The sequence below is a fragment of the Doryrhamphus excisus genome, linkage group LG23 (genome assembly GCF_037039965.1).
Source record: "Doryrhamphus excisus strain RoL-2023G ecotype Guam linkage group LG23, RoL_Dexc_Guam_v1.1, whole genome shotgun sequence".
NCBI lineage: Eukaryota > Metazoa > Chordata > Actinopteri > Syngnathiformes > Syngnathidae > Doryrhamphus > Doryrhamphus excisus.
Window position 1 is genome coordinate 4843721 of NC_136379.1, and position 55988 is coordinate 4899708.

At 41.2% G+C, this 55988-nt stretch overlaps 3 protein-coding genes and 1 pseudogene across 6 annotated transcripts; 3 read left to right on the top strand and 1 right to left on the bottom strand.

The window, feature by feature from the left end:
* Window positions 1–9680: 9680 nt before the first annotated feature.
* LOC131114480 (C-terminal-binding protein 1) lies at window positions 9681–31278 on the bottom strand. Its single transcript, XM_058064325.2, has 11 exons — window positions 31061–31278; window positions 22993–23147; window positions 20030–20174; window positions 19845–19948; window positions 19668–19770; window positions 19452–19576; window positions 18474–18563; window positions 17198–17328; window positions 15180–15307; window positions 13372–13486; window positions 9681–13228 (listed from the first exon to the last, which is right to left on the bottom strand). Exons 1-11 carry the CDS (start codon window positions 31098–31100, stop codon window positions 13033–13035), a joined length of 1332 nt encoding a protein of 443 aa, XP_057920308.1. The 5' UTR covers window positions 31101–31278; the 3' UTR covers window positions 9681–13032.
* A 9863-nt stretch (window positions 31279–41141) lies between these two features.
* On the top strand, window positions 41142–48182 carry maea (macrophage erythroblast attacher, E3 ubiquitin ligase). Of its 2 annotated transcripts, none has more exons than XM_058064683.2 (9): window positions 41142–41276; window positions 43885–44067; window positions 44233–44436; window positions 44537–44659; window positions 44760–44836; window positions 44913–45021; window positions 45844–45977; window positions 46418–46613; window positions 46692–48182. In XM_058064683.2, the coding sequence occupies exons 1-9, from the start codon at window positions 41208–41210 to the stop codon at window positions 46785–46787; spliced, it is 1191 nt and encodes a 396-aa protein (XP_057920666.1). In that variant the 5' UTR covers window positions 41142–41207; the 3' UTR covers window positions 46788–48182. The 2 variants fall into 2 exon arrangements, with proteins under 2 accessions (XP_057920666.1, XP_057920667.1); XM_058064684.2 differs by lacking the exon at window positions 41142–41276 and adding an exon at window positions 41649–42072.
* Window positions 48183–48761: 579 nt separating this feature from the next.
* Window positions 48762–53537, top strand: LOC131119063 (heterogeneous nuclear ribonucleoproteins A2/B1 pseudogene; annotated as a pseudogene). 2 transcript variants are annotated; one of them, XR_013625406.1, is made up of 3 exons: window positions 48762–49887; window positions 51097–51203; window positions 53370–53537. The product of XR_013625406.1 is annotated as a heterogeneous nuclear ribonucleoproteins A2/B1 pseudogene, transcript variant X2 (transcript). The 2 variants fall into 2 exon arrangements; XR_013625405.1 differs by lacking the exons at window positions 51097–51203; window positions 53370–53537 and having other exon boundaries at window positions 48762–50396.
* A 684-nt stretch (window positions 53538–54221) lies between these two features.
* Window positions 54222–55716, top strand: LOC131119090 (heterogeneous nuclear ribonucleoprotein A0-like). Its single transcript, XM_058064688.2, has one exon. The coding sequence runs from the start codon at window positions 54300–54302 to the stop codon at window positions 55191–55193; it is 894 nt and encodes a 297-aa protein (XP_057920671.2). The 5' UTR covers window positions 54222–54299; the 3' UTR covers window positions 55194–55716.
* Window positions 55717–55988: the final 272 nt, after the last annotated feature.

The window sequence follows — 55988 nt, forward strand, 5'->3', positions numbered from 1 at the left end:
GTCCCGCGTCAGAATGGTTCAACATCAGAACCGGGGCCACTTGCCTGCAGGTGTCTCCTACAACGTAGGACAACCAGACTGAATGTCAAATAATTCCTGTTTATAAGCCCGATGACAGGCTGCACGGTGTTCGAGTGGTTAGCACGCACGCCTCACAGCTAGGAGACACAGGTTCAATTCCACCCTCGGCCATCTCTGTGCGGAGTCTGCATGTTCTCCCCGTGCATGCGTGGGTTTTCTCCGGGTACTCCGGTTTCCTCCCACATTCCAAAAACATGCTAGGTTAATTGGTGACTCCAAATTGTCCATAGGTATGAATGTGAGTGTGAATGGTTGTTTGTCTATATGTGCCCTGTGATTGGCTGGCCACCAGTCCAGGGTGTACCCCGCCTCTCGCCCAAAGACAGCTGGGATAGGCTCCAGCACCCCTCGCGACGATAAGCGGTAGAAAATGAATGTTGTGTTATCATTATTTAGATATTTGAACTGCAAAAAAAGCAAAAAAACTGAAAGTCTTCCAAAAAAAAATCTTTTTCTCCCTTTTTTGTTGGGAACTGATATTTTTCTAAAACTTACCTGTTTTATTGCTTTACTGCTGATTACTAAAGAACGGAAAAAGGTAGAAACAAACTTTTTTTTCCTGATGAAAGATGTTTTTTCCATAGTATAACCATAGAACACAATATTCTTGCCTTGAAAAATCAATCCAAATGTAAAAGATTGTCATTCTCATTTTGTGCACCACAACAAAAAACAATAATTGTCTTTTCAACTTCAATTTTGGCCGTTGGAAGAAGTTTAGCGCTCTGCCTCATAAATGAATGAATTGTGAAAGCGGTAGAAAATGAATGAATGAACTCTAATCACATGCTTGCATTAAAAGTTCTGTATTACTGTATTACAGCAATCCCTTGCCACTTCACGCTTTGAATTTTGCGCCGTCACTCAACCATTATGTTTTTTTAAATAATTCACATCATTAGTTTGTTCCAGAAGGTCTGACTGTAAATCCAATTAATCCGTTCCAGAAAGCCAAAACATGTACAGTATATGCAATTATAGCTTGACAAGAAAAAAAACTATTTCAATTCATTATGCATATAAATACTGTACATTGCCTGAAATGAACCAATAATAGAAAAGAAAACTGCTGAGTGTAAGATAATTAGCTTTTCCACAAATTTTCAAACGGGCCAAGGTCGTGAATGTACCACAGGACCACAGAAGTGGAAAAGTGGGATCTTGCATGAAGATGCTGCCTTGAGACATTTGATGCGGTTTGTAGTGCAAACCAGGGGTCTCAAACATGCGGCCCGCGGGCCAAATGTGGCCCGCTGGACACTAGTTTGAGGCCCCCGCCTTGATATGAAAGTTTAATGTTAGTGCAGCCCGCGCAAGTTTGATATGGATGCTGTATGGTATCATGTACCCAGAAAAAATTATTACGTTTGATTAATGTTCATGTTAAAGGTTAAATAACTGTTAATAGTTATCCTCCCTATCCGTGTGGAAGTGGTAAGTTTTTGGCTATTTAAGTTTAAAGGAAATAACTTGAAGGCTACCGTTTAGGTCGTTAGCTCTCTAGTTTGCGAGTTAGCATGTGTCTCAAGACCCTGCAGTTGCGCAATATGTTGTAAATAAAAATAGTATAAATGTGACTATAGTCGTGTTTTGTCATGTCTACAGGGCTCTAATAATGCTTTGTTCATTTTAATCTGAAAAAATAATTTGTCTACCCACCAACTATATGTGGTTTCTTAAGTTTTTATTATTTGCCGTTTTATTATTATTATTATATTTATTTATTACTGATTGATTGATTTTCTTTATTCTTGATTTGTTTATTTATTTTTCATCTTATTTTGTGCAGAAAAATAAAAAGTAAGATATTTGAGAACAGTGGAATGTTTTTTCAGAGCTTTTATTGTAGAAAATCGGAACCAAAGCACTGAAAAAGTTTGTATATTTTTCTGTTTTTAATAAATGCGTTTTTTTTTTTTTTTTGGAAAACCTGATGCGGCACAGCCTTGCCCAGACCCTAGCTCCAGTGGCCCCCAGGTAAATTGAGTTTGAGACCCCTGGTGTAAACCTTAAGTCTTGCGGCAGGAATTGTCATTCTTAAAAGCCCCATCCCAAGGCCGACTGCACTTCCTGTAGGTGCTCTTTGTTCTTCCCAGTTTTCAACTTGAAATTATTCAAGTGAGGCCTACTGAAGCTGTGCAGCTAAAGATCCATGTATTTGCAGTGCTAAGCATAAGAGTTGATATGTCACCTATCGCCTATAGCTCGGCCCAACATACTCTAAGCTAGAATTTCAGTGTTTCTTTAGTTATTGAATAACATGTATTGCCTCCCCATTAGAACAGATTTAATCAGTCAATGAGATTACCGTAACACTGTAATTGTTTTCCTCCATTCCTCAGTTTCCCATGATGATATGACGGCTAATAAGTTCCAAACTTTGTTTTCTTAGGTGCGAGCGGTTAGTGCACAATATGCTACGTGAATTACCTTGCCACATGATGCCTCTTGGGTTTCTTGTTTAATGAAATAATGATGACAAATGTGAAAACTGCTAACTGGAAATCTGACAGCTGACGGGGTTGGGGGGTCATTTATGGGAAGAAAATACTTAGCACCTTTGTTTCTTCACCTGTCAGTCTTGTTCTCCGTTTTCACCGGAGCCTTGAGGGTAGATAAATAACGTCAGCAGATTGTGCAGGTGTGTGCACGTGCAGCTCTTATGTATTATACTATGGTTCAAATTAAATTTCAGCCACCTATAGTAGATTCTTCATCAGACAGACTGACAGCTGAATGCTCCATTTTACAAGATCATTTGTTTATGTTAGTAACAATTGCAACTAGAAATACTCATCTGAATCTTCCCCCGGACTGTTCTGAGTGAGCCAGATGAATCTTTCCGAGCGGTGCTTGCAAAGTGGCTGATTATGTAGTCATGAAACAATGCTGCCGATACACTCGTCAAGGTCATTACTGCTCTGCTGTCTGTTTGCTTTTAGTGTTGTCATTTTTCACCCAACAAAATTGCACAAGACCAGTGGAAAAACTATTTGCCAGACCCCTCTTTGTCTTCATAGAAGTGAAATGAATACATTTGTCTACATCTTTATCAAGATCCTGACCAACATTTAATGGAATCTCCCTGTTTGTGATGTATTATTTACTCTATTATGGAATGGAATGGCCCTTATTGTCATTATACAAGATGTACAACGAGATTGGAGAGCTCCTCCTTTCAGTGCAGTAGTTAAAAGTTAAAAAAGTATACAAAAAGTAGAGTAAAAAAAAGACAGTTTAACAAGATATATACAAGATATCCAAAACACATAATACACATAATACACATAATATTGCACAGGAGCATACGTATACAGGAACAGACATATTGCAGATATATTAATTTTAGTGCAATGATGAACGTGTCTTAGTGCAAATAATGACTGGTGTATACAGGTGAGTAAAGTCACATATGAGTGTATTGTATTGAGTGTATTGAGTTGTTAAATCAATATATTTGAGGTAGTAACAGAGGCAGTGTTGGAAATGACCAGGCTCGTTGTATGACTGCTGTGTAAAATGAAATTAGTAGTGTCGTAATTGTCAATAGTGGTTGGTAGACCCACCACCTACGGGGGCAAGCATAAGGGTCCGGTGCATTGTGTTGGGTGGTGGTCAAGGGCAGGTGCCTGGGCAACCTGGTCTTCGGGGGCCAAATCTGGTTCTTAGGACATGGACCCGGACGCCTCCCTGGTGAGGTGTACCGGGCATGCCCAGCCAGGAAAAGGCCCCGGGGCAGACCTAGGACACGCTGGAGGGATTATGTCTCACAGCTAGCTTGGGAACGCCTTGGTGTCCTCCCGGTGGAGCTGGAGGAGGTGGCCGGGGACCGGGAAGTCTGGGCTTCCCTACTGAGACTGCTGCCCCCGTGACCTGGAACCGGATAAGCGGAGGAAAATGGATGGATTGGATGGATGGTTCGAATTGAATCGTTCATGGATTACACAACTTTGTGGGTTTTACTATTTAGGTCCTTGTTGAAGGGCAGCAGAGAGTTGGGGAGGGTCGGGTTGGACATGTTTGTAGAGGTGACGGGGTACTTGGGCTTCGCCCTGGGTTTTTTTTCCCCGATATTGGTAATGGTAATGGTTTTATTTCATTTGAACATGCATCAGATTACAATTGAATGCATCCCATAATCAGTTCACAGTTCCACATGTCCAAAAGGAGTAGGAAGAAGCAAAGCTTATTAAATCCTACCCCTCCATCTGGTACTTTTACAATCAGTAACTGTAACATTTGTCCACTTCCTGCTTTCCTGATATAGTTTAAGTTTTTTTTTTTATTATTTTATTTTTGTCATGTACCGAAGTAGGAGGTGATATGATCATCCAATGCCATAATGGGTACCATAGTAAGTGTCAATATAGTGATATGTATAGCACATCATGACTGGTTCAAGACTCTTCATCCTTGTATTTAGCAAACATCAACTGCTTGTATTGTTTCTTGAATTGGCTCATCGTTGTGCATTGTTTGATTTCCTTACTCAATCCATTCCATAGTTTGATTCCACATACTGAAATGCTATGGCTTTTTAACATAGATATTCCTAGTTGTTTATAAGTCCCTCCGAGGTATAAATCGCAAATCCCGAAACAAAAAAACATATACTGTATAAATCTCACTGGAGTAAAAATTGCATTATTTCAGAAATGTATTTCACAAAATTCAAGCCCAAGATAGGACATTTAATCTGGGAAGGTAAGTACTGCACAAAAGCAGACAGAAGAACAGACTGAAAAGTTGTTCTTATTGTAACACATAGTTATTTAGTTAATCAATAACATAAAGAACATACCAGGGAGGCTGAATACGGTAAATTAACAAGCATTACCAATAAGAAAGTTAAGCAAGCTCCCGATCTCTTTTACATCAAAGTATGGTAGGAACAGCATATAGGAGTATGAGTTAACATTTAAAAACATGCTAATTTAAATGTATAAGTCACACCTAGGTTTAACTCCCAGGATCAGCCAATCGATTGAAAAAAAAAACTGTAGTCCGGAAAGTTGTATATGTGGAACACATATTGGTGCGATAGGAATTAGGGGTAAGATTAAATAATCTCTGCTTTTATTCTATTTTGAAGCTGTAATAAACTATAATACGGTTTTTAATGACTAAACTCAATTAAACATTGTTTTTGTACTGTGTTATACGTATTTAAAGTATCTTATTGGATGAACTGACTTGCAAAATGTTTTTACTTCACACAGAAGTCAAATATCTTGCATGTGGATAAACTCATACTCGGTTAATGAAGAACCCAGTAGAAATGGAATCATGGAAAATCGTTTTGTTGACCTCTCTTGACATCTTATACCGATAATTCGGAGTACACGTGTATAGCCTTGCATCCACCCCTCTGAGCTTGTGTTTATTGGCCGCATGGCATCTGTCACCTATCAGCTGTCAGCTCCTCCCACCCTAAAACACACATGTGGGCAGAATCAAATGCAGGAAACCCCAGAAACTTGGCAGTGGAAAGTGGGTCAGCACCTCGCCTGAGTTGTGTCAGACACGCACCAACATATCCAGCACACAACACGTTGAGGGGAAAACGTGAAAACGTGAAAACGTGACCTGACTGAGGGCCAGCAACAACAATATATTCTACCTTTTCATTAGCTTCCATCTAGACTTTTTGCTTCGTATTACACATAAATCCATTTTGGCTTTATTTTCTGTGTCTTTATTTACATCTTCACTCAACCTTTAAAAATAGTTTTGGATTAAAATGGATTTTCCATACTCACCATTGTTGACATTTAATGATCCGTTTTAATTATGCTTGACTTGGCATGATAACACATTTTCTCCTCCCATGGCTCACTGAAGGTCCGTAAACAAAGCAATGAATAGCTGCATAGTCATCACACAGCAGACCAGGTAGAAGTAGACCAACTCTTTCCCACCAACGAAACTCTGGTGACCAGCCAGTCAGCTAATAGTCTTGGCACCTTTCACACAGCACAATTTACAAGCATATATCCCTGGTGTTTATGTTTATGAACCACCTGACATTTACCTTGGAGGACATGAAGAGTCCCATCAAATGTTGTGTGCACATAAAACCGGGTTTTGTTTGGGTGCCTGTCTTCATTTTATCCGAGTGGTCGAGAGAATATAATAGACAACACAGCAAATGTCAGATGAACAATCTCCGAGGTGTGGGAAGACATTTGTAAGTGGAAAGCTAAGATGAGCTGAGGGAGAGGAAAGAGAGACCAGAAAAAGAACCTTGAAAAGCCACTCATTTCCTCCTTGTCCATCATCCTACTCCTGCACACTCAGGTCTTTGTCAAATTCAAAAGTTTTAACATACTGTAAAAGAGGGGGAGGGCAAACTGAATAAGCAATGACATTGGAGACGTACATTTTTTTTAATTCATATTTTCACGTCCAGACATTAAAGGGAGTGTCATTGAGTCGTCTTGAGGAAGTTCCTAGAAGTTGGATCTTTTTTCCACCTTGATTCGTATGAGTATGGTCCTGAATCCAGTCCTTAGTGAGTTAATGACTTGGGTTTCCATTGATCGTTTTTAGATTACATTAGAACCTTGGTTAGTGTAAATCCCGGTTAGCATATTTTTTGCTTTATGTCAAAAATATCGGCTTTGATACTTGTACTTTTCCCAGTTAGAGTACATATCGATATGGTGTGTGACTGTTTATGTTTTCGATATACTGCGTGAGTCCAACTTTGTTCGGAACTGGGTTCGACTGCACAGTCAAACTTCAGTTTTTGGATGATTCAGTTTGTCCAGTAGTGTCATGTTTCGCAGAATCGAGTGCCCAAACAAAACACTTTCTATATTGGTGTCCGTGCATTGGTAATTGTTAATTGTGTTGGTATTTTGGGAACGGCATTACATTTCCTATGAGGAAAATTGCCTCGGTTTTCATATGTTTCGTTTTTTTGTCAACTTATGGAACAAATTCATCATGAAAACCAAGGTACCACTATATTTAGTTCTTAACAAATGAAACTGCGAAATGATAAAGATTGAATTATAAATTACATTTCCTCTTTTGCATTTATATACACACTCAACAGCAAGGAGGACGTGGAAGAGCATGGAAGTGTGTAGCGTGCAGAAGCTTATGCATTGTAGAGTAACTTGCATGCATACAGTTTAATTCCAAGTGTGAAAATTATAAATAGTAATGGTGTTATATTTTCAAATACATATCAATTGCATTGTTGTGGTAATGACTGCACAGCGGTCAAGTGGTTAGTGCGCAGGCCTTACAGCTGGGAGACCTGAGTTCAATTCCACCCTCGGCCATCTCTGTGCATGTGTTTGCATGGGTTTTCTCCGGGTACTCCGGTTTCCTCCCACATTCCAAAACCATGCTAGGTTAATTGGTCCGTTGGTGTGAATGTGAGTGTGAATGGTGTACCCCGCCTCTTGCCCGAAGACAGCTGGGATAGGCTCCAACACCCAGATTTTAGATATTTTAACTGTCGCAAAAGCAAAAAAGTGTCAAACTGAAAGTTTTCAAAAAAAATCTATTTTTCTCCCTTTTTTGTTGGGAACTGATATTTTCCTAAAACTTACCTATGTTTTACTGCTTTACTGCTGATTACTAAAGAACGGAAAAAAGGTAGAAACAAACTTTTTTTCCTGATGAAAGATGTTTCTATCAAATCTATCAAAATCTTCTAAAACATTCACATTCTCATTTTGTGCACCACAACAAAAAACAATAATTGTCTTTTCAACTTTTAACATCTTGGCTGTTGGAAGAAGTTTAGTGCTTTGCCTCATAAAGGTTTTGGTGTTTCATGGCTCATGACTGTCTAGCCAGAGATTTACAACAAGGAAAAAGTGTTATTCTCCCACTGGAACCCCATTAAACATGATCATGCTATAACATGGATTTATGTTAAGTGCCTTGCCCAAGGGCAGCTCAGTGGTATTTCCTGAAGTGGAGGTGAAGATTAGAATCACCTTTCCTCACCATATTAATATCCCATCTCCCCACTCACTATGCTTTGTATGAACAAATTACTCACAGCACATACTACTACAATACTTCCATCCTATATTTTCAGTTGAGGTGATTCTTCATTGTTGCATGTTTGTTTTTCGGTTTGGGCAGCTTTTTTTTTTATCTCCTCCATACACCTCCAAGGCCATCTTGCACAGTGCACCCTTGAAGGTGCTGTAGAAACTCTTTCCGCTTGTCCGTGCATCTGGTTCCCATTGTGCATCCTGAGGTTTAGCTCAAACCATCTTGTTTCCAGCTGCTGGGAAGCTTGTTCCTGTAACCCCATTCAGGGCCTACAGTACGCATGCTTCTTTTCACGTCTATTGAATTCTCCAGTAGATCCAGTAGTAAACCATAAAACAAAACCAACATACATTGATGCATAAACTCAGTCACTCACTCAGTCTGAAATGTTCCAGTTTGTACTGGCCATGTGAATATTTTCATTCATCCAAGTCATCTGAGCAGGCTTCATTAGTTCATGCTCAAAGTCTCTAGGTGAGACACCCACCAGAAAGACTTTTGAGTGGTGTCAAATGACAATCCAGCATGAACTAGACTACAGCTTTCCTATCTAGTCTGGCACGTGTCCTACCTAGTCTTTGAGCATGAACTGATGAAGGCTGCTCAGATGAGGGGTGAAATGTCCTAGACCTTTTCTACAGCAGCCATTGGGATTTGTAGTAGTAACCACAAAGTACACAAAACATATTAAAGGAGTGAATGTAACTATTTGAACATTCCACTTTTATCCCATTTGAATGCTTAAAACCAACTAAATAAATCAAATAATACAAGTATGAAGCATACATTTTAAAATTGGAAATGACAGATAAGTCCATTGCAGTGTAGTAGCTGTACTAGTGACATCTAGTGGGTTGGTCTGATATAACCGTGAGCACACGGATTTGCCTTGTTCATTTATTTATTCATTTTCGGGGGTGCTAGAGCCTATCCCAGCTGTCTTCAGGACTGGACTGGTGGCCAGACAATCACAGGGCACATATAGACAAACAACCATTCACACTCACATTCATACCTATGGACAATTTGGAGTCGCTAATTAACCTAGCATGTTTTTGGAATGTGGGAGGAAACCGGAGTACCCGGAGAAAACCCACGCATGCACGGGGAGAACATGCAAACTCCACACAGAGATGGCCGAGGGTGGAATTAAACCCTGGTCTCCTAGCTGTGAGGTCTGCGCGCTAACAACTCGACCGCTATGCCGCCCTATAAAAATTAATAAAATAAAGTAAAAAAAAACGTAAACTATATTAGGAAAGCAGGAAGTGAACAAATGTAACAGTTACTGATTGTAAAAGTACCAGATGGAGGGGTAGGATTTAATAAGCTTTGCTTCTTCCTACTCCTTTTGGACATGTGGAACTGTGAACTGATTATGTGATGCATTCAATTGTAATCTGATGCATGTTCAAATGAAATAAAACCATTACCATTATGCTTACATGTAAAATTCTGAAGATGGCCAAGGGTGGAATTGAACCCTGGTCTTCTAGCTGTGAGGTCTGCGCACTAACCACTCACCGCCGTGCCACAAGGGAGTTTGTGTAAACAAAATCAAGACTATAAAAAAGGAATCAAAGGCATCATCTTCCACGGTTTTATTTCCTTTTAAAATAATTCATACAAATGCATACAATCACAAACATATCTTTGTCAGGTTTGACCAAAAATAATATTTACTGTAGAATATAGAATATATATATACTGTATATTGCTACGCCTACTACTTAACCATAAAAGGGACAAAAGGGTAGGCAACAGCGGACTGTGTGTCACTACCAGGGATGGAATTTCAAGGAGCCATTTTTGAGTTCATGTGCTTGATGACAGCATTTTCCACGAAGGTTGCCATGGAAATAATGCACTCTCTTTAAAAAGTGTCTCCTCTGAACGGTGACAGGCATCTTGTGAGGAATGTGTCAGGTTCGAATAATATCATAATATCAGAGAATTCCTTTGGGAATTCCAAAGGTCCCGAACATACAATGATATTGAACGTCTTGTGCTAATCTAATTGAGACACTCCGATGAGGTTTTGGCACAATCTCAGGTTTTAGGAGACCCACCAGTAATGTGGATGTGAAATTTCCATCCCTGATTGCTACGTGTTACTACCTCACCCTAAAGAAGAACAGGTAGGCAACAGTGGACTGTTCACTACTCAGACACTGGTAGAGTGGGGTCCTAAAGGCAACGTGACTTGACCCATCTTCCAAGAATACAAACTTTTTATTATTCTTTTCTGCTTATTATGCGCATTTCTGGATTTCTTTTGAGCTTTTTATAACAGCTCGTGAGAATGTGCTGTGATGAAACGCTCTTGTGGGGCTTAAATGGGACCCTGGAGGTTGGTTCCTTATCCCTGGTTTGAACCATACACTAATCAAGTCCCCTACATTATCATTATTTTTTATTGAATTCCAATGCAAGTCTTAGTTACGATGCCTTCAGGAGAATACAATGCACCACTTCTTTTCCCAGTGCTGCTTTTTAGACACAGATACAACCAAGTCACATTGACACAGGCAGGCAGAACACCATATTATGTACAGAGACACAGAGAGCACAGCGGTGGCTAAACGGTATACTTAGTAAGGACCCATCATGAAATGTTAAAGGGATTGTGATTGCTAGAGTATTGACTTTCAAAAAGCATTTATTGTCTATAAATGACTAAAAGAAAATAACCAACATAAACGGTAAATTGAATCAAAGCACGGATACCCACGGATACTTCGACATAATCACAGGAGGACTGAGATTGAAACCAGCAACCTTCACGTTGGAAGATAACCTCTAGTACAATTTTCTAGCCATGCCACCCCAGTTGATGTCAGAAAGCAGAGGAGTCAAAACTGAACCGTCAACACAAAGTGAAGCAACACACCCATTACTTTGTGAACCATTTGTCGATTTTGCGCGAAACCTTGTCACACTCTATTGCAGTGATTTTCAACCACTGTGCCGCGGCACACTAGTGTACCTTGAGAAACCGTCAGGTGTGCCAATATCACTTTTTATAATTAACATTTATTAATCATCATTTGCAAATATTATGTCAATAGTAAACATGGACCCAAATATTCCAATTCACTTTGGTTTATTTGCTCAAACGGAAAGAATTGAACAGGGATGGAATATTCCTTTAACCAATCCGAATCAGGTATCTTGTACCCGCTCAAACGGAAAGTTGTCAGACTGCGTTCTTCTTCGTGGTGTTTTTCTTCTTCTGTTGTCCATCTGTGGAACTGAATCTAAACCCTTCTATACGCCATTCACAAGTGCAGTTTTATTAAAAAAGAAAATATATATCTATATAAAACATGTCCTGAGTTTAATTATAAATTAATTAGATATGTTTTAATTAATTAATTAATAAATAATTAATTATAAATTTAATTATAACATTTAATTTAATTATAAATTTAATTATAAAATATTAGCAAGATTGAATTTGATCTTTTCCTGTTTAAATTGATCCCGGGTGCGTTCTTTCAGAGCATGCTCAGATATGACGTAACACGCAGATCCAGACGTTCTTCACTTTTAAAAATGGAGGCCAGCAATCGGCATTGGACCAAGCAAAGTTTGTTTTTGATTCAAACTAAATTTCAAGACTGGACAGACGAAAAACTGGCAATACGGAGTTATTCCAACAAGTGAAAGAAAAACTCGGGGAAGTCGGTATCATGCGGATGTTTACGTTTTACTGGGCATGCCCTATTGACTATTCTGGTTGATTTTCACGGCGCATGTAGACAAGAGATTGGAATATTCCTTTCCATGGATACCATTGTTTCCCGAAAGGTCATTCGGAAAGAGAAAAAGTGGTGATGTAAAAACATGGCTACATTACAGAGCAATGTAATATTGGTCCGTGTGGCAACACCTACCTTGTTCCTCCCATAGACTTATTGATGCACGTATGAGGTCGTGGTGACATTTTGGAACATTTTTGGTTAGTGGTGTTTCCAATGAAAAGAACGTGCCGTGGCTCAAAAAAGGTTGAAAATCACTGCTCTATTGAATACTACATGTCATTACGGAAGCTCTGGGATCATGAAGACAGGAAGGAGATATAGTACACATTTGACCAATTTAAAATAAAAAAATGCTACAGGATAGCATCTCAGCACAGCGTGTCAAAACTTTGTTTCTACCGGTGATGGAGTTGGCCCAGCCAAGCATACCATTTTGCCACCTTTCTACAGTCTTTCCTTTCACCAGCCCTCGATGTTGTGTTGAACATTTACAAGTCCGAAAATTGCATGCCCCTTAAACATCGCAAAAACTACAGCAAACGTTGCATGAACTTAAGCTCTTCAAGTTTGATTTCCAACATGGAGTGGGACAAGAAAAGGCCAGCAGTCTGAAGAACAAAAAAAAAGCACTAAGTGGCAGAAAATGAAAGTCTTAAATTTGAGAAACTGCGGAAACATAATTTCCTGAGATGGTGTGCAAATAAAGCTGCCTCTTCGGAGGAAACGCAGAAACGCAGAAAGGAAAATTTGGAAGTGGTTAAGCCAATTGAGGCAGAACACATATTGGAAGCCTAGTCTTTCTCAATACTGGACTACAAATACCGGTAGTCTAAAAACTGTACACACACAGCTTACATTCATTTCATAGCCTACTACTTTTGCTTGCTTGTCAAACAAAGGAAATGACAAAAATATAGAAAGACATGAAACCTGCTCCTCTACGTCTGAAAATACCACAGTCTTAAGACAACTGATTTACTCTTTTTTTTCTCCAAATGAGCAAAATAGTCTTTTCTCTTTATGACCATGACTGGTACCATCTTCTACTTTGTCTTTGGAGTGTGAACAAGCAACATTTGGAATCAGTAGTTGTTTAGACATCAAACTGTTCACTTAATTTAGATGTGAAGGGACTTGCCGTGATGACTTTGAAAGGGGTGGAGAACTACAGTTGATCATTTGGATGCTGTTCTCTGTCGCCCTCTGGTGGCTTGACTGTGTTTTGTCCAGGCGACGGTGCATGTGGAGGGTGTGTGACAGCAGGCGGTAAAGTGTGTGTGATGGGCACAGCGCTGGGCACGATGCCTTCAACGGGAGGCGGTAGGCCACCGGTTGGCAAGTTCACGACCCCTGGTGGGTACCTGGGGGTGGGAGAGAGTTAGATGTTTTAATGTTCAATAACTCCATTGGGAACTGGTTGAGCCCCTTACCCCCTTCTCTGGGATAAGACCAGTCACCCTGTTTGAGGGACACTTAACAAGTGTGCTTATAATGTTGCCATTACCTGTAGGCGCCATTGAGTTCTGGGTGGACAGTAGCTGGATCCACTCCTGCCCAGTGGTTGTTCTGAGTTAGGAACTCCTTATTCACGCAGTTCTTCAGACTGTCTGGAATACGGCCTGAACACAGAGAGACATTGAAGAGTCTGTCAATCAATCAGTCAGTGAGCTGTCAGTCAATGACACTACTCTATATTTTAATACATTTTAAATTTGGATACTAGCCACGTTTACATGAGGAGTTTTTCTCTTTTCCGAATGACCTTTCCGAAAGCAATGGTATACATGAAAAGGAATATTCCAATCACGTGTCTACATGCGGCGCTATAATCAACCAGAATAGTCAATGGGGCATGCCCAGTAAAACGTAAACACCAACATCGCCTGATACCGACTTCCTCCAGTTTTTCTTTCACTTGTTGCCAGTTTTTCGTTCGTCCAGTTTTGAAATCAAGTTAGAATCAAAAACAAACTTTCCCCAGCAGTCCAGTGCCGATTGCTTGCCTCCATTTTTTTAAATCGAAGAACATCTTGAGCTGCGTGTTACGTCATATCTCAGCATTCGCTGAAAGAACGCACCCGGGAACAGGAAAAGATAAAGTTCAATCTGGCTAATATTTTATAATTAAGCTTGGCACATGTTTTATATAGATATGTATTTTCTTTTTTAATAAAACTGGACTTGTGAATGGCGTATAGAAGGGTTTAGCTCAGGGGTCTCAAACTCAATTTACTTGGGGGCCACTGGAGCTCGGGTCTGGGTGAGACTGGGCCGCATCAGGTTTTCCAAAAAAAAAAAAACCAAAAAACGCATTTATTAAAAACAAAAAAAATTAAAAAACTTCGCTTTGGTTCCAATTTCCTACAAGAAAATCTCTGATAAAACATTCCACTGTTCTCAAATATCTTACTTTTTATTTTTCTACACAAAATAAGATGAAAAATAAATAAACAAATCAAGAATAAAGAAAATCAATCAATCAATAATAAATAAATATAATAATAATAAAACGGCAAATAATAATAACTTAAGAAACCACATATAGTTGGTGGGTAGACAAATTATTTTTTTCAGATTAAAATGAACAAAGCATTATTAGAGCCCTGTAGACATGACAAAACACGACTATAGTCACATTTATACTCTTTTTATTTACAACATATTGCGCAACTGCAGGGTCTTGAGACACATGCTAACTCGCAAACTAGAGAGCTAGCGACCTAAACGGTAGCCTTCAAGTTATTTCCTTTAAACTTAAATAGCCAAAAACTTACCACTTCCACACGGATAGGGAGGATAACTATTAACAGTTATTTAACCTTTAACATGAACATTAATCAAACGTAATCATTTTTTCTGGGTACATGATACCATACAGCATCCATATCAAACTTGCGCGGGCCGCACTAACATTAAACTTTCATATCAAGGCGGGGGCCTCAAACTAGTGTCCTGCGGGCCACATTTGGCCCACGGGCCGCGTGTTTGAGACCCATGGTTTAGATTCTGTTCCACAGATGGCGCTAATGCACATGAAAGCTGCTTGCCAACCGCCAATAAACAACAGAAGAAGAAAAACACCACGAAGAAGAACGCAGTCTGACAACTTTCCGTTTGAGCGGGTACAAGATACCTCAATCAGATTGAGGAAAGGAATATTCCACCTCTGTGAATCCGATTATATAATAATTGGGATTGGCACTTTTCTTTCGGAATGAGGTGTATACAAAGGTTACATTCTTTCTGTTTGAGCAAATAACGCGAATGGAATTGGACTATTTGGGTCCATGTATACGTGGCTAGTGTCCATACCTGTGATTGCCCTTCGAATCTCCCTGGCGGCCTCCTCTCTCATCTCCAATGAGGCCTGCTCGCTGTACCAGGCAGCATGAGGAGTGGAGATCAGATTGGGAGCATCCTTCAGCGGGCCCTGACTGAAACTGTAATAAGGACAACAACGGCTATAACAAAATGATTCTACTCTGTAGAATCATTTTATTTATCTATACTTTTGGTGTCCATGGAAATATTCCTCCCCTTTGATATTTCAACCTTTTCTTGCTTTTATAAATGAAATTATGGTCAATGTCATTTGGTTTTTTGGGCAAAAAGTTGCAAAAAAAACCGTTCCTTTCATGTCAAACTGTACTGAGTCTGTGTGGATATGTTTCAATCAGACTGGCACATCTGGGCACTGCAAATTTCCAGAATTCCTCATTTCAAAACAGTTCAAATTCTGCCATGTTGCTCCAGGATCAAGTGTGAACAGTTCTTTTCAAGTCTAGCAACAAATCCTTGATTGGATTGCGATCTGGGACTTGACTCGGACATTTGAGAACATTTACCTTCTTGTCTTTGAACCAGTTCTGTGTGGCTTTTTCTGTATGCTTGGGGTCATTGTCTTGCCCGGAAGATAACTCTTCCTCTCTGCCGTGACAAGCCTGACAGATTTGGTTGGGAATCATCCCCAAGACATGATGCTGCCACCGCTACGCTTCCTCTTCATTTGGGCAAATTCCAAATTGGATTTCACATCAACTGTTGCTTTCATAGAGCTACGACTGGTGAAGAATTTGTGCAGCAGTTATTCCATCTGGGCCATTGAAGCTTTGAGCTCTTTCAGGGTTGTCGTCTGCATCTTGGTGACCTCTCTCATCAATCTTTTTGCCCGATCAGTCAGTTTGTGAGGATGTCCAGCTTTAGGCAGATTGAGAAAAATACCCTTCATTCATTCATTTTCTACCGCTTATCCTCACGAGGGTCGTGGTGGGTGCTGGAGCCTATCCCAGCTGTCTTCGGCGAGAGGCGGGGTACACCCTGGACTGGTGGTCAGCCAATCACAGGGCACATATAGACAAACAACCAAAAGCAAATGTTTTAGAAGATTTTGATTTTGATTTTTCAAGGCAAGAATATTGTGTTCTATGGTTTACTATGGAAAAAACATCTTTCATCAGCAAAAAAAAGTTTGTTTCTACCTTTTTTTTCATTCTTTAGTAATCAGCAGTAAAGCAGTTTTAGGAAAATATCAGTTCCCAACAAAAAAGGGAGAAAAATAGATTTTTTAACTTTCAGTTTGACACTTTTTTTTGCTTTTGCAACAGTTCTGATATCCCAGCTGTGTTCGGGCGAAAGGCCGGGTACACCATGGACTGGTGGCCAGCCAATCACAGGGCACATATAGACAAACAACCATTCACACTCACATTCATACCTATGGACAATTTGGAGTGGCCAATTAACCTAGCATGTTTTTGGAATGTGGGAGGAAACCGGAGTACCCGGAGAAAACAGGGAGAACATGCAAATGGCTGTGGGTGGAATTGAACCCTGGTCTCCTAGCTGTGAGGTCTACGCGCTAACCATATCCTTCCATTTTTTAACTATGGATTTAAATGAAATCAGTGGTATTTGAAGCCATCTTGTTTCCATCTGCTGTCCTTAACTTTTCAATGATCTTTACTCTTAGTGTTCTTTCCTCTTGATGTGTCAGATGTAGCAGGAATGCTAATGAGCCAGAGACTGCACCTCCCAGACACCAGTGTTTTTACACTACAATCACTTGACATGCATGCAAATAATAATAATAATAATAATGTGTCAAATATTGAAAAATATATAAGGTAAAGTAAACGCTTGCATTGATGTTTTCAATGGCACAGTTAGTGAAACAGAGAGCCCCGGACTCTCTGTTTCACTATATATTTTTCATTATTTGACACAAATTTGTAATTTGACCATGAATTCATTTTTAAAAGCAACAAAAAGATGAAATATTCAAAGAGGGTGAATACATTTTTCTTGGCATTGAATGTGATCTTTTTCATCACCTGAAAGGCTCTGTCTCGTGAACGTCCAGGGCAGCTCCACGTATCCTCCCGTCCTTCAGGGCTTGAGCGAGGGCCTTCTCATCCACCAGACCCCCCCTGGCTGTGTTGACCAGAAACGCCCCCTGGCGCATCTTTAAAACACACGTCAGAGTTCAGTTATTGTCTGCTAAGCCTGATGACAACCACATGAGTTATTGAGGTAAACATCACAATTTGACGCTTGTACAGAATGACTACATTCTTCATAAGCTGCACTTGTCACGTTTTGTGAACCTGCTGCCTTAAAAACGTTAAAAAAGTTGAGGTGCACTCAAAACATTTTTGCAGTATTCAATCACTGCCACATTGTAAAAAAGCATGTAATATGATAACAATGTTACATTTATGGGCTGCACAGTGGTCGAGTGTTTAACATGCAGGCCTCACAGCTAGGATACCCGAGTTCAATTCCACCCTCGGCCATCTCTGCGTGGAGTTTGCATGTTCTCCCCGTGCATGCGTGGGTTTTCTCCGGGTACTCTGGTTTCCTCCCACATTCCAAAAACATGCTAGGTTAATTAGCGACTCCAAATTGTCCATAGGTATGAATGTGAGTGTGAATGGTTGTTTGTCTATATGTGCCCTGTGATTGGCTGGGGTGTACCCCCAGCTGGGGTAGGCTCCAGCACCCCCGCGATCCTCGTGAGGATAAGCGGTAGAAAATGAATGAATGTTACATTTAAGAAAAATAGTGTCAAATAAAATCTTGTACTCGCAAAACATTCAAGTCAATGATAATCGTAATGACTGGACAACACATGAATTTTAGATATTAGATATAATTTACCCCCATGACTACAGTATAGCCTAGCTTTTTGCTTTGCAGCTGGTGTGTATTAGAAGCAAAACAAGAGGCGATGCTAATTAATATGCGTGACAGTGACGGACATGAAATATAACGATTGTTATTGGATTTCCAAAGTTCTTGTACTTGGTCAATATTATTATTAATATTATTATATATAACAATATAATAATATTATTATTATTATTATCAGAAATTGCACATCAATAATGAATTTCTCTCTGTAAACCATTATATTTTGTGTCTTTTTTTACTATATCCAAGATTAAAGGACTAACAATTTTAAAAAATGACATAGAATAGAAGATCCCGGTAGAGATCGCTGCAGTTTTGAAGAACATGTCATACTGTATATCCTCATACGATATTAGTGAGCTGCACAAATGCTAGTAATTTTAGCTGAGTTGATAGATAATGCCGCTGGTCCTGTACCTGCTTTATGGTGAAGTCGTTGATCAGGTGATGGTTGTGTTCATTCAGGCTGCAGTGCAGCGAGACGCAATCAGAGTGGAAGAGCAGATCCTGTGGAAGTAAAAAGGAATACAAATTAACTATAAAAAAATAAAACTCAAGTATAACTGTAATACTGATATTTGGTTCTAGCGTATTTGTATTTTTATAGCCATTGCTGACTACAGTAAAGTCTCGTTATATCGATATCGGTTATATCGAAGTACTGTTTATTACGATACTATTTTCATTTCCTGACAAATTTCTAGTCTTTTATGATATAATTAGTTCCGTTAGTACGATACCCGGTTATTATGATAATCCGGTTACTACGATGCCCTTTTCATCTCCCGCCAACCAATTTGGTCTGCAACAGAAGAACCAACTGACATAGCATACACACCTATTCCAACGAAGACACAAGCGTACAAATACATGTATTTCATTGTGTTGTGTTCAGATATCTTTTTATCGTTTGCAATAATCACTGTTTTTCATATGTACATGCTGGCGTTCTGGTTTCTCTCGTGTGTATAGATTCTATACACACGAGAGGAACCACGAACGCAGTTGGTTCTTCTGTTGCAGGCATGTGTTTGGCCAGCTATGTGGGGCGGGTTGAGCATGACCTGTGAACCAGGAAGTGCGGGAATCGGTGTGTGTGCTGTGCTCTGGTGGTGGAAGTGTGAAAAATAAAGTTGACTGGAAGCAGCCGTTCGCCGTGTTCTTTTTTGGTATTGAAATCCTTAAGCAAAGATTGATTTAAGCTGATTTAAGTGCATTATTGCCCACTTTTAATGCAGTTCGGCGCAGGATCGGATATATCGACAGTCCGGTTATATCGGTATTTTTTCCGACTCCCGACAATATCGATATAACGAGACTTTACTGTATATTGTAATTAGTCATTATATCTCTTCATACCTCTGATAGTATCGGTTGATGAATTTGTGTTCCTACCTGTAGTGTGGTGACCCTTTGAAGGCCCAGTGATCTTTCGACGCCATCAGCCAAATAGGGGTCGTAGAAAATGACGTTGAAGCCGAAAGCCTTAGCTCGCAAAGCAACAGCCTGGCCCACCCGACCTTCAGACACACAAGCACGCTTTAATATTACATAGGAGGACTGCGGGAGAACCTCAGTCAAATGTCAAGTTTATTTATTGTGTTAACTGACCTAGTCCAATAAGTCCCAGTGTCTCCCCTCGGATCCTCGCAGCTCCTGAAGCCACCTCGCGTATTTGCTCCACGCTCTGAACCCGTGTTCCTTCTCGCAGAGCCTGCATGGAGCACAGCAGTATATGACAGATAAACCTAAACACAATATTGTTATATTGAAGTCGCTTAGGCATACCTGATGCAGCCATGTGGTGCGTCGGTACAAGGTGAGGATGTGGCACAGCGTGGAGTCGGCCGTCTCCTCCACGGAGGCCGCCGGCATGTTACAAACAGCTATTCCTGTTGGCAGTGAGAGTGGCTGACAATTTAGCGACAGCTTGCTGGCAGGCTGTCGGCCAATTGGACTCATTGCTGTCTCACCGAGTTCGCCAGCGGATTTGATATCGATGTTGTCGTAGCCGCTGCCGATGCGCACGATTATGCGGAGCGCTTTGAACTTCTCCAGGTCTTCTCTCATCAGAGTGATGGTGTGGTACATCAGCGCTCCCACAGCTTCATTTAGCACCTGCACACATAGAGTAGTTATTCATTTATTTTCTACTGCTTATCCTCACGAGGGTCGCGGGGGTGCTGGAGCCTATCCCAGCTGTCTTCGGGCGAGAGGCGGGGTACACCCTGGACTGGTGGCCAGCCAATCACAGGGCACATATAGACAAACAACCATTCACACTCACATTCATACCTATGGACAATTTAGAAAAAATCTAAAAAATCTAAAAAATCTTTTAGAAGATTTGGATTGATTTTTCAAGGCAAGAATATTGTTTTCTATGGTTATACTATAGAAAAAACATCTTTCCCCAGGGAAAAAAGTTTGTTTCTACCTTTTTCCGTTCTTTAGTAATCAGCAGTAAAGCTAAAAACATAGGTAAGTTTTAGGAAAATATCAGTTCCCAACAAAAAAGGGAAAAAAATAGATTTTTTTTAAAAACTTTCAGTTTGACACTTTTTTTGCTTTTGCGACAGTTCAAATATCTAAATAACTAAATAAGGGGTGCTGGAGCCTATCCCAGCTGTCTTTTGGCGAGAGGCGGGGTACACCCTGGACTGGTGGCCAGCCAATCACAGGGCACATATAGACAAACAACCATTCACACTCACATTCATACCTATGGACAATTTGGAGTGGCCAATTAACCTAGCATGTTTTTGGAATGTGGGAGGAAACCGGAGTACCCGGAGAAAACCCACGCATGCACGGGGAGAACATGCAAACTCTACACAGAGATGGCCAAGGGTGGGATTGAACTCGGGTCTTCTAGCTGTGAGGTCTGCGCGCTAACCACTCGGTCACCATGCAGCCCCAAAGAGTAGTTATTTCAAAGGAAAATACATTAGAAGCCATTAGAAGCCTCCCATTAGAAGCCTCCTCTTGTCCGGGGTAGGAATCGAATCAGCAACTTGGCACATTGCCCCTTGCTCAAAATGCCCCCCCCCATACGAACATTACTTGTTCTGTGTGTTAGCTTTGAAGCTGCGAAGTTGCGTTGTTGTGTTACGGTTGTTACCATGGCAAGGCACAGCAATATATGTGTTCATAAATACTGTATTTTCTGGACTATAAGTCGCTCCGGAGTATAAGTCGCACAAGGCCAAAAATGCATAATTAGGTAGAAAAAGACATACATAAGTCGCACTGGATTATAAGTCGCATTTTTTGCAGGTAATTTATTTTACAAACTACTTGACCAAGGCAAGTTCTAACATTAATAAAAGAACAGAGAACCTGCTGAATACATGTAAGATATGCTAACACAATGGTTATTCAGCTACACAAACAATAAACATAAACAGAAAAGGTGTCCATTGTTTATGTAACATAAACAGTTTTTTCATTTATAAGTTGCTCTGGAGTATAAGTCGCAGGAACAGCCAACCTATGAAAAAAAGTGTGACTTATAGTCTGAAAAATACAGTAAATGCCTGTATCTGAACTTAATTGATTGACCTACCGGGAAAAGTCATACCATACTCCCGATGTCAGCCCCCGACTATTTCTGTGTACCGTAATTTGTACCGTAATGTGCACCTGATTATAAGCCTCGCCCACTTCATTTTTAGAGGAAAACCGATTTTTTATATACACAAGCCGCACCTGTATATGAGCCGCATGTGCCCACATTAAAACATGTCAACATATTTACAAAGAAAGACGGTACACAGAGAGAGTTTTCAAAGTTTTAATAATATAACTTAACAATCATTTTCCAGTTGGGGCCACCTGCTTTTATTACCTCTGAAAGCTTTTTTTCATCTTTTTTACATTGCTCCAGTTCTTCCTGCTGCCGTTTCCAGCATCTCACCATCGATTGGTTTATGCCAAGTTTACGTGCATCAGCTCTTGTTTCCTTCTTTATCGGACAGCTCGATTGCTTTTAGCTTGAAAGCTGCGTCATATGCCTTTTCCTTTTGCATTTTCCATGATGATGGTATGTTCACGCTAATTTAATTTATGCACGAGACAAGAACTTGCAGTCTTCCTCAACGCATATATTCCACCGGTCTTAATCTTACCTGGCGGCCGTTCGAAAAATTACATAAATTGGGCGCATCACTGAATAAGCTGCAGGGTTGAAAGTTTGGGAAAAAAGTAGCGGCTTATAGTCGGAATTTACGGTAATTACAATACAGTATGTGACATATTTGTCTCAACATTATAATACTTTATGTATGAATAATGGAATTTCTTTATATCACAAGGGAAATATAGACTTTATTACCGCATGCAATCATTTCTCCACTGCAATATTGATTCCAGAGACAAAACTGCATAGTGGTGGTTATTCAAGTATACGCATAAGATAAATAGGGGAAATCAAAGTATGCAGAGATACTGTACAATATCTGTCCTTGTCATTGAATTGATTTCCAGTCGCCGTTTGTTGCCAGGGTGTCCACGCCATGTGCTTTGATTGCAATTCAGAAGCACTTTTAATTACACCATCAGGTTGCCGGTGGCTTCTCGGAGAGATAAAAATGCTCCTCAATGAGTGCACCATCTGTTTGTGCCATGTTGTGGCCTACTGAGCGCGTTCACAGAGAGACGGTGCCAGGCAGCCACCCAGAACGAGGCATCACCCTGCCAGACATGCTATGTGTTGTAGTCATAGTGGCTGCAGCGCCATGTGGGCGTGTGTTTTTCACCGCTATCTACTTGTCCTTCACGTTTATGCCGAGTAGCATTTCAGACGATTAGCGAGTAACATTCTTGTTTTGAGATGTTTGTTTCTATTGAGGAAGGACCAGATCCTCAATGTGGTGAAACTATCACACCAAGTGATACGAAATCTTACATGAAGAGACTTTCTAGTCAAATGACTGACCTTCTCGTGGATCTCCTGTGTGGACTGAGCGTCGCAGAACGCCACGGTCGCGACATCTTTCAGAATGGGCATCTCCACAGTGCAGTCACGCCCGTCCAGCAAAGCCACCAACGGCCGCGGGTGCATGGGCCCGTTCATGATCGGCGGTCTGATGCCTGCAAATATTCAAAGAAGAACAGGTTTAGGTTGAAGGACGCTGCCCATCTGACGACCCCAATGAAGTTTGAAATTATCACATACTACAGTATTAATTGGCCCTGTACAGTAAGATAACAGTAAGCTTCTAGGGTACCCTGTACCCCCTGTACCCTAGAAGCCAATTAATCGCGTGCCAGTATCCACTCCCCAGTATCCACCCCAATTAACCTTCGGTCTTGGGCTGATACTGACATTTGGGAGCATGATACCTGGCCTGATACCAGACAAACCATGTGACAACCTATAATTATTGCGTGTCGTCATGTATTGTTGTTTCACTTAGAAGATTTCAAAGTTGACGTTTGACTTGAACTGAACTTGGGAGTAGATGAAATCTAGGCAGGTAGGCAACGGAGCAAACACACTCATTGGTGATATCAACAAGACATCAACAAGGATAGCAGTGGCCCCTTCTCCATCTTTGACAATAGGAATCACATATATCAACTTTTCCTTACTTTGCCATTTCATTGCCATATCAGTGGACCTCATTGGTTATCTCAAATGTACGGTCAATCCTGAGAGACTATGATTTGGTAATCTGAATTGTGGTAGCAAGATTTTGTTGATCTCGAGATGATCCATCCTATTTTTCTAACTGTTCTGCATCTGTTTTTAGCAGACTGATGCCTCCATTAAATACTACCTCTGTCTTTCCACTGGCAATCTTCCTGGATCTTCTCAAATGGCCTTCAGATGGAGTCATAGAGTTTTCCTGTTGCATGAGAGCACACGCCAATAAAGTAACCAAGTTATTAAAGAGTCCTTTTTAAATTCCAATACTGACATCACTCTATTGGCCTCGGTGCCAAATATTCCAAAGAACCAGTCTTGATTGTTTGTTTCTTTTGGCTTTTTCCTGATTTCGGAGTCACCACAGCAGATCTTTTGATCCGCATAATCATGTTGGTTTGAGCACTTTATATTCCGGATGCCCAATGATGCTTACTAGGGGAGATTCGAACCCAGGGTGTTTGCTCCGAAGTCCAGAATGCTAATCACTACACCACGGCCTCATTGGGATTTGATTATTTCAAGGACTATTCCTGGCAAGTGAAATTGGCTGAATATGTAATATTAGCTCTAGGGAACATGCGCTTATCTAAAATAAACTGTTGATGTTGCAGCACTTAGTGTTATTTTTAACAAATTCTACTTTAATCATTAATTCCTTTTCTACCACTTTTCCTCTCAGCTGTCTTCGGGCGAGAGGCGGGGTACACCCTGGACTGGTGGCCAGCCAATCACAGGTCACATATAGACAAACAACCATTCACACTGCGCGGGGTCTGCGCGCTAACCACTAGACCACCGTGCCGCCCTATAAAAATTAATAAAATAAAGTAAAAAAAAAACTTAAACTATATTAGGAAAGCAGGAAGTGAACAAATGTAACAGTTACTGATTGTAAAAGTACCAGATGGAGGGGTAGGATTTAATAAGCTTTGCTTCTTCCTACTCCTTTTGGACATGTGGAACTGTGAGAAATAATGGTAATGATAGCAACATTTGTGATCCAGCACTCCTGGGATTATTCCTTTCCCAGCAAAGAAAGCTCATAGTTGAGCACCATCTCACCTCTGCATCACATTCTTATCAGCAACATCAGATTCCACAATGAAACATGATCCAATGAAGCCACAGCTCCACAGTGAAGGGAAGCCAACAAGATGAAATTTAAATCCATGTTCATGCAGTCTCTGATGTGCCCTGGTAAGACATTATCTTTCTATAATGGGATTTTCCTGGAGGCCACTGCACTTACACGTCAGTGCAGAATCAATGGACCATAGCTAAGATCCTCACGTTCAGCTTGAGCAGAAGGAACTCTGGTGTTGACTGATCCATACCAGAGACCATCTTATTTATGAGCAGTAAATTGGCAGAAGATAAAGGTTCTGTGGACTGCAGGGTTTTGGAAAAAAAGATACTTCAGGGAAAAATATAGAACTGACCTTTAAGACAAAAGTGCACCATGTTTGGAGTAGTGTTTTGGGAGAAAAGAAGGGATTCCGAGTTATTGTACGGATCCCATTTGGTTACAGTGAGAGAGGAAATAGCTGTCATTCCAGCAGCAAGTGTGACCCTGGGAGGAACATCAGCACTGACCGCTGAGTGCACTAAATGATAACACACTCCTTAGTTCTCGTGGTTAGCGCGCAGACCTCACAGCTAGGAGACCAGGGTTCAATTCCACCCTTGGCCATCTCTGTGTGGAGTTTGCATGTTCTCCCCGTGCATGCGTGGGTTTTCTCCGGGTACTCCGGTTTCCTCCCACATTCCAAAAACATGCTAGGTTAATTAACCAAATTGTCCATAGGTATGAATGTGAGTGTGAATGGTTGTTTGTCTATATGTGTCCTGTGATTGGCTGGCCACCAGTCCAGAGTGTACCCCGCCTCTCGCTCGAAGACAGCTGGGATAGGCTCCAGCACCCCCCGCGACCCTCGTAAGGAAAAAGCGGTAGAAGATGAATGAATGAATGAGTTATCCTCCCTATCCGTGTGGAAGTGGTAAGTTTTTGGCTATTTAAGTTTAAAGGAAATAACTTAAAGCTCTCCAGTTAGCGAGTTAGCATGTGTCTCAAGACCCTGCAGTTGTGCAATATGTTGTAAATAAAAAGAGTATAAATGTGACTATAGTCGTGTTTTGTCATGTCTACAGGGCTCTAATAATGCTTTGTTCATTTTAATCTGAAAAAAATAATTTGTCTACCCACCAACTATATGTGGTTTCTAAAGTTTTTATTATTTGCCGTTTTATTATTATTATTATTATATTTATTTATTACTGATTGATTGATTTTCTTTATTCTTGATTTGTTTATTTATTTTTCATCTTATTTTGTGCAGAAAAATAAAAATTAAGATATTTGAGAACAGTGGAATGTTTTATCAGAGCTTTTATTGTAGAAAATCGGAACCAAAGCACTGAAAAAGTTTGTATATTTTTCTGTTTTTAATAAATGCGTTTTTTGTTTTTTTTTGGAAAACCTGATGAGGCCCAGCCTTGCCCAGACCCTAGCTCCAGTGGCCCCCAAGTAAATTGAGTTTGAGACCCCTGCTTTAAATTATTCATTGTATTTAATAATTGCACAGATTTTCTTTCATTCATTCTGCTCACTTTTCCCCTCAAAATCCATCTCTTGGCTCCCTGACCTCTTGTAATATTCACAAGTACTGGCACCAACTGTCAATCTTTCATTTGCCTCAGGCTAACTGATGGGAGCTGTCAAAGTCCAAAAATGCTTCTTAATGGCTTGTGGGGCCACAACTCTAGTCTCATCCATCCATCTATGACTTTACTTTGTTGTACAATCCTGACCAGTCTGCAATGGTCCCCATAAAAAACAAAGTTTTGCTCTGAAAAGCCTGCATCTGTACACTAATGACTCAACCAAAAGCAATACACTAAATTACATCTGACAGTATAGAAATAGTGTTGCTTGGAAAATGTGCAATCAGAGTAAAATCCCTCTCTGACTTGCTGTGAGTGACATTTAGAGATGGAAAAAAAAACATCTGCTGGCAGGGAGAGCAAGTGGGTGGGCCCTGCTGGCCTATCATTCAGTAACTCTTAGAGAGCAAGACAGACCAACATCAGTGATGGGCAGTTCAGTAGGACATCTTTTTGACCAAAATAGACTGTGGAACATCAGATACATTAGCATACATATATCAGACACACAGATTATTTACTGTATCTGTGTTCCACTGAGGCTGCACAGTGGTTGAGTGGTTAGCGCGCAGACCTCACAGCTAGGAGACACAAGTTCAATTCCACCCTCGGCTATCTCTGTGTGGAGTTTGCATGTTCTCCCCGTGCATGCGTGGGTTTTCTCCGGGTACTCCGGTTTCCTCCCACATTCCAAAAACATGCTAGGTTAATTGGCCACTCCAAATTGTCCATAGGTATGAATGTGAGTGTGAATGGTTGTTTGTCTATATGTGCCCTGTGATTGGCTGGCAACCAGTCCAGGGTGTACCCCGCCTCTCACCCGAAGACAGCTGGGATAGGCTCCAGCACCGCTCGCGAGGATAAGCGGTAGAAAATGAATGTTGTGTTATAGTTATTTAGATATTTGAACTGTCAAACTGAAAGTTTTCAAAAAAATCTATTTTCTCCTTTTTTTGTTGGGAACTGATATTTTCCTAAAACTTACCTATGTTTTACTGCTTTACTGCTGATTACTTAAGAACAGAAAACGGTAGAAACAAACGTTTTTTTCCTGATGAAAGATGTTTTTTCCATAGTATAACCATAGAAAACAATATTCTTGCCTTGAAAAATCCATCCAAATCTTCTAAAACATTCACATTCTCATTTTGTCTATATGCCCTGTGATTGGCTGGCCACCAGTCCAGAGTTGTGTTATTTAGTTGTGAGTTATTTAGATATTTGAACTGTCGCAAAAGCAAAAAAAAGTGTCAAACTGAAAGTTTTTTTTTTTAAATCTCTTTTTCTCCCTTTTTTGTTGGGAACTGATATTTCCCTAAAACTTACCTATGTTTTACTGCTTTACTGCTGATTACTAAAGAACGGAAAAAGGTAGAAACAAACTTTTTTTTTCCTGATGAAAGATGTTTTTTTTTCCATAGTATAACCATAGAACACAATATTCTTGCCTTGAAAAATCAATCCAAATCTTCTAAAAGATCTTCTAAAAGTTTAGCGCTCTGCCTCATCAATGAATGAATGTGTTCCACTGGACGATGGGCTCAAATGTTGTCCATTATAGGTAGAGCATTTACACTGTTACACTGTCTTACACTCTTACACTGTACTCTTGTGCTTTAATCATGTGTTGGCATGCAGAATATCTGGATGTACATTTGGATGCATATCTATTTGTAGCATCCATACTAGTATGGAAGTATACTAGTATGGAAGTATACTAGTATGGAAGTATAAGTATCGGGAAACAGTGCAAATCAATTATTCAGCATGATAACTAGACCGCTGACCCTGCCTTGAATCATGATTCTTCATGCTCTCAAGACATTTTAGAGAGTTGTACATTTGGAGAACGGTGATGTGGAACAATTAGACAATTATGTCTAACATTGGTGACCTCTGAACTCAGGAACGGACAAAAATATAGCCACAGACACATCTTGTTAAAATTTTCCCCAATGAGTGGAAGCTGTTGTAGCCGCAGTAACTCGACCTTAGTGTTGTGATGTGCAGGCCAACAGGTTTGCCCGCAGCCTCGTGTCACAGCAATTCAGCATGACGATGTAGTTGCATGTACAGTAGATGTACTGTTCTATTCCCTGGCTGCGCTTACACATTAGCTATAGATGAATACGATTAGAGAAGAGATTCTTCCCCAACTTCCATAACACATGACTGCTAATTAGCTAAATGTCAACAAGAAACCGTCACTGTCATTTAAAATCTTTTTCTGTGGATTCCATTTAAATGAACCTTACATAATTTCTTAGCAGGGCGGCACGGTGGTCGAGTGGTTAGCGCGCAGACCTCACAGCTAGGAGACCAGGGTTCAATTCCACCCTCGGCCATCTCAGTGTGGAGTTTGCATGTTCTCCCCGTGCATGCGTGGGTTTTCTCCGGGTACTCCGATTTCCTCCCACATTCCAAAAACATGCTAGGTTAATTAGCGACTCCAAATTGTCCATAGGTATGAATGTGAGTGTGAATGGTTGTTTGTCTATATGTGTCCTGTGATTGGCTGGCCACCAGTCCAGAGTGTACCCCGCCTCTCGCCCAAAGACAGCTGGGATAGGCTCCAGCACCCCCACGACCCTCGTGAGGAAAAAGCAGTAGAAAATGAATGAATGAATGAATGAATTTGTTAGCAGAGCCTGCTGGTCAATTAGGAAAGATAGACGAATGGATGCTAAGGGCATTCTGGCCTCCAGGGGGCGCCAAGAATTAGGTCGTATGTTATTTTGCAAATTAATGACATTCAGTGTCTTTTGTATGTAAATCGGCGATGGAGGGGGTCACCAGGTTGGCGCCGCTGTATTTTCACAAGATTAATAAATGACACTATAATGTATTTCCTTTAATTTCCTGCATTATTCAACCAGAAATATTAATTCATTCATTCATTCATTTTCTACTGCTTTTCCTCACGAGGGTCGCCGGGGATGCTGGAGCCTATCCTGGATACACCCTGGACTGGTGGCCAGCCAATCACAGGGCACATATAGACAAACAACCATTCACACTCACATTCATACCTATGGACAATTTGGAGTCGCTAATTAACCTAGCATGTTTTTGGAATGTGGGAGGAAACCGGAGTACCCGGAGAAAACCCACGCATGCACAGGGAGAACATGCAAACCGAGGGTGGAATTGGACCCTAGTCTCCTAGCTGTGAGGTCTGCGCGCTAACCACTCGTCCGCCGTGCCGCCTCCATTTAGATTAACCTTACGTAATTTGTTAGGAAAGATAGACGAATGGATGCTAAGGGCATTCTAGCCTCCAGGGGGCGCCAAGAATTAGGTCATATGTTATTTTGCAAATTAATGACATTCAGTGTCTTTTGTATGTAAATCGGTGATGGAGGGGGTCACCAGGGCACGTAACATGTAAAATCCCGACTAGGTTGCCATCGCCTTGGCGTTCATCGTGTCATCTCTGTATAGTAGTATTATCGCAAGATTAATAAATAACACTATAATGTATTTCCTTTAAGTTCCTGCATTATTCAACCAGAATAAGATGTTGTTGTTGAGACTGTGTCACGGAAATATATGTCCCCGAAACTACGTGGACTTGACTTGCAAATTGTAGTTTATGTAGTCCATGGTGTCCATGATTCTAGCTTTGTGATTTTCCTGTGTTTTTGGCTGTTGCTCTGCCATTTGTATGTGAAGTGTTCTAACCAGAACTACACTAGTGTTCACTTCTAAGTGGAGTGAGTTGAATGATAGCACATCATCAAACAACCTGCACAATATTGCAATATTGCAGGAGTTGACTTTCAATGAACCTAACCTTGTATCTGTTTTTATCCAGTGAAGCGGTATCATGTTGTAGTCCATTCAGTTGGACTTCAAGTGTGACCGTTTTCTAATCTAAATTTCCAATCAGATCAGAAACGGCCATCGAAAGCTTGAACGAGCTTCACTTTTGTGTGGAAAGCAGATCAATGCCGTGTTTTATAGATCGGCGGTGGTGATTCTCTCTGAGCCGTAAGTGATGGATGTTATTTCCTGTGACCTTGGACTCTCGAGCTGTGGGACACAGTACCCCCCCTCTGGTCTTGAAGAAGGATGCAATAGTAATATTAAAAAAAAAAAAAAACATCAGAGCATCCACTTTTATCCTCAACATCGCCCGCAGCCTGTTGATGACATCACAGATGGCAAAACCTCCACCATGCACATCCATTCACATCCATTCTCACCCGCCCATTCTCTTTTCTAGAACAGTCTTTTCCAGCCGTAGTCGCACCTGTGTGCGTGTTTGTGGGCACGTTCCTGCCCTCGAGTGTGTGTTTGAATTGTAACGAGTGACATTCAAGACACGGCATGAAAGAAACACAATGAAAAGGGAAAATATGTGTCAGGTTCACGCCAGCCCTCGAAGAAAACGGCTCGTTTTTTAAGTCACCACCTATACGAGATGTTCAAGCAGCCTTCAATAGCAGAGGCTTGCCTCGTCTCTCTCACACACACACACACACACACACACATACACACACACAGCAGCAAAATAAAAGGCTAAGCATTCTTGTGAGGTGAGCGAGAGACTGAATAGATGAAAAGATAATAATAGTATGGCAGAATTAAAGGAAGCACAGGGAGGGAAAAGAGAGAAAAGGGGGAGGGGAGGAGTTCACAAATATTGGCACACACACACTAACACACACACACATGAAAGCTTGCTGTTTACCTAGAGGCATGCCTTTGTTGAGGAGATGTGAGCTTCCCATGACGTGTTCCCCATGCAAGTCTTCACGCAGCGCATATGAACAACAATCCAGTCAGCATATGGCGGCCGCCGCCAACTACCTCACCTCCCTCAGTGACAAGCATACACATGTGCTCCCCCTCTCCTCGCTCTGCCTTCCCTTCCGTCCCCGCCACTCGCTCGCTCGCTCTCGGTGTGCCTCACCCCTCCCTACAATTTTTTTTTTCCACTTTCTGCTACAGCAAATCTCCCCGTCCGTCCCTCCCTCTCTCTGTCTGTGTCAGGCCCAAGCAAAGCAAACCCAGCCAATACAAGCACTGCTGTATTTAAGGGAGGGCAGGAAGGCCGATGTGAAAGACATGGTGTGTGTGTGAGTGTGTGTGTGTGCATGCATGTGTGTGTTTGAATCCAAGCAAGCAAAACTGGGGAGGAGCTAACCCGAACCAAAACTCATCTTTTGTCTACTAAAGCGCAAGGAAAGAAAAAAAAAAGAGTTATGCAATTACAAGGCTGTTGCAAGAGAGGACAAACTTGTTTCTGATACTTTCTTTAAAAGGACACCGTTTTAGACTACTGAAGGGATTTTTTTAAAAACAAAAATTAGTCCGAAAATTTCTTAACTCTTGCTTTTTAATAAACAACTGTGTCTTAATTAAATATTTTCATGACAAGAACTGGAATGTGTTTGAATAACCAAACCGGCTTTTTTAGTTAGACAGAGACACACACTACACTACACTACACTACACTACACTACACTACACTACACACTTTCAGCATTTCAGTATGTGGAATCAAACTATGGAATGGATTGAGTAAGACCCTCAAACAATGCACAACGATGAGCCAATTCAAGAAACAATACAAGCAGTTGATGTTTGCTAAATACAAGGATGAAGAGTCTTGAACCAGTCATGATGTGCTATACATATCACTATATTGACACTTACTATGGTACCTATTATGGCATTGGATGCTCATATCACCTCCTACTTTGGTATGTGACAAAAATTAAAATAAAAAAAAAACAAAAAAAAACTTAAACCAAATTAGGAAAGCAGGAAGTGAACAAATGTAATGTAAATCTATGGAGGGCTAGGATTTAATAAGCTTTGCTTCTTCCTACTCCTTTTGGACATGTGGAACTGTGAACTGATTATGTGATGCATTCAATTGTAATCTGATGCATGTTCAAATTAAATAAAATCATTACCATTACCATTACACAGTAGCATGTGTATTGTAAATAATCCCCTTTTGTGATCACATAACAAGCCTTTATTACTAGCCTACAAGGCCAAAGTGCAAAATTCCATGTTTTCATTATAAATGCATGTTATCCAGTAGGGCTTCAACAACTAATCAATAAAATCAATAATTAGTGTTGGAAATGAACTTCATTATCGATTTGTTGTGTCACGCTATTCATGTGTCACTTATACCACATCACAGGGACATTTACTTCTCTTGCGGAGCTTTGTCATTCATTCATTCATTCATTCATTTTCTTCATGGTGGCCAGCCAATCACAGGGCGCATATAGACAAACAACCATTCACACTCACATTCATACCTATGGACAATTTGAAAAAAAAAAAAGTTTGTTTCTACCTTTTTCCGTTCTTTAGTAATCAGCAGTAAAACATAGGTAAGATTTAGGAAAATATCAGTTCCCAATAAAAAAAGAGATTTTTTTGAAAAACTTTCAGTTTGACACTGTTTTTTGCTTTTGCAACAGTTCAAATATTTAAATAACTAAATAAGGGGTGTTGGAGCCTATCCCAGCTGTCTTTGGGCAAGAGGCGGGGTACACCCTGGACTGGTGGCCAGCCAATCACAGGGCACATATAGACAAACAACCATTCACACTCACATTCATACCTATGGACAATTTGGAGTCGCCAATTAACCTAGCATGTTTTTGGAACGTGGGAGGAAACCGGAGTACCTGGAGAAAACCCACGCATGCATGGGGAGAACATGCAAACTCCACACAGAGATGGCCGAGGGTGGGATTGAACCCTGGTCTCGACAAAAAGATGAATTATAAGTTTTTGTATTGTCAATTTACATTTAAAGGCTAAATTATACATAAACTGTAGAACAATAAACTGTAGCTACATGGTACGGCTGTATTGAACGCATACAGCTCGTTTGAACATGTTTTTTCTGGTCACATGACTCTCCTTCACTTTTGACCACTTGTCAACTCAACGAGGAGTGCCCTGAAATGCCCCTCGAGCAGCCCCACACCCCCAACTTCCTAACTAGTTAAACAGCTCGGATCTCTCAGATCACATCTTCACTGCTTGTTTCGACAGGTCAAAGGTCAGCAAAGGTCACATTCTATTTAGTAATTGCTCACTAAGATCATAATGGCTGAATCCACACCACATGGTTAAGTGATGGTCCTGTTGGGATGTCCAACATGGTGGTGAGGGAAGACCAAAACACAATAACACTCACGTAAATCCAGCCATCCATTTTCTTCCACTTATCCGACCTCTTTAAGTCCAGTCAGTGGGGACACCGAGGCATTCCCAGACAAGCCGCCGTGAAACATAATCTCTTCAGCGTGTCCTTGGTCTACCCAGGGGGCCTTCTCCCGATTGGGCTTGTCTCGAACACCTCACCAGGAAGGCCTCGACTGGCTCCTCTTGATATGAAAGCGTAGCGACTGTACGCTGAGTTCCAATTCTTTTCTCCAAGGGTGGGGGGGGGGGGGGGGGGGCAGACACCAAGTGGAGGAAGTTCCTTTTGGCTGTGCACTTGCAGGTTTTTGGTTTGTCTGTAACAATTGCTGATATTCTCATCTTGCAGACGGACGGTTACCACAGGGGAACAATAAAGATGCAAAACTATTTATTATATTACTAGTAATGGTAATGGTAATGGTTTTATTTCATTTGAACATGCATCAGATTACAATTGAATGCATCACATAATCAGTTCACAGTTCCACATGTCCAAAAGGAGTAGGAAGAAGCAAAGCTTATTAAATCCTACCCCACCATCTGGTACTTTTACAATCAGTAACTGTTACATTTGTTCACTTCCTGCTTTCTTAATATAGTTTAAGGTTTTTTTAAAATTAAAATTAAAATTAAAATTAAAATTAAAATTAAAATTAAAATTAAAATTAAAATTAAAATTAAAATTAAAATTAAAATTAAAATTAAAATTAAAATTAAAATTAAAATTAAAATTAAAATTAAAATTAAAATTTTTGTACCATAGCGAAGTAGGAGGTGATATGAGCATCCAATGCCATAATGGGTACCATAGTAAGTGTCAATATAGTGATATGTATAGCACATCATGACTGGTTCAAGACTCTTCATCCTTGTATTTAGCAAACATCAACTGCTTGTATTGTTTCTTGAATTGGCTCATCGTTGTGCATTGTTTGAGGGTCTTACTCAATCCATCCCATAGTTTGATTCCACATACTGAAATGCTATGGCTAGCATAACGTAGTCCTAGCATAGAAGTGTTTCAAATGTACTTCTTCCCTGAGATCATATTTCTCCTCTCTTGTAGAGAAGTATTGGATGACATTTTTAGCTAATTGGTTATTTTTAGCCTTATGCATTATTTTAGCTGTTTGAAGATGAACTATATCAGCAAGTTGAAGTATTTGTGATTTTAGAAATAAGGAGTTAGTATGTTCTCTGTAGGCGGCATTATGAATTATCCTTACTGACCTTTTTGCAGTACATTTAGCGAGTGAAGATTGCTTTTATAGTTATTAGCCCATATTTCCACACAATAAGTAAGATATGGTAGAACCAGAGAGCAATAAAGAGTGTGGAGTGATTTCTGATTGAGAACACATTTTGCTTTTTTTCAATATTGAAATATTTCTGGCCACCTTATGTTGTATATTTGTAATATGAGGTTTCCAGCTCATATTTTCATCATTTGTGATCCCCAGAAATGTATTTTCCTTCACCCTTTCAATGTCTACACCGTCTATTTGTATTTGCTGGTGCGTAGTGGGTTTGTTAAATGATTACAAATTTTAATCAAATTAATTGCAGTTTTCCACCTCATTAAACATGATTAATCACCATTTGCTATGTGTGAAATATACCCACATAGACAGATAACAGACAATAATTTGCTAACTTTAGGCTTACTATGTGGGATATGTCTATGATGACTTAATAAGAAGGTCCATTATACGGCCTTTTATTGTTTTTTTACATGTCTAAAGGCAAATACACACATGGTATGATGTAGGGAGGTACATCTAGGACAACCATGGCACTTTCTAAACTTGAGGGCCTCTTGCTCGGTGCTAGCATGGTAGCTGTTAGCATGTTAGCATTTAAGCTAATTTACTAATGTCTACAGGCAAATACACACATGGCATGATGTAGGGATGTTATAGGACAACCTTCGCACTTTTTAACTTGAGGCTCTCTTGCTAGGTGCTAGCATGACAACTGTTAGCATGTTAGCATTTTAGCTAATTAACTCATGTCTAAAGGCAAATACACACATGGCATGATGTAGGGAGGTTATAGGACAACCTTGGCACTTTCTAACCTTGAGGCTCTCTTGCTAGGTGCTATCATGATGACTGCTAGCAAGTTAGCATTTTAGCCAATTTACTCATGTCTAAAGGGAAATACACACATGGTATGATGCAGGGAGGTTATAGGACAACCTTGGCACTTTCTAAACTTGAGGGCCTCTTCCTAGGTGCTAGCATGGTAGCCGTTAGCATGTTAGCATTTTAGCTAATTTACTAATGTCTAAAGACAAATACACACATGGTATGATGTAGGGAGGTCATAGGACAACCTTGGCACTTTCTGACCTTGAGACTGTCTTGGTAGGTGCTAGCATGATGACTGTTAGCATTTTAGCATTTTAGCTAATTTACTCATGTCTAAAGGCAAATACACAGATGGCATGATGTGGGGACACTATGGGACTGCCCCAAACTTTTCGGAACCTGAGGCTGTCTTGCTAGGTGCCAGCATGGTAGCCGTTAGCATGTTAGCATTTAAGCTAATTTACTCATGTCTAAAGGCAAACAGACACATGGCATGATGTGGGGACACTATGGGACTGCATCAACCGTTGGCACACCGGGCCCGAGGTTCACAGCACAGGTGGCAAGCCCATCAAAATTTCCGCGGGAATTTTCTTATATTGAATTTGATAATATTATTACAGTGTTATGTAAATGTGGATAAACTAGCGCATTTATTAAATGTGTATTAATGTGCATGTTTCATGTACTCCACATCCTCCAGCCTCTCTGTTTGTGCCCACTGCAGTCATTCCTCCTCCATCCTCACCTATACGCGCCCCTCCCCCTTCCCCTCTTGTGTGTCTCTTTCACAGTTTCCCCCCCATCTGTGGATGCCTCACTATCTCTCCACACATTGCGTCTCCCCTAGCAAGTGGCACTGAGGCAAGTATTTGTGAGAAACACACCTTCAGCCATTGCGGCCTGGTTGCAAACCATGCATGGCTCCATGATGAAGGATACGCACGGCGATGCAAATTGGTCCTATCAAAAATGCCCTAAGGCAGGATGTAATTCTGTGTCCCAATTCCAATTTGGTTCTTTACACTTTCATTACTCAGTTAAGCTCAGTTTTCCTCACCTCTTCTATCAGGCTGCTCCTTTAAGCTCTACTATCAGTCCATCCAGTCCAAGGGTCATATATTATTAGTACCTGCAGTGTATGGTGTCTGCCACTCTCCTTTAGCAGACTCAAATCTCATTTTCGCTACAATCTGCTCTCTCTCATTCGCAGCGGCTGCAGCTGCCTGTCAGTATCCATCAAGCAAAGAGTATGCGTGTGCGTTTTCAGAGCTTACACGGCTGCTGTGGACGTAGATTGCTTAGAGCTGCGGTTTGTCTATATGAGCTCACTGTATATGATCATTCCATCCAATACAAGAGCTCTATCGAAAATTATGGTAATGGTAATGGTTTTATTTCATTTGAACGTGCATCAGTTCACAGTTCCACATGTCCAAAAGGAGCAGGAAGAAGCAAAGCTTATTAAATCCTACCCCTCCATCCGGTACTTTTACAATGAGTAATTGTTACATTTGTTCACTTCCTGCTTTCCATATTAGAGTTTTTTTGATTTTTTAATTTTTTAAAAAGTACAAGGTGATATGACCATACAATTAAGTCGAATACTGCAGGAGACAATGTTGACATTGTTATTATGCATCTTGTTTAACATTTAGCCAATGCAAAATGTAAATTCAATACAAAACTATCCCGTTCATAACAAGTGATGACAGTGTTTGACTTTATTATGCTCATTTTTCCACCCTTTTAATTGTATTATGGACTAGTTCTTCCAGAATCTGCACATATTCAGCAGTATTTCTTTATTTAGTAAATAAAAAAATTAAATGGCGATTTACAGTATCTTTTTAAAATGTTGTCATTTAACATTGGATCTTGAATGAGATCAGGAAGTGGAGACTGTGCAGTCCGAACTTTCTCAAGAAAAGAGGTTACTTCAAGATGTCTCTCAATGGTAAGTAGCTTTAGCATTTTTTTTCGACAGCATAGGTAACATGTAATGTGTTTTTTGTAGCACTACCATTCATTCATTCATTTTCTACCGCTTATCGTCATGACGGTCGTAGGGGTGCTGGAGCCTATCCCAGCTGTGCTCAGGCAAGAGGGGTACACCCTGGACTGGTCACCAGCCAATCACAGAGTCGCCAATTAACCTAGCATATTTGTGGAATGTGGGAGGAAACCCACGCATGCACTGGGAAAACATGCAAACTCCACACAGAGATGGCTGAGGGTGGAATTGAACTCGGGTCTCCTAGTTGTGAGTTCTGCATGCTAACCACTCGCAGCCCACTGCACTACCAGTATGTAAAAAACTTGGGTGCAACTATTTGCAACCCCGCTTCCTCTATGCTATAATACTACACAGACAAGCGCTTTTCCCCCATGAATTACACAAAATAAACACAGTTAGGACAATGATAAGGGCGGCACGGCGGTCTAGTGGTTAGCACGCAGACCTCACAGCTAGGAGACCAGTGTTCAATTCCACCCTCGGCCATCTTTGTGTGGAGTTTGCATGTTCTCCCCGTGCATGCGTGGGTTTTCTCCAGGTATTTTTCTCCAAATTGTCCATAGGTATGAATGTGAGTGTGAATGGTTGTTTGTCTATATGTGCGCTGTGATAAATGATAAATGATAATGATAAATTGTTACTTACTGCTTGCTCTTCTGACTTGTCCACACAACTAAGTAACGTTGGAAAGGCGTAGGGCTTCAGCAAGCATGTTCACAAACCAGTCCAGTGTGAAATGCCGTTGACTGATTAAAATGCTTTTTTTTTTTTGCATTTTTAGGGAATCAGGATCTCCAACCACTTGTGATGATGGCGTCTTTAGGAATTGTAAACAAATGTGGTGTTTGTATTGACTTTTTATTTTTATTTTCAAATTTACCACACATTAGGTACATTTGGACAGTATCGGTTTAAAATCGGTATTGTCGATACCAACCTGAATTTTACTCAGAATCAGTTGGAATCAGTGGTACCCAACATCTTTATCCACATATGGGAAAAAATGAAGGATGCAGGGGCCACTTAGATACATTTGATACATCAAAGATGGTCCCTTGGTTTTGGTATTTGGACATTCAAATTGTTTATAGTTTGAATTATCTGCTGTTTTGTTAAAATTGGTTCTTTTGTTTACGTGGTTGCACAGCATGTGTATATTGATGCATGCATTGCGTAGTAGCATTACCATAGCTGCACAGAATTAAAAGGTTAAAAAAGCGTATTTTTCTTTACTTTATAACCTTACGGTTGTTTCAATTTTGGGGCACAATTGGGTAGCCAAGGAGTTAAATTTAAATGAGGTCTGATGTTCTTTGTACATAGTGATATGAGTGTTTTTTTTTTTTATTAATGTGTTTCAAATGCCAAATCCTTTGAAATAGGTCTTCAAGCTGTGCTTGAGGGCTGACAAGCAGCTTGTTCAATATGTAAGATTGAGGGCAGAATGCATCATCAAAGATTCACATTCTCACTGCCAACTTGGCAAACTATAATAACCATTCACACTCAACACAACACTGACACATAGTTAACATAACACGACACAAAGCTGAGCTTTAAACACTGTCACCGCTATCAATTATACACACACACATAAAATACACATAAGTAAAACTCAGGAAGTACGCCGGCCAAAGAATACATCACAAACCTTGCATCACCTTCCTCTCCCTCTGCGTTGTTTCCACTTTGTTCCAGAGATGGGCGGTATACAACCCTTGCGTGTGTCGGCCAATCAGCGCAGTGCCACGCTGGATAGCAGCCAATGGAAACAGGAAGATAAAGAGGTGGGCGTAGCTGCAAGTACAGCATGGTAGGCTGCGTTCTTGACTGATTTGACTGCTTGGGCTCTCAGTGAGATGTTTAAATGGTGACATTACTCAAATGTCTTATGAATTTAATTCATTTTTATGTTATCCAATAAGACATCTCTACAATTTTGCAGATTCAGAAATTAAACAAGGTATTAAACCAGGGGTCTCAAACTCAATTTACTTGGGGGCCACTGGAGCTCAGGTCTGGGTGAAACTGGGCAGCATCAGGTTTTCAAAAAAACCCCCCAAAAACGCATTTATTAAAAACAAAAAAAAACAAACTTTGCCTTGGTTCGAATTTTCTACAAGAAAAGTTCTGATAAAACATTCCACTGTTCTCAAATATCTCACTTTTTATTTTTCTACACAAAATAAGATGAAAAATAAATAAACAAATCAAGAATAAAGAAAATCAATCAATCAGTAATAAATAAATAAATATAATAATAACAATAAACCGGCAAATAATAAAAACTTAAGAACAAATTATTTTTTTCAGATTAAAATGAACAAAGCATTATTAGAGCCCTGTAGACATGACAAAACACGACTATAGTCACATTTATACTCTTTTTATTTACAACATATTGCGCAACTGCAGGGTCTTGAGACACATGCTAACTTGCAAACTAGAGAGCTAGCGACCTAAACGGTAGCCTTCAAGTTATTTCCTTTAAACTTAAATAGCCAAAAACTTACCACTTCCACACGGATAGGGAGGATAACTATTAACAGTTATTTAACCTTTAACATGAACATGAATCAAACGTAATCATTTTTTCTGGGTACATGATACCATACAGCATCCATATCAAACTTGCGCGGGCCGCACTAACATTAAACTTTCATATCAAGGCGGGGGCCTCAAACTAGTGTCCTGCGGGCCACATTTGGCCCACGGGCCGCGTGTTTGAGACCCCTTTCTTTTTTTTAAACAATTATTGGCATGTTTTAATGTGAACACAGAGCTGTTTTATAAGAATTTAATTTTTGCTTTCGTTACTAAGTCCTGTACTACAAAGGGGGATTTCTTCTTTCCCAGGGTAACTGTGTATATGTAGTACTACGGAGCTGGCTAACTTCTCCGAAGGATATTTCCAGTACAGATACTAATACTTTTTACTTACTGCAGGAGATGGTCATAATAGGGTTGTTGAAGGACTGTTATGCCTCTAGACCCCCAAATATTGTCTCGTTCCATCAGAAGAGTGACAACTAATGATGTGAAATGTCTGTTGCAATTTGTGATAATTTATTTGATGTAAAGTGCGTTATAAATTACATTTATTATTATTATTATTATTATTATTATTATTATTATTATTATTATTATTATTATTATTATTATTATTATTATTATTATTATTATTATTATTATTATTATTATTATTATTATTATTATTATAGACAGACAAGAAGAGCTACCTCAACTCAAACTGTAACTAACAGATTTTTGACAATAAAACTAATGTAAAACATGAACCAGAAAAATCCAAAAACTTCACTACATAAATAGAATAACTTATTTTCTAAATGTATGTTGAAATGCGTTTATTTATTTAACAGATAAAAAATATTTTTTTAAATAAATGAAGAATAAATAAATCAAAATGTTCCCAGCATTTTTGGTCGATGCTGACACCATACCAGCAGATGTCGGTAGTGAGCAGTGAGGCCACGCTGACATGATAGAAAAAAAACACAAACAACTCCTTAAAAACCCACCAAACCAAGATGGCGGTGCAGGAGACAGCATCTCAACTATCCATGGCTCTCAAAGTCCAAGAATACCCCACCCTGAAGGTAAACACCGACCGCAACTCCGACGAAGTGGCCGCTTATCGCCTGTGGCGTCGGCCAAACCCGCGACGTTGCTGGCAGAAAGTGTGATTGTCAGTAATTTGGTCACGATCTTGACAGCGGATGCTAAAGCTAGCCGACCTAGCTTAGCCAACCACGTCCATTAAATGCTTGTCTTTCTCCCATCATGAGGACACATGTTGTAGTTTAGCTGGACATCCTGTGCTGGTTTACTAGCCTTTATGGCCGCGTTACGATTATTTATGCTGGCTGTTGCGTTTTGATGAATTCACGGCCACTTAGTTATTAAATTGTGTTTTTTGAAATGACATGTCAATCTTAACATGGCACACTGTGGTATTGTTGCTGGATTTGACGACGGTCCGTAGCTGCGTTGTTTGGCTTTTTGGCGTCACGGTGTTATCGTTTTGACTGTCAGCTGCAAGCATGATCCAAATGGAACACGAACCAGAACACTGGTCGACCATCCCCTCAGCGACGTCAGCAAAGTGACATGCAAGACGTGCTTTAGTTAGCTTAGCTTAGCATTCATGCATACTCATTCCTAGCGGCTGAACGGGAGATATTTTTTGGGGGGGGTTAGAACCCGTCCTCACTGTGCCACACAGCGGAGCAAATGTTCATCACAAAATGGCCAGCGAGAGAAAATGAGTGCAGCCCCGCTCTCTCTCGCCGCCTTCACCCATAATAACGAGCTGCGACACCGCCGCTGAAAGACGAACCAGCCTGGATCTCTCCCACTCTCAGCCCCCCTTTGCCTCGTCTGGAGCTTCTCGTCGTGAGTAGCAATACAAAGCTCACATGTTTAAAGTCAGCTTTTGGGGTGTGTGTGTGTGTGTGTGTTTTGAGGTGTCTTGGCTTAGCATGCTGCAGTCAGGGAATGATGATGATGATGGGATCCATTTTAAGTCTGCGTGGTTAGAAGTGGCACCAAATGGGGGTGGTGGGGGGGTGCCCACATCTGCAGATTGCATGTGTGCAGGAATGATGTCACAACTGCTTGTCTGCATTGCAACAAATACTGTTTCAGGTCCATTTTAAAATAGGATTTATTTTTGTCAGCTGTGTGTGGTAACACACACAAGCTGATGAACATACTGTACATGTAAGATATTGAAATACAGTCTAATTCCATTTATTTTGCCATTATGGGACTTATGGAGGTTAACCTCACCTTGGTCTAATATGTTGATTTGATTTATGTGATTTCTTTTCTACTACATTTGGTTGAAGGCTTTTATCATTCACCCTCTTTTGTCTTTTTTTGATCTCCAACCATAACAATGAAACATTTTTTTAAATGTTGTATGTTGTTTGAAATTTCTAATAAGCTTCAGACCTGACTGTTTTTTTTTTTTAGCAGAGCGAGGTTCACCCAGATAGTGCCTCAAGTAAGGTTTACAATTGAATATTAGAAGGAGAAGATACAAGCAACTGGAATGCTAGAGCTGGAGAGAATGTTCAGCCCACCAGCCAAGGTCTAGTAAGGTCCAAGCCATCTCTAAAGTGAACCCGAGTTACTTTACCTCATAAGCCTGCTATGGAGGTGGTCCCAATAATCAGTAAACACGCTGTTAACTGTTTGTTAGTCTATTAGTCTGATCTGGTTTTAACCAATCCTTAGCTATGGGACTGGGCATCTCAGCCAGGAGACAGAAAATATGACTCATAAATAAATGATTTATGTATGAATGCCTTTTCCCTTTCAACACATCATCTTTGAACAACTCCAACCTCTACAATATGACATTATATGGAGCATTTCAAAATCAATATTTATCTAAGAACGTAATATGGCAAAAAAAAGAAATAAAATTTGGAAGAAATCTATTGTCTTGAAGTCTTGAACAAACCTTTTCCCACGCTGAGTTATATATAAAATATGAAACTCACTTATTTGTTCATACAAGACACACAGATCGATACACAACACAGTGTGGATTAATTAAGCTCTGCACTGTTCATGTAGTGATGCATTCAGGCGCATGGTAAACCAACCAATTAATTAACGTTAATGTGTGCCTTTAAAGTAACAGCCCCGTTACTAATAGTGTTTTAGTGACATGGGCCAGCGCTACTGATTCTGATGGCCCTGGGTAGATTATATTAACATGGTAACATGGTAACAGGCCTTTTGATGGTGTACGCTGTGCTGGCCCTGATTTCACACCTTGGGGTCTTAAGTTCCTGAAGCCATCATAGAGAAAATGGTGTCCTTAATGAGCATTTTACATGAACACCATCACTGACTGACTAGTCCATATACGGTACTAACTCGTAAATACCTCCAGTTGCCCTTATTGTCATTATTCACAGACTATTGAGTTTGACATATTTTGCAAATCTGATTTGGTTCCTCAAGAAAATGTTCACGGAGAAAACCAGGGCATTCAAGAAAGAACACATGATCTTCATTTTGTTTGTGTTGCCAAACGTGTGTGCCAGCAACCAAATGTGTGAAATAGCCGGTGATACATTGGATTCAATTGTCAATGCATTTTTAGATTAATACTTAACAATACTTTATATGTATCATTGCGGTTTCCCACAATAAACCTTGAACACCCCTCTGCTGGTCGTTGTCTTGCAGGTGCCCTACGAGACTCTGAACAAACGCTTCCGAGCGGCCCAGAAGAACATCGACAGGGAGACGAGTCACGTCACCATGGTGGTCGCCGAGCTGGAGAAGACGCTCAGCAGCTTCCCTGTGGTCGACTCCGTGGTGTCCCTGCTGGATGGAGTGGTGGAGAAACTCAGCGCCCTGAAAAGAAAGGTAAAGCACACACTAAGTATACCTGACTATAAAAAAACCTGCCTGGTTATTAACACTGTTATTATTGCTAAATAAAATAATGCCATCAGGGGCGCTATGTCCCCACCCACTCACATTGTTTTGCAATCATTTTAATATGTTTGTTTTTTTTAATGGGTCCCACAGGCTGCTGAGTCCATCCAAGCGGAGGATGAGAGCGCCAAGCTGTGCAAGCGGCGCATCGAGCACCTGAAGGAGCACAGCAGCGACCAGCCAGCCTCCGTCAACTTGTGGAAGAAGAAGCGCATGGACCGCATGATGGTGGAGCATCTGCTTCGCTGCGGATACTACAACACTGCCGTCAAGCTGGCCAGACAGAGCGGCATCGAGGTGACTCCCGCTTGGCTCCTTCGCTGTCGTTCTGAGAAGCACACAGTGACTTCACGGGCTGTTGAATATATATATATATATATCTACTCTCCTTTTTCAGGATCTTGTCAACATTGAGATGTTCCTCACAGCAAAGGAAGTGGAGGAATCCCTGGAGAGGCAGGAGACAGCCACCTGCTTAGCCTGGTGCCATGATAACAAATCCCGCCTTCGCAAGATGAAGGTCTCTGTCATAATAATAGTGTAGCGGGAATAAAATGTTCTCACGTTAGTCGCCGTCGTCTGCTGTGAGCATTTACACTGTCTCTTTGTCTTTTCCACAGAGCTGTCTAGAGTTCAGTCTGAGGATCCAGGAGTTCATTGAGCTGATCCGGCAAAACAAACGAATGGATGCCGTCAGGTACCGTGAACGTTTACAAATACCACTTTAATGTCCGCATCACCACATACTAATTGGGTGTGCTTGTGTGCGTCAGACATGCAAGGAAACACTTCAGCCAAGCAGAAGGCGGGCAGCTGGATGAAGTTCGGCAGGTGATGGGCATGCTGGCCTTCCCCTCAGATACACACATCTCTCCATACAAGGTAACACAGCTGTCACTCAATGGGACAATAAAATGATGTCATCATGTGGGCGTTTCATTGGGAGTCTGGAAATTAAGTACATCGTTTAATACTAATACAGTGGTTCCCAAACATTTTTTTTTTTTTGCAGTGCCCCCCCCCTTTTTTTTGGCGATGCAATTATTTTCAACCCCTGAGTGCATTAGAGGTGGCTATGCTGTGCCGACGCCCACCACCTCAAAACTGTTAACCTAGGTGAAACCTCCATTAGTCTGACAAGTACACTGCTTTAATAACAGTACAGAATATCATAAAAGTGAGTACACAACTCATATTTATGCAAATATTTTATTATATCTTTTCATGGGACAACAATAAACAAGTCAAGAGTACAGCTTTAATTTAAATTTGCTGTCCCCTCAAAATAACTCAATACACAACCATTAATGTCTAAACCAATGGCAACATACGTGAGTACGCATCTGTATAAATTTGAGCCAAAATTTTTCATTTCAAATTTTCATGTCATTTGTGTTACAAGGGCTTAGGTGTGATTGGAGATCTGGTGTGTTACTTTCATACTGGTTGTTGGAAGTTCAGCATGGTATTTTAACTCTTGAGAATGCGAAATAAATAATTTTTGCTCTACATAAAGATTTAATATTTTTGCAGAAATTTGCAAAAAAAAAAAAACAACTCACATATTGTAAAATATTCTATGTTTAAGAGGAGTCACGTGACCTTTGGTAAAACAATTCCTTCCAAATGCAAAGTACACTGATTAACGTGTCACTCCCAGTGGTTGTTGAATCTTGTCTTTCGTTCCCCTTACTGTCCCAAAAGGATCTTTTGGATCCGGCACGCTGGAAGATGCTGATCCAACAGTTCCGATATGACAACTACAGACTGCACCAGCTGGGGAACAACTCTGTCTTCACCATCACGCTGCAGGCCGGCCTGTCTGCCATCAAGACGCCGTATCCTTCCATACTACGAAATCATTGTTGGGGCATCTTCTAGGACTACAATTGCTCTACAAATTATTGCTGATTAATAATATTGTCAACATTATTTTGAGACATTTTTTAATTAATATAATGATCCGGTTTCCTCCAACATTCCAAAAACATGCTAGGTTAATTGGCGACTCCAAATTGTCCATAGGTATGAATGTGAGTGTGAATGGTTGTTTGTCTATATGTGCCCTGTGATTGGCTGGCCACCAGTCCAGGGTGTACCCCGCCTCTCACCCTAAGACAGCTGGGATAGGCTCCAGCAGACGTAGCGTCTTCAGTTTTACAAGTGCAATCTGATGAAATTGGGTAAGCAGGCGGTTTTGTATGCGTTTCTTTTGTCAGAAGTTGTGATGGATACCAAAATAAGTGACCCCCCCCCTTAACCTCCATGATGCATTCAGTCAGTGCTACAAAGAGGACGGTACCTCCAAGAACCCCGACTGCCCCGTGTGCAGTAAATCCCTAAACAAGCTGGCCCAGCCTCTACCCATGGCTCACTGCGCCAACTCCAGGCTAGTGTGTAAGATCTCTGGAGAGGTCATGAACGAGAACAACCCCCCCATGATGCTGCCCAATGGTTATGTGTACGGCTACAATGTGAGTGCAGCGCAGACAACACGCCGTTTTCCGGATGTCCTTTTAAATACTTTGTTTTTTTTTTTATTCCTGTACCAGTCGCTGCTGTCCATCCGCCAAGACGACAAGGTGGTTTGTCCCAGAACCAAAGAAGTCTTCAACTTTTCACAGGCGGAGAAGGTCTACATCATGTGATGATGTCGGCGACACAACACCATTAGGATGCAAAAAGGCCCGTCGTCGCTCAGCTGATGTGATCCACTTATTTTCGCCTCTACCACACAAATACACCAGGAGACCCCCATTCTTGTGTCCTTCACCAAGACATGATGAACTCATTGGGACATTTTATTTCTCTGAGTCACAGGGTGCTTCCCTCGCAAGATCGGACGAGGCCAGACGGTCATCTTTTCACAGGCCTTTACTCTCAACGCTAGACTCCTGGAAGTAGATGTTCAAATTCAGTACAGCCGATGAATACACTCTCTGAGCTCAACAAGACTAACTCCTCGCTGAGAGGACAGCTCATTTGGTAGCAACTGTGTGTGTGTGTGTGTGCGTGCGTGCGTGTGTTTGTGCGTGTGAGACGCAACCCCTCTGTGGCTGGATGGAGATCCACATGCCTGTGTCGTTTGCCTTTCATCCCCCATCATCAGGACTGCAACAGGCTGGCTTTTGAAATGTAAATAGGAGGCAGGCTTTGTGGGGGAGGGAAAAGACTGCAGAGGCCAACCTCCTGAACAGCAGACTGAACAAGTCTTTTCTCTGCTATGAACCGGTGGTGGTTTAACTCCTTGTTTCTTACTAACTTGCTCATGAACGTCATGTTAATAATCTCTCGTCAGTATTCTCATGATGGTTGTCCTTGATGAATTTGAACCGGTGGTCTTCCTTTGCCTGGCTTAATAAGGTTTAATTTCACATGCTTATTTATTCCACTTTTCATGGGAATTACACCACACAGACTAAGGTACTAGGACACCAAAGTGAGGAGCAGTTTCCATTCTTCCAGGAAGACTTGAACAATATTTTGGGAGTGTGTCATGTGAGGTCACTGTGGCTCTTGTTCTTCCACACCAAACCCATCAAAGCATGCGTGTATGGACGTTGCTTTGGGCAGTGGGAACAGAAAAGACCCTTCCTCAAAGTGTTCCCACAAAATTCCTTAAGAATTAACCTTGAGAGGCTGATTTATCACAATTCCAAGATATGTCCCAATACTCTTGTCCATGTGGTGTGTGTGACATTCTAATTATTTCAATAAACATTTTAATTTGATGCTGTTTTTGAATAAAAGAACTGTCCATTTATTTTTTTTGCCCTTGTTAAAAAAAATAGAATAAACGATTGAGGTGATCAGAGGACCTTCAGTGTGAATTAATGCACAAAATGATCAAAGTATAAATAGTCACACTCTTAAATCCCCATACAAAGCCAGTGAGACTGAGAAGATTACGCTTATTCATGAATTTGTGTTCATTGACAAATGTTGCTGTCATTGAATGCGTTTGGACCGTCTAGTGTGTTTCTGTTCTTAGACTATAGGAAGATTGTTTCATGGTCAATATGCCTCATAAAGATTTTACCAGACTTTTGAATTTTGCTTGTGTGTGTCTTGTTTCCTTTTATCCACTCTTGATGGCTGAGGGTGTGATTCATACACCCCCGGCTTTACTCCCTTCACATAGAAATTTAAATGTGCCAGATTTCTCACCTGAAACTAAGGCTCCATTTGGGGAGGGTATATTTGTGACATCCACCATAGAGATGCAAATAAGTCCATTTAACTTTTATAATACAGCTTTTATTCTGCTAAGTGATAGGTGTCCTTTGGGTTTTCATTTTAGTATTGGTTACTTAAATATTTAAAATAAACCTAAAACAATAATATTTGAGGCAGGCACACTTGACTGAAAAACTAGCAAAAACAACTACTGTCTACTGTTAAATAATTAATGTCAGTTAATCCCTAAAAGTTAAAAACATTCTCCCGGATGTATCCCAATCAAGACTTTTAGAAAATTAACAGTATTTTTATGTCGTTTTGTGTTAATTCGTCATAAAGGCACGCTTTATAATTTTTTTTTTTTAAACACGCTGTCTCTTTAAATTAACAGCACCGGAAAAGGCATTCTGGACAATGAAGCTAGTCTGACGTCACGCGCGTGCCATATAAATCTAACTGCGTTACTGGCTCGTCCACCATTTTGGGATTCTATGGTTGCTCTTGCCTAGTCATTGCAATCTCATCGCTTCTCAAAGATGTCTGACCAGCTTTGTAAACTCTTCGTCGGAGGCCTCAACGTGGACACAGACGACGATGGCCTGCGTAAGCACTTCGAGCAGTACGGGGTTCTGACCGACTGCGTTGTGGTGGTGAACAAGCAGCTGCAGAGGTCTCGCTGCTTCGGCTTCGTCACCTACTCGACGCCGGAGGAGGCAGACGCAGCCATGAACGCTAGGCCGCACAACGTCGACGGCAACTCGGTTGAGGTGAAGCGGGCCATGTCGCGAGAAGACGCCAACAAGCCTGAGGCCCTCGCTAAGGTGAAGAAAATCTTTGTCGGTGGTCTGAAAGACGACATCGAAGAGGATCACCTGACCGAATATTTCTCTCAATATGGTCAAATCGAAAAGTCTGAAGTCATCTCTGAGAAAGATACCGGCAAGAAGAGAGGCTTCGGCTTTGTTTACTTCACCGACCACGACGCTGCCGACAAGGCTGTGGTAGTGAAGTTCCACACCATTAATGGACATAAGGTGGAGGTGAAGAAAGCCCTCACCAAGCAAGAGATGCAGGCGGCAAATAGATCCGGCATGGCGCCTCGAGGAAGGCCGGGCCGCGGCATGAGGGGAAGTCAAAATGGCTTCAGTGGCAGAGACTATGGCGGAAACTACAACTACGGAAATGGCGGAGGCTACAATGGCGGCGGCGGCGGAGGAGGAGGAGGGTATGGTGGCTATGGCGGACATTATGGTGGTGGCTACGGAGACCAAGGAAGCGGCTATGGTGGCGGAAACGGCTACAACGACTTTGGCTCCTATGGCCAACACGCCTCTGGCTACGGTCCCATGAAAGGAGGACCCTTCGGAGGTCAGAGGAACCCTGCCCCCTACACCCGGGGAGGTGGCGGCGGCGGCTACCCGAGAGGCGGCGGCTACTGCGGCTACTAGATCACCCCCCTGTATCGATTCCCTCCAGCCAGGATTTGGACGTCAAAAGTTAATCACTAAGGGGTGTCGTTTGTCATGGCGGACCCCGTAAACATAATGAAGACCTCAAAGCCCCGAACAGGTAGGAAGGTCACTTCCCGAAAGAAACCTGCCTAAAGTTAAACACAAGCAACTAGGACACTTACCATAAAATAAATTTATGTACCATTTCCCCTACAGCGTGTAGTCTACGTTTAAATAGATTTTTTATTTGCGTTCACCTATTGTTGAAGGGTTGTTTTGGTATGATTATTTTAATTACATTTTAAGCTTATTAGATACATGTTTGTTTTTTCTCCTGAATGAAGTTTGTGTTTTTTGAATATAAGCAGGTGATTTATTTTGTGTGGTTTTGTCAAAGGGCGGCTTATTTCATTATTCATCCCCAAAGATGGAGGCAACACAAGTTATTTCATCATGTGTTCCCAAATCACACTTAGCTTTAGTTACAGCTCCAGTTTCAACTTGTTATTACCCTTAATTTGTAGCGATATGCATATGTATGCTATGTACTTCCTTGTTCATGAAAACCTTATTACTGTTTCAAGACACTTCTGTATGTTTTTTTTTTAAATAAAACCTTACACCACATAGCTTAGTTTTACTTACTTATTCCTCAAGTTTATCCACAGGTCAGCTTGTAGTTACGAGGCTTCTTTCCCAAAGTTTATTGCCTTAAAGTCAGGTGGGTGAAAAGGTTACAGACGTCTGCCCACAGCCAATGCATGTAGGCTATCTAGGGTTTGACTTTTTTCATTATACAACTGTGATTTCTTTAATCATCTTTCTCTAGCACATGTGAACCCTCTTTTGTGGACACGTTTTATCTTTGCTTATTCCTTTTTGATTATTCCTACATTTAGGTGTTCTTACTCGTATTCCAGTAGGCTATCCCAGCCAAAATAGCCGTAGCAGTTTGTTTGTAGGCTACATCAGGACCCTGTTGATTACCTGGGGTCGATTGTGCTAGGAGTCTGAAATATCACTTTAGGATATCCACATCCAGCCAACTAGGTATGTAAATCAACCTGTCTTTACTCTGTGTTGGTCAACAATGTATAGACTTATCTTATCTTACTACATTAATCCTAGCTAATTTTTATTTATGTAAAAAACAATTGGGGGAGGGGGTGGCACTTAAATTTGGGTCTTAATGACTTTGGTGGAGGGGATCCAAATGTTCCACCATTTAAAATTAATTATTGGAACAAGTGGTGGTGTTTTGGAGTCTCCATGTTGGAAATTTTGATTTGTGCACAATCTCACATGTCTTGTCTTCCATTTCCTCCAGGTTGCTATGGTAACCTGGTCAGGAGAGCGGCACCCTGATGGTGATGTGGGTGTGCGGGTGCACATCCACAGGGGAGGACCCAGAAGGTGGTTGTCTTCTCCCCTCAGGTGAAGTCCCATTTCACTAAGGACCTGCCCCCGTTGGCTTCTAGATGGGGGTCATCTTGTTCCCTACTGGTGATGCTTGGTTGAGAGTGAACGTGCATGCAGACCCCAGTACCAGCAAGAGAGATTTTGTATCAAATATATTATGCTGTTTCCCACAGGACTGCAATCTACTTGGGGCTTTGGGAGTAGGCTCTAGAAGACGTTACGGATTTGCTTAACTGGCCACGATGGAAGTGCATATGTTTTTTTTTTGATTGTTGTGGGAGACAAAGTGCGTCAAACATGAATAGCAAAACAAATACGTTTACAATACAAAGGAATTTTTCTCAGGCTTTTTAGTTGCTAGCAAGGCCTTGATTAGGGCTGGAATCTCAGGGTATCTGACAATATTTTCATTATAGGTTGAAATACAAAAAAATGCATTTATTTTTGCAGCACAATTTAAACCATAATAGAAATGGCATCACAGTACAAATGGCAAACATTGAAAAATGACTCCCAACGTACCTGTAAATGGTTTTTGTTTTGGGTGTACCAAAAATATTTAGCGTCGGTCTGTCCCAGATGGTTCGACTCTGACTGAAACAATCCTGATTTTGTTTTCCCGCAAGAAATAAAGCACATTCAGACACCTCGAAATATCTATCCATCGATTTTCTATGCTGCTTATCCTTGCTAGGGTCGTGGGTGTGTTGGAGCCTATCTCTGCTGTCTTCAGGCAAGAGGCAGGGCATACTCTGGACTGGTCACAGGCCAATTGCAGGACACATGCTAACGTATATTTTTGGAATGGAGTACCCGGCGAAAACCCACATGTAAACATGAGACAGACGCTCAAGCGGAGAATAGAACCCAGGTTTTCCTGATGATCTGTGTGGCCTAGATTCTAACCACCCATTCACTGTGCAGCACCAAAAATATCAAAACACTTTCATAATTAGTTTGCATGCAGAAATAAAACTAGAAGTGCACTTTTACCTAGACTGTTGACAACTGTGAGGCGGCAAGATTCAGACAGACGCCGTTTTGTTGAATTAGTGTCTCTCCTTTTATCAAAATGCTGGCACATACAACTTGGACTGAATTGTGTGTTGTTTTGCAGCCTTGATACAACCACAGATGTGGTTAAACTGTTGGCAAAGAAATAACAGAGTTAAACACTGATGTCATGTAGCTGGGAGACAACTTCCTGTTTGGGTTAGTATGCTAATGGCATACTAACTGCGTTTTGAATAATATTTCACAAACACATTTGGAGTCAAGCAAATTAATGACAAGACGTGCTATGTTGTATGTTAATTGGAAAATGTATGCAAACTTAATTGGACATAATCCAAAAATAGGCTAACCGGATGGGTTTCGATCTATAGTAGTTGTGACATACCGGTACCGGCTGTTTATTTGAAGAATTTGTATTTTCATGGCAGTCTTGGGAGCAATCAGGCCAGAAAAAAAGTTGCTACATTTATAATTAGTCACATTTTTAATAAAATGTAGACGGGTCTAAGTGTAGCTACCAGATCACTAAGTAAACACTGATCCCTCCTGCAATATGTTCTTATTCTCTGACAAACCAGGTGCGTTAAGCAAGTTAGATGCCCTCTACTCTATGGACCACAAGCGCCGTTCAAGTCCCATTGTATGTTAATGAGAGCATATATTCACGTGGACTGCCACAAATAAACGTCTGGGAAATACTTCATGGCTCATTTAAGATTTTATTAATTATTTTCTCTGAGGCTGCACGGTGCAGTTTGATTCCCTGCTCTGTGGAGTTTGTATGTTCTCCCCGTGCATGCGTGGGTCTTCTCCGGGTACTCCGGTTTCCTCCCACATTCCAAAAACATGCTAGGTTAATTGGCGACTCCAAATTGTCCATAGGTATGAATGTGAGTGTGAATGGTTGTTTGTCTATATGTGCCCTGTGATTCGCTGGTGACCAGTCCAGGGTGTACCCCGCCTCTCGCCCAAAGACAGCTGGGTTAGGCTCCAGCATGCCCGCAACCCTCGTGAGGTTAAGCGGTAGAAAATTATGTCTGATTAGGAAGATATTTTTCTGAAAATGAATGAGCTCACTGATTTCACTGATCTCAGCATGTTTTAGTATTTGTGTCCAGGTAAAGTGGTGCTCCTTTTTTATACTTGGTTTTTCTGATGTTTTTATAGGTTTCCAGTGCTCATGGAGATCTGACCATCCTAACACATCCTATTTATAAATGGTCCAGTTTTTTTGGTTAAGTCAAATAAATATTTCTCAATGCAATATTCTTATGTTGATTTTTTACACAGGATTGTTGCCGGTGGCTATATTTTCATATTAACAGCTGTATGCCATACGTGAATAAATTGATGAGTTGCAGACTTTATTGACGTACATGTTGAAATACTGTGTTGGCAATAGGGAAAAGATGAGTATAAGTGATTTTTTAATCATTTTTGGTGTAAGAATTAGCTTTATACTACAATATCTACCAGACTTTAGAGCTTGGAAAAAATCAACAACCGGTTGTAAACTGCTGATTTAGCATAAAATATATGAAGGTTAATCAGCAGTTTTAAACAACTGCGTAGCTTTGTTGCTGCGTATGTGATGGAAAGTGAAATGCTTTAAGGTATGAAAAGTAATGGCGAGCTCAGATAGGCCAACGCATGGATTTCTATTTTTTAATGAGTACAATGTATGGATTATTTGATGCGCAATGATCGCCTGCACGTTTGAGTATTAGAAAGGCTCTGTCGGAATTGACTGAAAAACTAGTGCTGCACGGCGTTTTAAACGTATAAAACGTTTTGTTTTTCCCGACGAAACGTTCAGTATTTACACATTTCCCTCCATCTTTGTCCCGACGGAACGTTCAGTCGCTACCCATTTCCCTCCACGCGTGCGTTTCATTTTAGGATTTTCAGCGTTAAACGGAGTAGCATGAACGCTATTGGTTGGGCTGCCCATCGGAGGCGTTGGTTTTTGTTCAAGCTGACCAATCAGCGCTCACAACGTCGTATGAAAGGCAGCGAATCAAACGGCCCGCCCTGTGCGTTGTTCATTGAAGAAGGAGAGGGCCGCTCTGTCGCACCTTCCTCAGCACGAAACCAGTCATGGCGTCCAAACTTTGCAAGCTTTTTGTCGGAGGCCTAAACGTGGAGACTACAGACGATGGTCTCCGTGGCTACTTCGAGCAGTACGGGGTGCTCAGCGACTGCGTGGTGGTCATGAACCAGCTTCTGGGACGTTCCCGCTGCTTCGGTTTCATAACCTACTCGACGCCGGAGGAGGCCGACACAGCAATGGCGTCCAAGCCACATGTCGTTGACGGACACAACGTGGAGCTGAAAAGAGCAGTCGCTCGGGAGGACGCACACAACCCAGACATCTCGGCCAACGTCAAGAAAATCTTCGTCGGCGGCGTGAAGGACCACATTGAGTCCGAGAACCTGAGCGACTACTTCTCCCAGTTCGGCGTCGTGGAGAAGGCCGAGATAATCACCGACAAGCAGACCGGCCGGAAGCGTGGCTTCGGCTTTGTCTTCTTCGAGGACACCGACTCTGCCACCAAGGCGGCGCTGACCAAGTTCCACACCATCAACGGAAACAAGGTGGAGGTCAAGAAAGCAATGAGCAAGCAGGAGATGTCTACTACCGGCCGCGGCGGCGGAAGGGGTCGCGGAAGAGGGATGCAAAGCTTCGGCGGCGGTAGAGGCGGCGGCTTCGGTGGAGGAGGCTATGGCGGCGGCTATGGAGGCGGCTACGGGGGAGGCTATGGCGGCGGCTACAATGGCGGCGGCGGCGGCGGTTATGGAGGCGGCTACGGGGGTTACGAAGAGTACGACAATAGCATGGGTGGCGGATACAGCAACGGTGACTTTGGGGAGGGCTACGGACAGCAGCACTCCAGCTACGGTGCGATGAAGGGGGGCAACTACGCCTTCAGGAGCGCGGCCCCGTACACCAGAGGCGGCTACGGCAGGGGGGGCTACGGAGGCGGCTATTAGATTTCCCTCCACTTTTCATACAGCAGCCATGGGGGGAAACCAGCTTCCAGTGAACTTAAATACACACCAACATGGGTTGTCTGAGTTGAATTAAAGGGAGAGGTGCCCATCACCCATGCCGAATGAATGAGTCTGTCCCCGGGATCCCGACCACCCTCACCCGGACCCCCATCTGTCCTCTTATTCCTCTTTATGGACGTTACTACTAAGAATTGTGAATTATTGCAATGTAATTATGTTGTGGGGGGTACGTGCTCTGGACAAGTTTGTCACTGCTTTGTGAAGTCCATTTTTTTTGTCTCAGGGTAAGGGAAGTGATCGCTTGAATTTCCTGAACCTCGACATTTGTTTTTTTTTTTACTATGACAAAGATCTTTCTGCAGATATGTCACATTGTTTAATTAGAAACTGATTTTCCACTTTGCTTTCTCATTACATGTTTTGTTTAGATTAAAACTTGTTTTTTTCAAATGTTCAGCACACCCCTATGTTTGGTTTTATTAAAGTTTTTAATGTTCGGAAATCAACAATCCTGTCTTTCATTGTATGCATGCAACCTTGATGGCCATCAGGGGGCAGGAGCGTCGCTCATTGTCTGCTCGGCCTTGGGCCTACACTGGCAATTGTAGCATCGACTCGATACTGCCAATTCAATTGTACTTCCTTCTAATCTGATAACAAAACGTGTACATTTACACTAATCAATAGTGCACATTAACTTAATGCTTGTGCTTTATGATGAACCCCCAGTATCAAACCATATCACCAGTACATGGTTTTATGGGAAAAAATAAT

Coding starts and splice junctions, on each gene's coding strand:
- LOC131114480 (XM_058064325.2), bottom strand. CDS start 31,100: ATGGGAAGCTCACATCTCCTCAACAAAGGCATGCCTCTAG. Junction 20,175..22,992: donor CACAGGAGATCCACGAGAAG/GTCAGTCATTTG, acceptor CTATGTGTGCAG/GTGCTAAATGAAGCTGTGGG. Junction 18,564..19,451: donor AAAGGGTCACCACACTACAG/GTAGGAACACAA, acceptor TTACTTCCACAG/GATCTGCTCTTCCACTCTGA.
- maea (XM_058064683.2), top strand. CDS start 41,208: ATGGCGGTGCAGGAGACAGCATCTCAACTATCCATGGCTCTCAAAGTC. Junction 44,660..44,759: donor CCCGCCTTCGCAAGATGAAG/GTCTCTGTCATA, acceptor TCTTTTCCACAG/AGCTGTCTAGAGTTCAGTCT. Junction 44,837..44,912: donor AAACGAATGGATGCCGTCAG/GTACCGTGAACG, acceptor TGTGTGCGTCAG/ACATGCAAGGAAACACTTCA.
- LOC131119090 (XM_058064688.2), top strand. CDS start 54,300: ATGGCGTCCAAACTTTGCAAGCTTTTTGTCGGAGGCCTAAACGTGGAG.